Source organism: Apodemus sylvaticus, chromosome 3 (assembly GCF_947179515.1).
Source record: "Apodemus sylvaticus chromosome 3, mApoSyl1.1, whole genome shotgun sequence".
NCBI classification, from domain to species: domain Eukaryota; kingdom Metazoa; phylum Chordata; class Mammalia; order Rodentia; family Muridae; genus Apodemus; species Apodemus sylvaticus.
Window position 1 is genome coordinate 111,122,269 of NC_067474.1, and position 72,089 is coordinate 111,194,357.

The 72,089-nt window shown below is 38.4% G+C and overlaps 1 protein-coding gene across 4 annotated transcripts; it reads right to left on the reverse strand.

Moving 5' to 3' along the window:
• Nucleotides 1–504: 504 nt before the first annotated feature.
• Nucleotides 505–24,612, reverse strand: LOC127680014 (cytochrome P450 2J5). Of its 4 annotated transcripts, XM_052175576.1 has the most exons (10): nt 24,403–24,612; nt 23,720–23,882; nt 21,652–21,801; nt 20,964–21,124; nt 12,449–12,625; nt 11,119–11,141; nt 8,935–9,053; nt 7,372–7,559; nt 5,044–5,182; nt 505–683 (listed from the first exon to the last, which is right to left on the reverse strand). In XM_052175576.1, the coding sequence occupies exons 1-10, from the start codon at nt 24,610–24,612 to the stop codon at nt 505–507; spliced, it is 1,509 nt and encodes a 502-aa protein (XP_052031536.1). The 4 variants fall into 4 exon arrangements, with proteins under 4 accessions (XP_052031536.1, XP_052031537.1, XP_052031538.1 ...); XM_052175577.1 differs by lacking the exon at nt 11,119–11,141 and having other exon boundaries at nt 8,935–9,073; XM_052175578.1 differs by lacking the exons at nt 5,044–5,182; nt 11,119–11,141 and adding an exon at nt 15,611–15,628 and having other exon boundaries at nt 576–683; nt 8,935–9,073; nt 20,976–21,124.
• Nucleotides 24,613–72,089: the final 47,477 nt, after the last annotated feature.

Consider the following 72,089-nt stretch of genomic DNA (forward strand, 5'->3'; position numbering starts at 1 on the left):
CTAGTCTTCAATAATGACAAAAGCAAAAGAAAACCCACATACTCATGGTAGACATTCTTTGTAAATACTCTTTTGCCTTCTATGTTCTAAAAACTATAAACTCCTTCCTGAGTTTATATTTAATAGGCCAGAAGCAAGTACACACCTATGACAAATTAAGAGAAACAAAGGCAATAAAGATATAATTTCTATGTTGTTATTTATGATTGATACAGTTTTAGTTCACCATTTCCTCTGATTGTGACTCATATAAGTACTTTGTTTATGCAAAGAATCATTTTCTCTACTCTTCAGATGATAAGGTATGTCATTGGTCATATAGATGATTTTCCCAGATAGTACCTAGATAATAGTTGTCTTGGAAATGGATCCAATTTTTCAGTCGCGGTCCTCTCATATTTCCACAGTCACTTTCATCCTGTCCCTTCCCATGTGAGAAGGCCTCAGTCGCTCAATAGCACATATCAGCTCTTGCAGTTCTTCATTCTCTTTTTTTCTTGGACATCACAGTCTAGGGACAGCACAGATTCGGTGCTTGACTGGGGAAAGGGTGAGGCCCATTCTGAATTTCAGGCTCAACTTCTCATTGATTGGGGGCTTGAAGGTAAATCTTTGCATAAGGGCAGAGAAGAAAATGAACAGCTCAGATCTAGCCAATTGTTCTCCAAGACAAGCTCTCTTTCCTGTGGGATGAAACAGAAAGTGAATCACTTTCTCTGCTGGTATTAGACTTGCAACATTGGTCTTTTTTATTGATATATTTTTTATTTACATTTCAAAATATTTCCCCTTTTCTGGGTCCCCACTCCCCGCAAGTCCCATAAGCCCTCTTCTGTCCCCCTGTTCTTCCATCCACCCCTTCCCACTTCCCTGTTCTGGAATTCCCCTATACTCTTGCAATGAGTCTTTCAAGAACCAGGGGCCACTCCTCCATTCTTTTTGGACAACATTTAATTTGTGGATTATGTCCTGGGTATTCAAAGTTTCTAGGCTAATATCCACTTATCATTGAGTGCATACCATGATTGATCTTTTGAGACTGGGTTACCTCACTTAGTATGATGTTCTCCAGCTCCATCCATTTGCCTAAGAATTTCATGAATTCATTGTTTCTAATGGCTGACTAGTACTCCATTGTGTAAATATACCACAGTTTTTGTATCCATTCCTCCATTTAAGGACACCTAGGTTCTTTCCAGCTTCTGGCTACTACAAATAGGGCTGCAATGAACATAGTGGAGCAGGTGTCCTTATTGCATGCTGACGAATCCTTGGATATATGCCCAGGAGTGGTATAACAGGGTCCTCAGGAAGTGTCATGCCCAGTTTTCTGAGGAACCACCAGACTGATTTCCAAAGTGGTTGCACCATCTTGCAATCCCACCAGCAGTAGAGGAGTGTTCCTCTTTATCCACATCCTCGCCAACACCTGCTGTCTCCTGAGTTTTTGACCTTAGCCATTCTGACTGGTGTGAGGTGAAATCTCAGGGTTGTTTTGATTTGCATTTCCCTAATGATTAATGATGTTGAACATTTCTTAAGGTGTTTCTCAGCTCTCCGAAGTTCTTCATGTGAAAATTCTTTGTTTAGCTCCGTACCCCAATTTTAATGGGGTTATTTGGTTCTCTGGGTTCTACTTTCTTGAGTTCTTTGTATATATTATATATTAGCCCTCTGTCAGATTTAGGGTTGGTGAAGATCCTTTCCCAGTCTGTTGGTTGACGTTTTGTCCTTTTGACAGTGTCCTTTGCATTACAGAAACTTTGTAGTTTTATGAGGTCCCATTTGTCAATTCTTGATCTTAGAGCATAAGCTATTGGTGTTCTATTCACGAACTTTTCCCCTGTGCTCATGTCCTCCAGGGTCTTCCCCAGTTTCTTTTCTATTAGTTTAAGTGTGTCAGGTTTTGTGGAGTTGAGCTTGGTACAAGGAGATAAGAATGGATCGATGCGGGCCGGGCGGTGGTGGCGCACACCTGTAATCCCAGCACTCTGGGAGGCAGAGGCAGGCGGATTTCTGAGTTCGAGGCCAGCCTGGTCTACAGAGTGAGTTCCAGGACAGCCACGGCTATACAGAGAAACCCTGTCTCAGGAAAAAAAAAAAAAAAGAATGGATCAATGCGCATTCTTCTGCATGCTGACCTCCAATTGAACCAACACCATTTGTTGAAAAGACTATCTTTTTTCCACTGGATGCTTTCAGCTCCTTTGTCGAAGACCAAGTGACCATAGGTGTGTTGGTTCATTTCTTAGTCTTCAATCCTATTCCATTGATCTGCTTGCCTGATATTGTACCAATACCATGCAGTTTTTATCACTATTGCTCTGTAGTAGAGTTTAAAGTCTGGGATACTGAATCCCCCTGAAGTTCTTTTACTGTTGAGAATAGTTTTAGCTATCCTGGGTTTTTTGTTATTCCAGATGAATTTGTTAATTGCTCTTTCTAGCTCTATGAAGAACTGGGTTGGTATTTTTATGGGATTAGCATTGAATCTGTAGATTACCGTTGGCAAGATGGCCATTTTAACTATATTAATCCTGCCAATCCATGAGCATGGAAGATTTTTCCATTTTCTGAGATCTTCTTCGATTTCCTTCTTCAGAGATCTGAAGTTCTTGTCATATAGGTCTTTCACTTGTTTGGTTAGAGTCACCCCAAGATACTTTATGCTGTTTGTAGCTATTGTGAAGGGGGTCATTTCCCTAATTTCTTTCTCAGTCTCCTTATCCTTTGACTATATAAAGTCTACTGATTTGCTTGGGTTGATTTTGTAGCCAGCCACAGATCTATGGGACACAATGAAAGCAGTGCTAAGAGGAAAACTCATAGCTTTGAGTGCCTCCAAAAAGAAATTCAAGAGAGCATACATTAGAAGATTAATGGAACAACTGAAAGCCCTGGAACAAGAAGAAGCTAATTCACCCAGGAGGAAAAGAAGACAGGAAATCATCAAACTCAGGGCTGAAATCAATCAAGTAGAAACCAAGAGAACCATACAAAGAATCAACAAGACCAAAAGATGGTTCTTTGAAAAAAATCAACAAGATAGATAAACCCTTAGCCAGACTAACCAAACGGCACAGAGAAAATATCCAAATCAACAAAATTAGAAATGAAAAAGGAGATATTACAACGGAAACCGAGGAAATTCAAAAAATCATCAGATCCTACTACAAAAACCTGTACTCAACACAACTGGAGAATCTGGAGGAAATGGACATTTTCTTAGACAGATACCAATTACCAAAATTAAACCAGGATCAAATAGATCATCTAAACAGTCCCATAACCCCTAAAGAAATAGAAGGGGTCATAGATAGGCTTCTGACCAAAAAAAAAGCACAGGACCAGATAGTTTCAGTGCAGAATTCTATCAGACCTTCAAAGAAGACTTAACACCAATACTCTTCAAACTTTTCCACCAAATAGAAACAGAAGGAACACTACCCAACTCTTTCTACGAAGCCACTATTACACTGATACCAAAACCACACAAAGATCCAACTAAGAAAGAGAATTTCAGGCTAATTTTCCTTATGAATATCGATGCAAAAATACTAAATAAAATTCTTGCCCACCAAATCCAAGAACACATCAAAACAATCATCCACCATGATCAAGTAGACTTCATCCCAGGGATGCAGGGATGGTTCAATATAAGGAAATCCATAAATGCTATCCACTACATAAACAAACTCAAAGAAAAAAACCACATGATCATTTCATTAGATGCTGAAAAAACATTTGACAAAATTCAGCATCCTTTCATGCTAAAAGTCTTGGTAAGGACAGGAATTCAAGGCCCATATCTAAACATAGTAAAAGCAATATACAGCAAACCGGTAGCCAACATAAAACTAAATGGAGATAAACTTGAAGCAATCCCACTAAAATCAGTGACTAGACAAGGCTGCCCCCTCTCTCCATATCTTTTCAATATAGTTCTTGAAGTCCTAGCTAGAGCAATTAGACAACAGAAGGAAGTCAAAGGGATACAAATTGGAAAGGAAGAAGTCAAACTATCACTATTTGCAGATGATATGATCGTATACTTAAGTGACCCTAAAAACTCTACTAGAGAACTCCTACAGCTGATAAACAACTTCTGCAACATTGTTACGAATGTTATATACTATGGGGACTTTGAAGTTGGACGTAATGTATTTGGCATTATGCTATGGCTATGCAAGAGCTCCATAGACTCACATATTTGAACAAGTATATGAGGCCAGGGAGGTGAATGTGGTGGCTTCCATAAAATTGGCTCATAGGATGTGGAACTATTAGGAGGTGTGATATAGTTGGAATAAGTGTGACCTTGTTGGCATAAGTGTGTTGCTGTGTTGGTGAGCTTTGAGACTTCCTAGTGCTCAATTTCTGCCCAGTGCAGAAGAATGTCTCTCCCTGGCTAGCTTTTGATCAAGATGTAAAACTCTCAGATCCTCCATTACTATATCTGCCTTCATTCTACCATCCTTCCCATCATAATGAATTGAACCTCTGAAACTATAAACCATGCTCAATTAAATATTTGACGTCATAAGAGTTGCTTTGTTTATGGTGTCTCTTTACAGCAATGCCACCCTAAGACATATTATGTTTTTAATAGATTTTAAAAGTGTTGTTAAAACCTATAATAAGAGTTAACTTCTAAAGAAATGTGTGTAAATCAAAACATGATCTATTTAAATCACTGTCTTGTGCATTTGTTGTGTTAAGTAGGGAACCCTTTCTTCTAATTTCATCTAATTTCTCTATTAATACTCACTTCTATTTCTGAGTACTAAGTAGAACATACCTTTAAAATAACTTGGTACTTAAAAAAAACCCTTATAAATATGGTAGGTGATCCACCTTGCTTATTGAGAAGAGGGAGAGTTGAGTCTCTATCCCATATTTTAGGAAATAAAGCCAGAGGAAAATAAAGGTGATCTGAAGCAGGGTCACATGGAGAAGACACAGTTGAAGCAGAGGACTTCAAGGATAAGAGGGCAGAATTGCTAAGGAGGAGATTGCAACTCTTTCCTTCTCATCACAACTCACCCATTGAAAATGGCAGAAAGGATTCTCTCTTCTTAAACTGCCCATTCTCTAAAAAATGTTCTGGATTGAAAACTTCTGGAGTGGCCCACTCTTTGGGATCCCTATGTAGGGCAGTCAAATTGGTCATGATGACGGTTCCCTATAGAAAGGAACAAAGGATCAGTGCTTGATATCTGGAACACACTCAAGTGAGACTGGCTCTCAATCTCCCATGCTGGAGACTCTTGATATTCTAAATGTTTTCACTCTGACCAAGCCACTTCTTAACTGTCATTTGCATTATCCACATATTATTTCCTTTTAATACATGACACATTGCAGTACTTAACTGCCATTTCCTCATCAAAAATGTTATCAGCACATTGAACTACTTTTTTACAGAAAACAACTGCTTACTAGGAAGAGGTTAGTATGTGTATGTTGTCTAGGAAATGACCTGGAAGCATCCAAGGAAAGATATTGAGTCTTGTTGCTCATAATGGTCAGGTCCATGGTTCCATAATATCTACTTCTCGGTTCCTTTCCATACAGTATGAAAGAGACAACACACAATCAGACCACAGTTACTGAAAATTTTATTGATATATCAGAAGGCATGCCTGTCTAGACAGGTATATGTATGATTCCTGTTATGAGACTTTCCCTCATGATGTTCTGTCACTGGGAAACTTGAGCCATTCTTTCTCACTTCCTCCTTAGTGTACTTCCATACTATTCTCTTAGACTCCAGCAATCACCTACTAGGTTTGTACTGTACCTTATTCCTCATTTTTATCATACAGAAAGAACTAGAATGTTTTCTCCTAGGAAGCCTTATGACTTATGAGTAGATATTCCATGTTCTATGTCTCCTCCAATCCCAAATCAAGGTTTTAATGAATTTACTTAATACATTTACTTGATGAAATTTGGCTCAAAAAAAAGAGCTGTAATTCTGAGTATTACATTCTGCACACCTAGTCTTATTTTATATTCATTTGAATCCTATGAAATGAGTAAAGAAGCTTAAGCTATGAATGTTTATGTAATATGCTCACTTAGTTGTAGAAGTCACTGGGTAAAAGTCATAGTTTCCAGCCTCTCGTGAATATAGCAATTTTTATTTCTATATACTCAGGATAGATGTTAGCATTGATACTAAAAGTCTGTGGGAGGAGTTTCAGTTGTTACCTAAAGTTAAATAAACGTATAGAAAAAAATGCAAACAGAATTCGGGTAATCCAGAACTCAATTTCCAGCCATGAGCTTTTCAGTCACAAAGGCATGACTAGAAGTAGCTGCTCCTCTGATTCTAAAGAGAAGGTAGCTGTGCAGTGATGGGTGGATAAGCATGTCTGGGTCTGAAGTGGAGAGTATCTCCAAGAAAAACTATATTCCAAGGTCTTAGATATTTAATCTAGATTCTCAGAGACTGATAATAGACAGCAAGGAATAAAGTTTCACTTATATGTCATAGAACGGGAATGGTGGCCAGAAGAAATGAGTAGTAATGTGATCAGCATTTAGTTTGTGAAAACAGAATTGAAAATAGAAATAAGTTCCTTTAACGTTGAATATCGCAAGTACTATGGGATCATGGGAAAGTTTGAATTCTTGGAATAAGCTTGCTTTTGGATTCCATTTCTTATTGTTTTATAGAAGAAAACTCTTATGAAAACTTAAGATTTTTTTAGGATTCAGCATTCCAATCTAGAAAATGGAAATTGATACTTACTCTGAAAAATTAGGAAGATGTTTTGAAAGAGATAAAAGTCTAAAACATGTTATGATTCCTTGATAAATATTATTCCCGTCCTCACTTTCTTATAATTAATATTTCATATCAGATTTTTTTGTGATAATTTGGGTTAAAATAAAAACTTGGAAATGTGCCCATGGGGACAATGTTAGAAACACTAATCTTACTCTGGGGTTGGTCCATGAGCCTCAAATGTGTTTTATGTATTAAATCCTGTCTTATGAGGACTGTGAAGAAATTTCTAAACTCACCATAGCAGGTCACTAGTCCCAAGACCTCCCCAAATAGACAGTGTCTGACATAGAACTTATGCTACCTAGGTGCTCACATTAGTACAGGATAGTGAGGAGATTGTCTGGGGAAAAGATAGCTAGGTTTTGTTTTAATATCTTTGATCAAAGAATCTTCTGTAATAGCTTCCAACAATACATGTGAAAAATATTTAGATACATGAAGAGTTTTATCAGATATCTCTCTTCCCTGTTGAAATTATTTCTTATGACAAAAATATCCATGACCTTTAAACCTTAGGTTCAGAAGTTGATGCCCAACATGGACTGGGCTATTTGAAGCTGGGAAAATGTAGTTACCTTTGGCAGGTGAAACCCATCAAGCTTGGTGTCAACTGTCACTTCCCTTGGAACATTCAAGGGGATGATGTTGCCCATCCTCTGCACCTCATGGATGACAGCATTGGTGTAGGGCATGGAGTCTCGGTCAGACAAGCTCACCTGCCTCTTGTGGCCAACCACTCTGTCAATCTCCGCCTGTACATTTTCTTAGATAAAACAGGGGTGTCTATTAAGTTTTATTTTAATTTCATGTTTCATCAATTTTTTTACTAAATTAGTTGTTATGGTATCTAAATGAATTGTTAGGCATAATTTGGAAAAAGCCAATGTTCTATGAAATGGAAAGTATACCTATCCTTGTCTACTTAAATCTTCTAAAACTATGAGGAAGAAAAAAGATGGAATGGGACACTCTCCCTCAATCAGTGGCAGTACAAAAACAATGTTCAAACCATAGCAATAGGTACATCAGTGGCAGTGGCTAGGTGGGGAGCATCTCTGTAAATACCAGACACAGTAGAGTATACATTTGTGGGATAATTTATAATTGTATATAAATAGTAATTTGTTTCAATATGACTCAATAGATAGTTTTGGTTCAAACTTCCGAAGTGTCTGACCTAGAATAATTTATTTTAAGAATATTTAAACACAGCACAATTTGGAAAATGTGTTCTGGGAATATTTTACTCAGTCTCTCTCTCTCTCTCTCTCTCTCTCTCTCTCTCTCTCTCTCTCTCACACACACACACACACACACACACACACACACACACACGTGCACACACACACACATGGGCACACAGCTCAAAACAGCAAATTTGAAACTGTTTATACAGTAAAAATGACATATTCAATAAAGACGGTTTCTATAGATTAACTAAGAAAACATGCTCTTGATAAGAGTCTGGGGAAGGATCTCATGCAGCTTGGTAACACATAAGGTTAATGGCACTGGGCTATAAACCAACCATGTAAGCTCCTATCGCTCTGGGTGGAAAACAGTTATAAATCTTTCCTTTTGAGAAAAAAATAGAGTGAGATTAACATTCCTGGCACCATCAGTGCTTATTTTAAGGAGATAGTACCTGGGATGATTCTTCTATATGGGGAGAACTTAAGATACTGTATTACTGTTTGAAAGAAGACAAGATGTTTTGAAATCAAAAAAATGAATAAGGACAGTGCCAAAAAAGGACATGTAGCAAAACTACATAATGTGTGGGGTCAGGCTAGAAGTCAGAGAGATGATATAATGTTCAAAGCCAGGGAGTTGGTACACTATTCAGGGGGAAATTTTGCCAATGCATAATGAGGAAGAAGAAGGAGGAGGAAGGAAGGGGGAGGGGAGAGGGAGGGGAAAGGGAGGAGAAGGGAGAGGGAGAAGGGGAGGGGAGGGAGAGGGAGAAGAAGACCTGGGTCAACACTGTCTTAACAAAACATCTAGAGGATATGTCTGCTCATAAGTTCACATTGCATCATAGCTGTTCCAAATTTTCCCATTCCACCATTGCCATCTTCTGGTTTTATCTGAGACACAGTTTCTAGAAGCATCATTTCACTTTGACCACAACAAACCACCTTGTATTTCTGGGTAGACAGTCATGTAGAGCAGAGCCCATCTCAGTGTTGTGGATGTTGTTTCCGTTCCAGCCAAAAAGAGGTCCAGAGTGCTGCAGATGAGATTTTCTTCATTGAAACTTGTAGTTCTATCTGGGTACTAAAAAAGACAATGTGTATTCATTTATCTAGGTTTTTTGTCTCTACATAGAAGGATTCCACCATGTGAGGTAAAATTAAAAGGAAACAACCATAGAAATAAGATATATCCACTATATGACTCTACAAGGAAATGCAGACATCATAATAGAGCTCCTTTTCCAAGTGCTAATAAAGCTTCCAGTACTCAAGAAAATATAACCAATAACACCACATTATAATTTCTGAGAAGACAGAATATATAGAGAATGTGCCTTTGCTAGACTTTGCTTTTGATATCAACACGATCATATGTTAGCTGCACGACTCAGGGAAAATCACTTTACATTTCCCTTCTGCAAATGCATGTTTTATAAAATGGTAATAAGATACATTCATTGAGAGGACATTTTAAATTTTATGAAGTTTGAAAAACACATAGAAAATAATCAACAATCCAGTTATTTTTGTAAATACCTGAAATAACAAAGTAAATTACAAACAAACCCATCATTATACAAACTTTTATAATTAACACATCTGTTTTCATCTATTATTTCTTGTCAAACCCCATTATTTTTACCATCCTAGAAACTTTAGTTTGTTACCATAGTTTCTCACATTACAAGCCTATGTCTAAACATTATATAACCAGCATTGTCTCCTATAAGAAGACAATGTATTTGCGAATTACTGTGCAAGTAAGATGAAGTAAGAAACAAAAGATGAAATTCACTCTCTGTACACTGCAAGAAGAGGTGTTTAAATTCCTTGAGACATAGATGACAATGTTGATTCAATGCTCTACTTTAGCCAGCAGTTTACTTAACTCAAAACAATATCCAGTTTGACTATATTGCTGGTTTCTGTATAGAAGAATGGATGGTGGTAATAAGAGAAAAGGAAGAAAGCAAAAATCTCATCTAAACCTTAAAGGGTAAGTCCTAGCATACAGCTCAATATTTCATTTGTTACACAGTAGAGACTGAGGTATTCAAGATAACTAGTTTTGAGTATGACTTAAAATAAAATAGAATGCTCAAATTTAATTGCTACTTTTTTGTACAGTTTTTCAGATGTGGACAAGACATAGGAAATACAGAATATAAAGGTAACATTTTGGCATTTTTCAAGGCTGTAAGTCAAATATTATACAACCCTTACCTTTCTTTTTTGAGTTGATGGCACGCCATGTGTATAAAATATTGACCTTATATTTTTTTTATCTCATATAGATGAAACAAGACTAAATAAACAGAATTAAGTCACCTACATCCTAATCTATAGAACATGCCCAAATTAGCTAATTCATGAAAAGAGATATTTGTATATGATGAGTCTAAGCATGGAGGTTGAAGAAACATCTGCAAGTTTAGGTTTAGTTGACAAGAGGTTTTGTATACAGAAATGTATAGGAAATAAGTTTCTATGCTTTGTGAAATGTTTGCTCTTGTGTTATTCAAATGCAGATTTCTCTGCCCTCATATCTTGTTTCAAAATGACACTGTAATGATTATCTAAGAATCTTCGGTGCCAAGTTTGTGTAAACAGTTCTGACCATTTATGCCCTCTGCCTTTCCAGTAAGTGTTGATTACCTAATGGCTGGGTGGAATAGAGAATAGGTTGGGATGTCTGCCAACCAGAAAAAGGAGAAAGGGGAGAGAAGGAGATTCAGATCAGTGAGGCGGATAGAAGATTTGGAGTCATAAGGAAGAAGTCCAGAGACAGATCCTAGAAATACACTTGAAACACAAAGAGCCAGATTAATAATAATAATAATAATAATAACAATAATAATAATCAAATATTATAAGATTGGATTGGGAGGTAGTCAGATTAGCATAGAAAGTAAAGATAGATCATTTAATTTCTCAGGTATTTAGGTGCAGTGTTAAATCTTGGGTTCTTATACAGTTAATGGGGAAACAGCATAAAGTAAAGAAATATAGCTGCCAGATTAATTTATTGTTATATTTATATTGAAGAAAACTCATTTATGTAGATGAGGATTGGAAATGCTAGGAATGCTAAACATGCATACTTGGTGCTTCAAAGGTTGGGGGTGCCTACTTGTCTTCCTCCCAGAATGCTATGAGTGCATGAAGTTTACAGCCTGGTGATCCTTTGCTATCTGTAAGGCTAGATATGCCAAGAATCCCCCAGAATTTATTATTTTCAGTAATACCCTTTCACCCTAAATCCCGAGCATTGCTTTTCAGTCCATTAAGCCCATCCCAATGCGGGCTGTCATTTGTAATTTGGAACAGCCTAAATGACTTCTAAATATAGACCAGGCCAATCCCTTTTCCAGCAGCCAATGTTACCTTAGTCATTCTCTTTAGGGCCTAAATTTTTAAGGCTGTATTTGAGTCAGCAACATCTATCTTCATGAGAGAAAGAAGCCAGATATACTACTTCTATGCACTATAGACTATTATACAGAGGTACTATAGATTATTATACAGATATACTATGGACTATTATAAATGTAAACATGTCTTAAGCTTGGTTATACTCACTGGAGGTTCTGAAAAAAATTCCACAAACTGTGCTGTCCTAAAATATGGCTAAAACAAATGATCTGGCATCATTTTCTAGAAGTTTGAATCAGTCATGGATATCTAAGTTAACCTGAACCAACATTTATTCTTACCTTACTTAGATTGTTTTCCTGCAGGTTATAAAGTATGTATGAAACCAAATAGCTGTTGTATAACATGGGGTACATGAACTATCAGTGAACCATTATATTATTGAACTATTTCTTAAGATCTAAAGGCACCAAATATTCAGAACAACAATCCTATAAGTTTGTGCAAGCCACTATAACATTTAATCCCTGGCTTCCTAAACATGGAAGATACTGATACTTGGAAACATATGGAAGGCAATGTAAAAATAACCCCCAAAAGATAAAATTCCTGTCCATTATTTGTAATCTGAATTGTAGTACTGCACAAGTTAGATACACTCAGGATGATCCCAAAAAGGAAGATCTTCCAAACATATCTCAGCAGAGGGCTATTGCTCCCATATTCAAGGAGACTGATTTAGATATTCTACTCTCCCTTTCAAACACTACAACATATATTGTATCTCATCATTCCAATTCATAAATTGAGTCTATGTTACCCCACTTCAAGAGACTACTTATGGAAGATGAAGAAAATAATGAACAGAACAATGACTGTACTAAATCCTATGACCGTATATATTTAGATGTTTTCTAGAAGCTGGAGGAGCCCTCAAAATCGACTTCCCAGAGCATCTCCTAAAGAGGATAATATATACACACAGTGTTAATGCACTGTAAATACAGGGAATGTTATTGAGTACTTTTGTTATTAAATGGCCAGTTCTTCTGTAAGAAGATGATACAGGCAGCATCTTCCTTACCTTTTGCATTTCCATTAGGAAAGCATCAATGAAGTCTCTTGGCTCATCTGGGTTCCAATCTTTCTGGTGTTTCTTGATTATATGAGAAATAAACAATTTCAGTTCCTCCCAATTTCTGAAAATTTTCTGATGTGGTCCAGGAAGATACTTCATTATACGTGGAAAGGCATTGTAGAGCTGGTTAAAGAAATAAGAAAACCATAGAGATACCTTGGCATCAATTTCCATGATTTAAGTCAGTCTTGTCTTTCCCTCTTTTTTTAATCTCGTTGTAAGACAGTATTTCTATTGAAATAATGTGGTTATTGAATGGACTTTTATTACTATCAGGTGGAAAATGAATAGTATGATATAACATGGTATGGATGTTAATTCTAATGCTTTATGGCTATAACAGCATAATAATTCTCTGATGGTAGTGGTAGTGGTAGTGGTAGTAGTAGTATTAGTACAAGTACTAGTAATTCTTTAATTTTACCTTATTAACCTAATCTCCAGTGAGAGTCCTGGAGGATAATGGAGACTGAGAATCTCCAGTTATACAATGATAGTTGATGATGTTTTGTTTCATTTTTCTAATGTTCAGGTTTCCATAACATGACTGCTGCTCTTGAGTATTCCAAGAAAGAAAAAGGAAAATGTTTACTATTCTCACCTTCTAGCCTCTGTTCCTTTCCTAGAATTTCTTTCTTTAAGCCACACACACACAAAGTCAGCTGAGTCATACACTAAACTCTCTTAAGTTCGCAGACTCTGAATAAATGGGATGAAAGCAAATGGAATTACTGCATTAGGAGCTACTGTGAGTAAGAGGGAAAATATCAGATAACATTGACAACAACAAGAACAATAATAATGTTTTCTTTTCTGGGAATAATATATAGCAATTGGTCACTTTTGTGTAGTGAATGGAATAAAGCTATAAGAATAAATTTTTGAAGACTTAATGTGATAGCAAATGATATTTCCGTGCATTATAAAAATGTCTACTCCTGGGTGAATTAGCTTCTTTTTGTTCCAGGGCTTTCAGTTGTTCTGTTAAGCTCCTAGTGTGTGCTCTCTCCAATTGCCTTTTGGAGGCACTCAAAGCTATGAGTTTTCCTCCACTGCTTTCATTGTGTCCCATAAATTTGGGTATGTTGTGCCTTCAGTTTCGTTAAATTCTAAAAAGTCTTTGATTTCTTTCTTTATTTCTTCCTTGACCAAGGTATCATTGAGTAGAGTATTGTTCAATTTCCATGTGTATTTGGACCTTCTGTTGTTTTTGCTGCTATTAAAGACCACATTTACTCCATAATTATCTTATAGGAGGCATGGAATTATTTCGGATCTTCTTAGATTTGTTGAGGTCTGTCTTTGACCAACTATGTGATTGATTTTGGAGAAGGTACCATGAGGTGCTGAGAAAAAGGTATATTCTTTTGCTTTGGGATGAAAAGTTCTCTCTCTCTCTCTCTCTCTCTCTCTCTCTCTCTCTCTCTCTCTCTCCATATATATATATATATATATATATATATATATATATATATATATATATGTATATATACATATATAATCCAATTGGTCCAAAGCTTCAATTAGTTTCACTGTCTCCTTATTTAGTTTCTGTTTTCCTGATTGGTCCATTGAGGAGAGTGGGGTGTTGAAGTCACCCACAATTATTGTGTTAGGTACAATGTGTGGTTTAGGCTTTAGTAAAGTTTCTTTTATGAATGAGGGTGGATGCTGAAAAAGCATTTGACAAAATTCAGCATCCTTTCATGCTAAAAGTCTTGGAAAGGACAGGAATTCAAGGCCCATATCTAAACGTAGTAAAAGCAATATACAGCAAACCGGCAGCCAACATCAAACTAAATGGAGAGAAACTTGAAGCAATCCCACTAAAATCAGGGACTAGACAAGGCTGCTGCCTCTCTCTATATCTTTTCAATATAGTTCTTGAAGTCCTAGCTAGAGCAATTAGACAACATAAGGAAGTCAGAGGGATACAAATTGGAAAGGAAGAATTAAAACTATCACTATTTGTAGATGATATGATAGTATACTTAGGTGACCTAAAAAACTCTACTAGGAAACTCCTACAGCTGATAAACAACCTCAGCAAAGTGGCTGGTTACAACATCAACTCAAGCAAATCAGTAGCCTTTCTATACTCAAAGGATAAGCAGACTGAGAAAGAAATTAGGGAAATGACACCCTTCACAATAGCCATAAACAGCATAAAGTATATTGGGGTGACTCTAACCAAACAAGTGAAAGACCTATATGACAAGAACTTCAGATCTCTGAAGAAGGAAATCGAAGAAGATCTCAGAAAATGGAAAAATCTTCCATGCTCGTGGATAGGCAGGATTAATATAGTTAAAATGGCCATCTTGCCAAAAGCAATCTACAGATTCAACGCAATCCCCATCAATATCCCAACTCAGTTCTTCATAGAGTTAGAAAGAGCAATTAACAAATTCATCTGGAATAACGAAAAAACCAGGATAGCTAAAACTATTCTCAAGAGTAAAAGAACTGTGAGGGAATAAGTATCCCAGACCTCAAATATTACTACAGAGCAATAGTGATAAAAACTGCATGGTATTAGTACAATGTCAGGCAAGTGGATCAATGAAATAGGATTGAAGACCCAGAAATGAACCACGCACTTATGGTTACTTGATCTTCAACAAAGGAGCTGAAAACATCCAGTGGAAAAAAAGATAGACTTTTCAACAAATGGTGCAGGTTCAAATGGAGGTCAGCATGCAGAAGAATGCGAATTGACCCATTCTTATCTCTTGTACTAAGCTCAACTCCAAGTGGATCAAGGACCTCCATCCACATATAACCTGACACACTGAAACTAAGAGAAAAGAAACTGGGGAAGACCCTTGTGGACATGGACACAGGGGAAAAGTTCCTGAACAGAATACCAATAGCTTATGCTCTAAGAGCAAGAATTGACAAATGGGACCTCATAACATTACAAAGTTTCTGTAAGGCAAAGGACACTGTCAAAAGGAGAAAACGGCAACCAACAGATTGGGAAAAGATCTTCACTAAATTTGACAGAGGGCTAATATCTAATATATACAAAGAACTCAAGAAAGTAGACCCTGAAGAACCAAATAACCCTATTAAAAAGTGAGGTACAGAGCTACAAAGAATTTTCACATGAAGAACTTCAGATGACTGAGAAGCACCTTAAGAAATGTTCAACATCATTAATCATTAGGGAAATGAACATCAAAACAACCCTGAGATTTCACCTCACACCAATCAGAATGGCTAAGGTTAAAAACTCAGGAGACAGCAGGTATTGGCGAGGTTGTGGAGAAAGAGGAACACTTGTCCACTGCTGGTGGGATTGCAAGATAGTACTACCACTTTGGAAATCAGTCTGGGGGTTCCTCAGAAATCTGGGCTTGACACTTCCGGAGGACCCTGCTATAACACTCCTGGGCATATACCCAGAGGATTCCCCAGCATGCAATAAGGACACATGCTCCACTATGTTCATAGCAACACTATTTGTAATAGCCAGAAGCTGGAAAGTACACAGGTGTCCCTCAATGGAGGAATGGATACAAAAAATGTTGTATATTTACACAATGAAGTACTATTCAGCCATTAGAAACAACGAATTCATAAAATTCTTAGACAAATGTATGGAGCTGGAGAACATCATACTAAGTGAGGCAACCCATTCTCAAAAGATCAATCATGGTATACACTCATTGATAATTGGATATTAGCCTAGAAACTTGGAATACCCAAGACATAATCCATATATTAAATGATGTCCAAGAGGAACAGAGGAGTGGCCCCTGGTTCTGGAAGGACTCAGTGCAGCAGTATAGAGGAATACCAGAACAGGGAAGTGGGAAGGGGTGGATGAGGATTAGGGGGAGGGAAGGGAGCTTATGGATTTTTTGGGGAGTGGGGAGCCAGAAAAGGGGAAAGCATTTGAAATGTAAATAAAAATATATCGAATACATCAAAAAATAAATAAAAAATAAAAATGTCTAAAATTAGAGAAAATGACATGACATGAAATGTAACCAATAAAGGCAAAAAAAAATCCTGTGAGAAATCAATATTACTATTTTAGCAGATTTTCATAAAAGCAAAATAAATAGTTATGTGAATAAAATACAGTGAAGATCAGACTGAATAAAAAGCTGATATGGAAATTTTAGTGTTTTAAACAGATGCATTTCAAATATAAATTTGCTGCCCACGTAGCACAGTAAAAATAAAAAAATCAATGCATATGTCAACTCTAGTCAGAGAAAAAGATGTCTTCTGTTTGCAGTAGATAGTGATTAACACAAACACCAACTGGCCAAGATGTAAAGAATAATGAGATAATAAGAATGCTCAGGCCTAAAAAAAGATAGCCATATCACAACTTCTCCTCTGTAGGCTCAGGATTCATTGAAGCAGAGGAAGAAGAAAATATGCAAGAGGCAGAGAAAGCAGGTGATTTCAAGGAAGTACTGTTCCTCAGACTCAAGAAGACAACTGCATGTAGGAACTCACATGCAGGTTAGGCTGGTGGTTAGGATAGCATGCCTAAGTGCTGTGTAGATACAAGCTAGACCAAATGCAATCATGAAGAATGGAGATATGCAGCAAAAACTACTATCACCATATCAGAAGACCTGCTAGCAATTGATAAACAAAGAAGCAATAACAACAAAAGAATGCCCAAATGGGTCAATGTAGAAAAGTAGTATGGGAAGGAGCTGGGAAAAGGGGTGGATATGATGAAAGTACATTGTAAGGAAGATTCAGAGAACTAATAATAAATGTAAACAGAAACAAAAAGACACAGAATTCAAATTCAAAAGACTAGAAAGCTCAGCAGAAATCCAAGGAAGAGAATTATTTATATCCACATGAAATAAATTGCTCCTTAGGAAAGAAACTATTACTAGAAATTAGGACCACTAAGAAGAAATACATTTATATTTGTCTGGTATTTTTGTTGTAAGTAATATAGAGTAAATTCACAGAGATAAAAATGGCAGTAATTAAACCTCACTATTTGTAAGAAATTTGAGAACACAGTATACTCTGGCCAGAACCATAAAGCAAGAGAAAAAAATCTAATGGAATTAGAATTAGAAATAAGGGGCTGGTAGATTTGTTGATAAAGTACTTGTTGCATAGTCATAAGAACCTGAGTTCAGATTCCTGACACTCTCAAAAACTGACAAGTGTGGCAGTGTGTGCCCCCATGCTGGGTATGCTGGAAAGGCAAATGAGTGGACCCCTGAATTCTGCTGACTAGCTATACTAGTGGACTTGATAAGCTGCAGATTCACTACTAAACCCTGCATAAAAAGTACTATGGGGAGTGTCTAAGGAATAAATTGCAAATAGTTCTCCACACTCTGTCCTTAGATGAATCTATGTGTAACTTCACACACACAAACACACACACACACACACATACACACATACACACACACACACACACACACAAGGATATGTACGCACAAACACAGACAGGCCTACACATATGCAAAAACAAATTGAATGTGATGAAAGTTAAAATTATTTACATACATTATGTTTAGCTATGAAATCACTCATATAGTACATACAACATGTAATTTCCAAAGTAGATCACAACAACATCATTAAGCAAAAGTCAATTTCAAAGAAATAATAAGAGCTGGAACATCATAAATTTAAATCTTCCAAAGGATTTTTTGCAGGTTTGTGTGATAAATTCTTTTCTTTGTCGGTTTAAATCAAGAGAAAAATTATATGTGCATTCCTGTATGAGTTATGTGCATTTCTAAATGTGCATGTGTGTGCTTTGCAATTTTATACATGTACATGCACATATTTGTGTGTATGTGTTTGTAAACATAAATACATGTGTATGTGTGTCTTTAGGTACACTCATGGGTTTAGAAGGTTGTTTGTGTGTGTGTGTGTGTGTGTGTGTGTGTGTGTGTGTGTGTGTGACAGCATCTGTGTTAGTTCATGGTCTTTTCAGGGTGTCAAATTTTACTTGGCTTTTAAAATGCTAACACACACACACACACACACACACACATCCATGCATGACACCTTTCAAAGCTCAAGTTTCTTCTTTCCTTTGTGCCTTTTATGAAATATATTTTTCTAGCTAATTCATTTTCTGATCTTGATAGTTTTCTTGGTCTGCATTTATGAACTTCAAAGTTTCTGCTTTTACAAATCATTAGAGCTGGAAGGTGTTTAGATAATATGTACTCCTACTTCCTACACTAACATGAGAAAAAGACAGACCGAAAGGTGACCCACAAGATTATGTTCTAGAAACACTTTAACATAGACACTTTTTCTACATCAAGCATCATGGGATGAAAGTGTAATGCAGTCATGTATTTATGAACGTTTATGCTTGGGCTTCAACTCTTGGGATTCTAAGCCTCTCTGGATCACCTCTGGACACTATGATTTAAAGTCCTGCAGTTCTGGAGTGGAGATTTCTGTGGGATAAAGCTTGAGGAACACTGGGAAAGAAGCCTGGGGACTCTTCCTTTCTAAAATCAAAGTGTGGATGTTTATTCTCTTGATTCACGCAAGCAAAATAATTTCTCTCCTGATTGCTTTGTGCTTTGTATGCCAAGCAGTAATATTTGCATCTTTATACAGCATTCCAGGTTAATTTTCACAACAGTCACGTTTACTAAGTAAAAATTTCTTATTTTAATAAAACTAAGACATACAACTGAAGTCCTCTTTATCAATTAGAAGCAGACGAATATAAACCTGATTATAACAAGTAGTGGATCAAAAGGAATCAACTTATGTTAAATAATGTCAGCTATAATAGTTTTAAATATAAAAGGCACACCATTTGTATTTGTTTTGTTTTTCATTTAAATATTAATATAAATAAAATGAGTTCTTCCTTGGATATATATATATATATTTCAATTAATAAATATCTTTTTAAAAGGTAACTGATTTTAGTATATACATATTAACCTTTGAGTGTTTCTTAGCAGGTAGAGGGTGGGGTGCACTCTGAACAAAGTATCAATGATGCTTTGTAGGCATAAAGGTGATGGGAAGGAAAGCCAATTTAAAATAAACATTTTACAAAGTAGAAAAAAGAGAAACATTTGATATATTATTCCCTATTATTGAGAATCCTAAAGTCAATTGAATATTTTCAAGAATTTGTATTGAATTTACATTTAAAAAATATATCTGATAGGAAACAGGGCCCTGGGGTCATGAGAGTAGGAGAGCACTTGAGAGAGAGGGCCCTCCATCTTGACTGAGCAGCACAGTTAAGCTGACCTTGGTGGCAGGGGGCAGATGAGCTGGACCGAAGCATGTGATCATGGGAGAGGTGGCCTCACAATTTGTTTACTACAAGGGCAGCTTGGACAAGGGAGAGATGCCTTCCACCATCCTTGCCCCTTGTCATCTACTGCAGGCAAAAAAAGCTGGCCCTGTCTCGTTTCTGCTGTGTGGTGATACAGATGAAAAAGATATGCTTTCTTCCTCTTTTTTCTCCCTTATCACCTATGATAGGTAAGAGGTCATAGGTGAGAGAATTGGCCATGTTCCTCACTGACAGCAACATTTAGGAAAGAAGGCTCTACACCTTGCCTCTGCAGCACAGTAGAGCTGGCTCTGGATATAGGGTTGGCTAGTGAGCCGGCCTTGAGATCATGAGCATGGGAGAGCTTACCCTGACTCTTGTCTGCTGTGTGGTTGTGCCCAAAACTTGAGATATCTTCCTCCCTTCTCTCAATCCTCATCACTTATGGCAAGCAGGAGAGTTGGCCCAAGGGTCATGATTTTAGTAGGAGCCTGGCCATGACCCTTATCAGCTGTAGGACTCAGGAAAACAGGCACTGAGCCTCTACTGAGCGTGAGGGTAGAGCTTGCCCTGGTTGGGGCAGGGGTACATCAGTCCTGAGGGCATGAAAACAGAGGAGCTGGTGAGATGACCACCTCAGATATCTCTCAGGCCCAGATCAAGAGATTTGAATTAGCTCTTCCCAACTTCTACCCCACAGATAAACTATTGAAGTGCATGAAGGGGTCAGTCCTACAGATACAGACCTACAGATTCCCCATGACACGGGGCAACAACAAGGTATTCAACAGGAGTTGAAATGATGTTTCAGTATTGACAGAGTAGCAATAGCCAGAGGCTTTGTACCAGAACAAAAAAAAAATCATTGCAACTAACATTTGCAAGTAAAGATGTATGGACAAAAGGGTATACCATGGGACACACTGTGATTCAACTATTGCCGCTACAACAAGACTTTTTTTCCTCCATTGTGGAGGAGGTTATGGAGTGGAAGGCAGTCACAAGGGGGAGATAAGTGAGATTGAAGTGTATGATGTGAAATTAACAACAACAACAAAAAAAATAAAACTTTAAAGTTAAAATTATATCTTATGTTTTTAAAAAGCAAACATAAATGAAGACACTATGATCAGTAGTAACACACTCCAGATCCTCAACCAAGTTAGGAGAAGTGGTAATTGTACTTACCTGGCCTGCTACTGAACCCTGCAAATGCATAGCCTCATCCAGCAACTTCAGCAGTTCCTGAAACTGGCAGTCCTCATACTCAAAGCGCTCCCCAAAGGTAACAGAGCAAATGATATTGGAAACAGCATTGTTGATCTTCAAGTGAGGATCCAAAGGTTGTCCTGGAGGTGAGGAAAGGGGAAAAAGTGTCTTTCAAAATTACGTGTTTCTATTTTCTATAAATTTGACTCTATGTGATATATAGCATAATGGAGTACAAAGCCTCAAGCAAATACCATAATGATTCACTTCATTGTCAACTGGTCTGGACTTAGAATCACTATAGAAACAAACCTACATATCTGTGAGGACTATTCCATAAAAGTTTATCTGAAGCATGGGAAAGTCACCCAAATGTGGACTGTGGCATCTCATAGGGTCCCAGATTAAATCAAAATGAGAAAGAGAGCTAACATCAGTACCTCTATGAGCACTGACTGTATGTTTAGTGTGATCCACGATGTTTTACTCCTACCTCCAGAACTTCCCTGCCAAAATGGACTGTAAGGGTACTTAAAGTTTGTTCAACATAAAGTTTTCACTTATTAATTTGCTTTTGTAAAGTGTTTTGTCAGAACAACAGAAAAGGAGTTAAGAACAAATAAATATCTCTTTGTGGCATCCAAGACACGCCCTGTGAAATGCTTACCTCCCTCCTCTCCTATGGCTTCCACAAGGTGATAGGCCTCCTCTTGCATGCGCTGCTCTAAGCTCTTCTTTCCTAACCCAAAGTTCCTCAGTGTCATCAGGGCAAATCTCCTTTGTTCCTTCCATGTCTGCCCATTAGATCCAATCAATCCTACAAAATGGAAATTCAATGTAACAATAGTGTAATTCTATTGTATAAATATGCAGCAAATACTAGAGACATGAGAATTTAGGTATGCAAAAAATCCCCAACAAAGGACATAATTGTCAATATTACTGACATCTTAGAGTGTCAAGAACTTCAATAAAGGTTCTCTATGTAATTTAAAACAGAAACTCCATGAGGTTGTGAGCACCAGCATGGTCGATTTTTTAATGGATGTTCTGGTTAGATTTTATTGTTACTCACAAGAAAGGAGCTACAATTGGAGAATTTTCTAAAGCAGATTGGCCTTTAGTCATGTCTATAAAAAAACTTTACTGAGTGGTGAAAATGTGTGAGGGCCCTGCCTCCAGGCCAACATGGGTGGTACCATTTCTGGGTACCATGGGCCTGTGGTATATAAGAAAGCTATCGGAATAAGAGCCAGTGTGCTAGGTAGTAAGCACTGTTCTTCCATGTTTTCTACTTCAGTATCTGCTTCAGTTCTTGTCCTGACTCATCTCAGTAATAAGCTATAATTCAAAAGCATGTTCTGAAAATTTTCCTTTCTTTTTTCAAATACTTTTGATCATGGTGCTTTTCTAAACAATAGAAAGTAAACTATATCAGCCAGTGGCCAAATAAGTATGCAAATCTCAGGGGGGTCGTGATACTAAAGCCACAGCTTTGTCAAGAGTCTCATAACTCTAAGTAATGATTTGTGGATTTATGTTACACTAGACACCATTAGACACCAGGAATACATTGAAGTATATACTCCTACTTTACAGGAGAAAGTCTATACAAGGACAACTTTAAATTTTATATAAATTATTTTAGAAGGTAAGAAGGATGAATATTTGAAACAAAAGAACAGAGAAAGAGAAGGCAAAAGATGTAGGTATCTCCTCAGACAATCCTTTAAAGGCCAAAGTGATACCTGTATCTCTTACCCTCTCCCTCTCCCCTCCCACTATCCCTCCCCCTCCCTCTCTACCTCTTTCTCTCTCTATCCCTTCCTTCCTTCCTTCCTCACTCCCTACTTTTCTCCTTCCCTCTCTGTGTTTGTTTACTTCTAGAATGCTTTTCAATATTCTTCAATGTCAGTGTGACCTCTGCTATCAAAGTAAAAGACCATTCCTATCATCAGATTCAGAAAGACCATTCAACCTTATCCTACCTGACCCTTCAGTAACTTAGACTTCTCTTATGGACCAATATTTATATATATTCTTCCTTTTTTCTTTATAGCAAATAGTAATAAATTTAAACATTATATTCTAACTTTTTTTCTAATGAACTCAGCTATATTAAGAAGCTATTTAAACACTTTCCCTGTGCCAATTCTACATATTGCAGTGCACTTCTTACAGTTAGACTGGCCAGTCTAAAACAATTGACCGTCTTGTACAGTTTCCACTTTTTCTATCAAGTACCTTTTATGCATGTATTCCCCCTTCCCTGTCTCCCCTCCATGAACTCCCTACACAATTTCTTTTCCTTTTTCCTCTAAGAAGGTGCTCCCCCACCCACTCCCTACCATATCTTGAAATACTGGAAATCTTCAACATGAGGTTGAAAACCTCTACTTTCATCCATCTTCATTTTTGAGCATGGTAAACTCTTACAATCTTCAAAAGTATCTGTTGATACTCTCTAGATCTACCTTAAACTAAAACAACTGCCTTCTGTGCAAATTGAAGTCATTTCAGGCTGCACTCCATGCTCTTGTTTATTACCTTTCCACTCACAATTCCACATAGAAGCCAACAACACCTGGCTCTCCACCAGGAAATGCAGGCAGCCTCCATTAAAATCACAGTGTTTCACAATGGAGTTTCTTACCAATCCTCATACACCTGTGGCAAGGCCAGTGTAACATGCCATGAAAATATAAAGTACACGTCACTGGGGTCAAGAAACTTACCATTATTACCGGTGATTCGTTCTCTCACAGGACTCAGAAAGCGATTCACAAAATTTTGATCGAGGTGGGTAAACATTTTTTTGATTAATGGCAGTCCTGATACAACCACCACTGATGATCTGCCCAGCTCCAGACTAAATACATTACCATATTTCTTCACAAACTGAAAAATATTTCAATAGTCAATTGTGAGTGCCCATGTCTGAGGATCCAGGGATGTCAGACATATGCACCGTTAGTGGACTTATTTGAAGTTCTATAAGTTTTTGTGAGGAGAGATAAAAATTATCTGTAGAAAGCATACCTCCACCATACAAATAAAGTAATTAAACATAAAAAAGATGTAAACTCAAAGTGATTTCTTTTGACCTAAGTTCTTTAAGAAACAGTAGACCAAATAAAATACAAAAGATTAAAAGAACAAGCAAAAACTCTACCATTCCAGAGCAGTATGTCAGGTTTACAAAACAGGTACTATTTTCAGGGTGCCAACATTGGAAAGAAATAATAATTGAGTCTATTGAGTGGAAGAAACAGAAGCTAAAGTGAGTTTAGCAGGTTCATTGAACAAGTTTTAGAGTCCTGTACTCCTGTCCTCCTTTCTGAGACCTTGGAGTATCCGTAACCCTGAAATTTTAGATTAGTGTCGGAATATATACAATACACCCTCAGCCCTGTCTTACCTGCTGAAGCACTAAGTGTCTTTGCTCAAAGTCTATTTGAAAGAAGTTGCCCATGAAGGGCAGACGCCATGGCCCTGGTGGGTAGTTTTTGGGGTGCCGACTTCTGAGCATGTTAACCAGGAACAGGAAAGTGACAGCAGCCAGTAGCAAAGTCCTGAGATGGAGGGCTGCCCAGAAAGAAGTCACCAGGGAGCTCAAAGAGGCAATCATATTTGGTATCCTAGCACCTTCCTCTGTAGAAAAGAAAATAAGGAACAGTAGGACTTCTGTGATGGGGTTACAGTGGGTATCCTCTCCCCTTCCTGCTCCTTGATGCTCCTCCCACTACAAGCCCTGCTGTGGCTTGGTATACTCACTGTTGGGTGAAGCAGCCTGATATTTATTTCTAGAAATGATCCATAGTTGAAAGAGTTGAAATAGACCAAGCTGAGGGAAATTGCTTACATCCTTATAAAGAACTGTTTTGGATGGCAGGGAGACTCCTAGGTTTATGATCTTCAGAGTCAGACCTGAGTCAAACTATTTTCACAGTCTTTGATCTGCTGTTTTCCAGTCAGCCTTTCACCCAGTGACCATAACCTATCTGGTAAACAGTCATTTCTGCTGAGTTTTTCAGGGCATTCATCTCTTTACATAAGCTCTGTAAATTTTAGGAAGATGGAGTTTGTATTAAGTTATGTGGGAGATGGTTTTTTATTGAGTGAATTATTTTTTGACAGTTCTTCATATATAAATTATACATGTATGGCTTACTCTCACACTCTTCTCTTTACCTTTGACCCCCATCAACATTCCCTTTTCTTTTTGTTTTGGGGGTTTTTGTTTTGCTTTGTTTTAGTTTTTGTTTTTCTATGTTCATGGCATACCATTTTGTTTGTTACCCACTGAGTTTAATCAGAGTTGCCTGTGTGAACATGGGTATGTAAATATTCAACAGAACATGAATGGACCACCAATGAGCTCACATCTGAAGTTAATAATGTTTGCATTTCCTAGCATCTATCAGTAGGCAATATTTAAATAGGGAGAGATAAAGCCTCTTCAGCCCTTCTCCTATCCATGATTAGATATTGTTAGATATAGTCCTATGCAAACCCAATAAACCAGGCAAACACAGATACTATGAGTTTATAATCACTATGACCGTGGTATGTACAGAAAATGGCATTTTGCAATTCTCATGCAATCTCCCAACTCTATTATTGATTTTTGTCCATTTAATAATAGTTTCTGAGCCTTACATAGAATAGTATAAACATCCTATTTAGATTTCAGCACTCAAATGATCTTTACTTTCAAGAACTTAAGCAGTTAACAGTGTCTACATCCACTGTTACTCATTATAAATAGAATTTTATCTGAGTAAAACTGAGTTTGTGGATATAATTATCCATTTTTACAAGGCAGTTTGGCGCCATGTCAATAAAGCTAAAGTACAGCACTCAGTTCCGGCCTAGGACCTAGGATCTACACAGCCTTGGGTTTTTGTCAGGTTTATAGTACAAGGTGGCCTGAGCAGTAGATGAACTTGATAGCCTTGCCTTGCGTTGAGGAAACACAGGTTAAATATTATCATTTGCCACCAGGCACTGACACTGACAAATATGGCTGAATATGGAAGTATTTAAAGGATAATCCAGGATCTTAATAAGTTCCTAGCACAGAATATTAATAAGTTCTCAGATGTGTGTGTTTTTAAGGTCCTTGATGACTCTCAATTTGCTATTTTTTTAAGATTTACTTATTATATATAAGTACACTGTAGCTGTCTTCTGACACAACAGAGGAGGGGCATCAGATCTCATTATGGATGATTGTGAGCCACCATGTGGTTGCTGGGATTTGAACTCAGGATCTTTGGAAGAGTAGTCAGTGGTCTTAACCACTGAGCCATCTCTCCAGCCCCCTCTCAGATGTGTTTTAATGGGATGTCTTGTTTCTAATTATTTGCTTTTTTTTCATTCCCTTTCTCCCTTACTATTTTTCCCCTTTCAAACCCAGGGCCTTGTGCATGCTAGACAATCACATTATCACTGAGATACAGTCCCTAGTCAGAGAAATTTCCCTTTGAGATTTTATCTAATCTCACTAAGGTTGGCTAAAAGAAAAAAAGAAAGAATAATTAAAGAAGGAGGAAGAGAAGAAAATGAAGAAATAATCTTTGAACAAATATAGGGTGGGGAACACTTATTTGCTGTTGGCAATAATAAAACTGGTGAAGGCACTATATAATTCAGTGTGGAGGTTCCACAGAAAGCTAGAAATAGGGAATCAGATCACCTGATTTGAGAACATATTCAAATGACTCTAAATCCTACCAGAGAGATACTTATACATCTGTGTTCATTGCTGTCTAAGACATTACAGGCAGGAAATGAAAACAGCACATATGTCCACCAACTGATGAATCAATAATGAAAATGGGTATATTTATATGATAGCATATTATTCAGTTGTACATAAAAACAAAACCATTAAATAGATAAGTGGATAGAACTGTAAAATATCATTCTGAGTGTGGTAACCCAAGCACAGAAAGACAAATGTAACATTTTCTCTCATCTGTTGATGCTACCTTTGAATCTTTGAACATAGCCACAGAGGTGACAAAACTAGCTAGAGTCCATGGCTGCCAGGGACTGGGGTGGTAACGGTGTTATAAAGGGAGGAGACATAAAGAGAGACTACAGAGACTAAGAGACTGAAGAGTCCTCAGTCCTAAGTAAGAGCCCTATTTCATAGCCTTGAAAGGCTCAGGGACCATTATGGAAAAGTATAAGAACCAGATGCAGGGGGTGACTACAAGAGAGCAATGCATTCTGTACTCAGCATGGCAGCTGCACTTACAGGTGTTGCAATAAAGTGTGCTAAACCTGGACAAACCCAAGCCAGCCAAGCGTCCAGCACACAGAAGGAAGGGGGACTTAATATGCCACATGCAACTTATGAGTTATTGGAAACTAATAACTGCTGGAAGAAAGAAAGATATGGTTTTCATCAAGAGTATGATATGTTTTGGCTTAACCATACTGCACCCAGGTTTACATGAATAGTACACATTAGACTTGATATGTTTTTAAAGTAATAAAATATGAGGACAAAAAGGTGAGTACTTATGAAAAGGGAATGTCAATATGAAAGGAAGTTGGAAAGGGGTAAATTTGATGAAAGCACCTTACATGAGATTCTCAAAGACTTTAATAAAATCTTTTAACACAAAATAAAGACATTGGCATGTGATTATAGATGAAAAAAAGCTTAGAGAAATACACAAATATTATTCTATAATATTTTGGGACACTGAAAATATTGATTTTTATACCTTGAACCTTAATCTATTTTTAATGTGATAAAGAACAACAACAAAAAATTATGAAAATATGCTCAAGAAATCCAGTCTATTGTTAAGTACACAGAGTGAATTTAACTTTACCTACTCATTGGTGGAACAAGTCAAGAACTGACAACTAACCATTGGAAAACTTCAAGAAGTATTTGGAAAGTCCATAACTAAACAAACTGTGTGACTTTCAAAAGTCTGGCTTTAGATAGCCAGAGAAATGTTTTTAGTTTTTGTTTTGTTTTGTTTTGTTTCTGTATCTCAAAGAATGTGCAACAAATCAGGAGTTAGGTTAACAAAGGACTGAAAGAACTTTGAAACTTCTGGTATTATTCTGGTATTCTGGAACAAAGTGTTATGAAATCAGGTATTTGTCAGTCCATAGGTCTGACAGGTCATGATGCCAGTGTAGTTGTCTCTTTCAATGTTAAGTTGAAACTAAAATTCGGGCTTTGCACAACTCAGGGAAATAATCCACTGAGTCTGACCCTTCACCTTTGATGTTTTTTAGTAGCACATTCTTGCATAGTATTATAGAATGCCCTCAAACAACTTTTGTAGCCTGTGTAAACCTTGGACTTACTTTTGTCCTGTCACAGACTCCTGAGTAGCTGGGATTACACGTCTTGGTTTCAGGCCCAGGAGCTTCTGCCAATACCTTGGCTATTTATTACTTAGTGCTTTCACTCTTGAAAGGATAGGAAAGATGAGGTAAACTTGAATGATTATTTTTAGAATGCCAGTGTTAGACAATTATTTCTTAAATATTTTGCAACTGAGTAAAATTTTGACCCAAAGCTTAAAGTATAAATATGTCAGCTATGACTTTTAGGTATTTTTATAAGCTAAAACCAAGTCAAGCTTGAGGAGTTACACATGAGATGTTTATCTTTGGTTAGTATTCCTTAATAACATTCCAAATTCCTGAGGGATTTTGGGACTGTAAGCCATGAGAGCTGTTTTCTGTAATTTGTAGAATTTATGAATTAAACTAGTTAGGTCTTATTTTGGGTACATTTTTTGACAAAACATTAAATACTTTTAGATTACCCCTTTTGATTTTATAAGCAGGGTATGAGATGGGCCAATGTTGAAGTTTGGTCTGTTGCTATGTATTATAAATACTAAATTCTACACCTGAAGGTATAGGCCTATGAGTTAATTCTCACATTTACAAGTTTTTGCTGTGTAAACATTGTTCCTTGATTTAAAACTATTGGTTAAATAAAATTGGCTACAGCCAATTATTGGAGAAGTTAGAGGAAGGTGAGTCTTGAGTTACCTGGATTGAGGTAGAGAAGAATAAGAAGTGAAGAGAGAACTGGAAGAGGAGGAGGAGGAAGAGGAGGAGGAGGAGGAGGAGGAGGAGGAGGAGGAGGAGGAGGAGGAGGAGGAGGAGGAGGAGGAGGAGGAAAGGGAGAAGTGAGGGGAAGCCACCCTGGGGAGAGATGGACCCTGAGCACATTGCCAGAAGAAACAGCAAGTATTTGGGGATACACTGCTGGGAAGGTAGCCAGGCCAGAAGTTATAAAAGCAGATTAGGGGTTACCCTCTCCCCAAGTAATTGCCAAAGCCAAATAAAATAACTATAGTCTGAGTGTCATTCATTCATAAACTAGACACTATAAGCTTAAATTGGTTGTACTGTAGACCAAGACTGAGCAAACAATTGCTAATATATTTATAAAGGTCCTGATGCCATCATGCATAAAACCTGAGCTTGGCTTTATAAATCTGCTTTCTTCAGAGATACAGCAATCTGGAAGACCAGAACACATCTGTCTTTGACAATTTTCCTCTAGCATTTCTATTCCCTGTCCCAAGAACAAAGTCAATAAATTAAATTAACCTTCATTATTCTTCTTCTAGTAAGGTGGATCTTGTTTCTGACATTTGCCTTTTGCATCACAATCTTCTTTCATTCTCACCACATTTGCTCTCTGTGTATGTAGGTCTTGTAAGCTCCATGTCTATGGAGTTTCATACCTCTTCTCTTCCAGTTTGGAATCATAGATGCTTAAGATAAACTCACACTGAACATGCCTTTAGTGTGTACATGCTAAAGTCCTCCAAAAGTGGTTGTGCAGCTTTCTTCTTACGAAACAAAGTAAAAGGTGCTAGTAAAATATCAAATATAGGACTGGGAGGTTGGCTAAATGGTTCAAATCAGTGGCTGTTCTTCTCAAAGATTTATGTTTACAATATGTGCTCACAATTACATACCTGCAACTCCAGATATTTCTTTCTTATACAACCTGGGACTACCTTTAATGAAGTAAATGTTACCACACTAAACACTAATCAATAAAATGTCTCATAGATATGCTCATAGGATAATCTGATGCAGGCAATTCCTCAACTTAGATTTCTTTTTCCTAGATATGTACAGCTTTATGACAAGTTTACAGATAACAACTAAATCAGCACACTAGGGCCGGGAGAACATGTTTTTTAAAATAATTGAGGCCATAGTTGATGAATGGGAAATTTTAGCCCATTAGACCCTGTGCTCAGTCCAGTGGTTATCTGTAAGAGTTTACCTCTGTATTTGTCATGCTCTGGCAGAACTTCTCAGGAGACAGATAAATTAGGCTCCTGTCAACATGCTCTTCTTGACATCCACAATAGTGTCTGCATTTGGTAACTGTATATAGGATGGATCCCCAGGTGGGGCAGGGCTAACATCCACTCATAAGTGAGTATATACCATTTGTGTCCTTTTGTGATTGGATTACCTCACTCAGGATATTTTCTAGTTCCATCCATTTGCCTAAAAATTCCATGAAGTCATTGTTTTTAATACCTGAGTAGTATTCCACTGTAAATGTAACATATTTTCTGTATCCTTTCCTCTGTTGAAGGACATTGTGTTCTTTCTAGTTTCTGGCTATTATAGATAAGGCTGCTATGAACATACTGGAGCATGTGTCCTTGTTATATGTTAGAGAATCTTTTGGGTATATGCCTAGGAGTGGTATAGCAGGGTCCTCAAGTAATACTATGTCCAGTTTTCTGAGGAACCACGGGATTAATTTCCCGAGTGGTTATACCAGTTTGCAATCCCACCAACAATGAGGAATGTTCCTCTTTCTCCACATCCTCACCAGCATCTGTTGTCACCAGAGGATTTGATCTTAGCCATTCTGACTGGTGTGACATGGAATCTCAGGGTTGTTTGGATTTGCATTTCCCTAATGACTAAGGATGCTGAACATTTCTTTAGGTGCTTCTCAGCCATTCAGTATTCCTCAGTTGAGAATTCTTTGTTTAGCTCTGCAGTCCATTTGTTAATAGGGTTATTTGGTTCTTTGGCGTCTAACTTATTGAGTTCTTTGTATAGATTGGACATTAGCCCTCTATCAGATGTTGGATTGGTAAAGGTTTTTTCCCCAATCTGTTGGTTGCCATATTGTCCTATTAACACTTTTCTTTTCTTTACAGACACTTTGCAGTTTTATGAGGTCCCATTTCACTGGTGTTGATTTTAGAGCATAAGCCATTTCCATTCAGGAAATTTTTCCCTGTGCCCATGTGTTCGAAGTTCTTCCCCACTTTCTCTTCTTAGTTTCAGTGTATCTGGTTTTATGTGAAGGTCCTTGATCCACTCTTACTTGAGCTTTGTACAAAGAGACATGCATTAATCAATTTGCATTCTTCTACATGCTGACAGCCAGTTGAAACAGCACCATTTGTTGAAAATACTCTCAGCAATTAGAAACAATGAATTCACAAAATTTTTAGGCAAATGGTTTGATCTGGAAAATATCCTAAATGAGGTAACCCAGTCACAAAAGAATACACATGGAATACAATCTCTGATAAGTGGATATTAATTAGCCCAGAAGCCCTGAATACACAAATAGCATAACAAATGACTCCCATGAAGAAGTATGGAGAAGGTCCTGATCCTGGAAAGGATTGATCTAGCATTGGAGGGGAATATAAAGACAGAGAAAAAAAAGGAGGGAGGTCATTGGAGAATGGATGGAGAGAAGAAGGTTTATGGGACATATCGGGAGGGGGTATCCGGGAAAGGGGAAATCATGTGGAATGTAAACAAAGAATATAGAAAATAAAAATATTAAAAAAAAGAAAAGAAAATGCTGTCTTCTTTCCATTGGATAGTTTTAGGTCTTTTTTAAAAGTTCAAGTGATCCTAGGTGTGTGGGTTCATTTCTGGGTCTTCAATTCTATTCTGTTTTTCTACCTGCCTGCCTCTCTACCAATACCATACAGTTTTTTTGTTTTTTTGTTTTTTGTTTTTTATTATTGCTCTGTAATACAGCTTGCGATCGGGCATGATAATTCCCTCCGAAATATTTTTATTGTTGAGAATAGTTTTCACTATTCCGGGAATTTTTTTGGTATTCCAAATAAATTTGCAAATTACTTTTACCTACTCTATGAAGAATTGAGCTGGAAGTTTGCTGAGGATTGAATTGAATCTGTAAATTGCTTTAGGAAAGATGGCCATTTTTTGCTATATTAACCCTGCCAATCCATGAGCATGAGAGATCTTTCCATCTTCTGAGATCTTCTTCGATTTCTTTCTTCAGAGACTTGAAGTTCTTGTCATACAGATCTTTCACTTGTTTGTTTAGAGTCGCACCAAGATATTTTATATTATTTGTGACTATTGTGAACGGTATCATTCTATATTTAAGCATCAAGAGTTAGCGTTCAGGGCATGTGTTTTCTCCCAAGTCTAGTAGAGAGACAATGAAAGTTCTCTGATGGGTGCTTTCATTCAGGAAATTTGGCTTTCTATTTCATTTACAGATGACAGACATTGCATGGCAGATCCTAGATATGGTGGAGAAGAAAGTTAGTGTAGATAAAAAGGAAAACATAGATTCAGAGACATATGGGAGAGTCCAGAGTGGTCATGATCCTGGGCCAGGTAAAGAGAAAGGGGAGGGAAAGTGAAAGACGAATAGAGAGAGGGGAACCAGGTGCAGCAGCCAGGAAGGCAAAGGTACAAAAAGAATGGGTAACCAAAATGGCTAGATTATATAGAGAAGCCCACTGTGCAGGTTAGGGGGCAAGATATGTAAGCCAGGAGGACCATGTAATGGGTTGGAACTGAGGAAAGTTAGGAGAACCCGGTGATCAAGCTGTTTTATTTTAGATAGTGAGACTAAGACAGAGAATATTGTAGCCATAAGGGACAAAGTAGGAACACTACCCTGGGGCAGGTTCCAGTACTGAAGAAGCCAGAGGGCATAGAGAAACTCGGAACATACCAACTCAGGAGGCCAAAAGAAAGATAGTATGCCTGTACTATCTTCTAAGGGGTAAGGGGAAATGAAAGGATCACAAAACAAGAAGCATATATAGAAGCTATGGCATGTAGAAGGCAGTCCTGGAAGGAGGTAAGGAATTCCAGGAAGGTGCAGAAGTGGTAAGTATCATGGTAACAAGATTCCCAATCTGTAGCATCCCCAAGTGGACTGAGAAACTTCTCAGAGAGAAATGTCCCAAATCACAGAGGAAAGGCATCCCTTTCCACCTGACGGGAACCCAGTAGAGTAAGAGGAAACCTCCTGGCACAACAACGTGGCCTTCACGGAAAAATAGAAAAAGCAGCGAGCTCCATAGTGATACATGCCCAGTAGTAGGAGAGCAGCAAATGCTTAGCTCAGGTTAGAGGGAAACAGCTGCACTAGTATTCTGGGAAAGGCTTTGGGAAAGCAGGGATTCTGATAGAGAAAGAGGACCAAGGGTCTTAGAGAGTGGCCCACACAGTGGGGCCCCCAAGGGGGTTAGCAGGGAGATGTGCTCATTGGCTTACTTTTCTCTGAGGACTTTCCACTCATGCCTATCTCATGCCTGCAGTTTTTTGTGCTAATAGGGGCCATAGGTTTTGTACCCAAAGAAAGAATTTCAGATCATCTGGTCCTGAATAGAGCAACACTCCGTGAACTACCTTATCCCTTTCCTGTAAGAAAATCTGTTATAAATGTGCTCAGTTCATTAAGCAATATGTGTTATGTGTTATGTTTCAAACATGGGACAAATGGCTGAGGTGCCTATTAACATATCAAAGCAGACCTGGTGGCCAGGTTCTCCTAACATCCATCAGTCTTGAATTATTATTACATGACCCTGACTTACAGGAACTTCCCCTTACTTTGAATTTTCATACTCAGGGGGTTGGGTTTTTTCTCTTCTCTCTGTAATCCAATCATTTTGGTTACCTATTGTACCTCTGCCCTCCTGGCTTATGCACCTTCTCTCCACTCTCCCTTCTCCTCCCCCATCTCCTCACATGTCTCAGGGGCGTGTCCACTTAGGACTCTCTAGATGTGTCTTGCTCTGGCTATGCTTGCCCTTTTATCAGCAATGAACTTGTTCCTACGCCATGTCTAGAAGCAGTCATGTTACTTTCCTATTCATTTCTTAGCATTTCTTATTTATTTATTTATTTATTTATTTATTTATTTATTTATTTTCATCAGTTGCTGAAATCATGGGAAGTGGTATAAATGAGTCCCCACCTCATGAAACTTGGTTACCAGAGTTAAGTTAGTCAGGGACAAATTTAGTTTAAAGAGACTGATTGTTAAATTCTATTTGCAATGAGATCTATAGTAGCTAACAGAATAAGAAAATAAATAAAAGTCCTTGATCTTGAAACAAACTCAGGGTCTTCTCCCACTAACAGACAAAAAAATAAATAAAAGATTAACTTTGCAAGAGCAACTTGCCAAAACAGTACTTTAATTTTCAAAAATTGCCCCACCATAGGGAGAAGAAACTTCTATAGTCCACCTCCAGTACAAAGACAGGGCATCAAGTAGAGGGATGGGGTTGCTATCCCACAGCCAAAAACTCAGACCCAGAATTGTTACTGTCTGAAAGAACCTCAGGAACAAAAAAGAGAAGAGCCTGAGGAAAAGGAGGTCCAGTGACAGGCCCAAATTGGGATTCAGCTCAGGAGGAGGCCCCAAGCCTGGCACTTTTACTCATGCTGTGTTGTGCATACAAAAAGCCCTATCCTGACTCCCCTCTGGAGGCTCAATAAGCAGCTGATGGAGTCATCAGATTCAGGCATTTATTCCCAACCAGTGGACAGAAGCTGGTGACCCTTGTGGTTGAATTGGGGAAAAACTGGAAGAAACTGAGGAGGAAGGCGACCCTACAGAAAGACCAGCAGTCTCAACTAACCTGGGATCTCTCAGATGCTGAACCACCAACCAGAAAGCATACACCGGATGATATGAGCCAACCCCCCCCCCCAACATATATACAGCAGAGGACTGCCGGGTCTAGGCTCAGTTAGAAAAGAGGCACTTGAGAGACTTAGGGCCCCAGGGAATGGGGAGGTCAAGTGGAGTGGGAGTGAGGACATCCTCTTGCAGAGGGAGTGTGTGGGGGATGAAGTATGGGATGTAGAACAGTAGGAGGGTGGACTGTGAGGGGCATAAAAATCTTGACTAAAACAGGACTGTAAAACAGCTACACTGGTCATGGCCTTGCTCCATTGGAATAAAGACTTTTTTGATTAAGGGCAGGTATCTATGACGTCTAAAAGAATATTTGCAAAATCTAAGCTTAAACGTTTTTCATATTCCTTCACAAACTAAAATGTACTTCATTGGTCACAGTTGAGTGAACACTTGTTTATGTGTTCAGGGATGGCAGGCATGAGCGTACCCACTAGGATGGCATTGGGATGGCTGTGAGGACTGTGTGCACGTGGAGGCAAGTGCTTTACTCCTTATAAGTGTTTTGAAAAGTTTTCTTCTTCTAAGAACTGAGCTCAATTTTAATACACAGCCAAACCAGAAATTTCCCTATAAAAATTGCTAATGAGTTAAGCAGCTATGAATTAGGTGTGCATCTACCCTGTTTCTCTAGAGGAAGGCATAAGCAGTATAGGGCAAAACCAGAACAGGGAAGTGGGAAGGGTTGGGTGGGAAAACAGGGGGAGGGAAGGGGACTGATGGGACTTTCAGGGAGTGGGGGTCTAGAAAAGGGGAAATCATTTGAAATGTAAATAAAAATATATCGAATAAAAAAAAAGAAAAAAGTATCAACAGATAAGCAAATAGCATACATGACATCCAAAGGACTTATAAAGCTATAACTTTAAATATGAATGACCTCTTTTGTGATTGGGTCACCCCACTCATGGTATGCGCTCACTGATAAGCAGATATCAGCCCAGAAGCTCGGACATTCAGGGAGGGGGATCCAGGAAAGTGGAAATCATTTGAATATAGAATAAAGAATACATTGAATAAAAAATAAAATTAAAAAATATGAATGACCTCAATATTCTCATCCAGAGGTATGGAATGAATTAAGAAATGAAATCCAACATTTTGTTGTCTCCAAGAAAATTATACCGCCTTAAATTAAAGGGGTGGAAAAAGTATTCCAAAAGAATGAGACTAGAGAGCAAGCAGTTGTCAACCCAATATCCAACAAAACAGACTGTAAAGCAAAACTAATTAAAAGAGTCAAGGCACATCCTAATCAAGGCAAATTAAAATTAATTTAAAAACCTACCATAATAATAAACATGTATTACTAAATTTGTTGTACCCAATTTTACAAAACGATGTTATTGGAATTAAAGGCAAAGATTGACTGTAACCCATTACTAGCAGATGATTTCAACACCACATGTTTTTGGTTATTGACACCAAAAATAAGTAAAAATACAGTTAAATTAATGACGTCTTTTATCAAATGAACCTAACAGATATCTGCAGAATATCTCGCCTAAGCACCAGGAAATATATATATATTGCTCAATACCCCTTCAAGATTTTCAAAAATAAAAAAGAAACACACCCTGGTGAAATGACATAAGACAGAAGAGAGAAATTATTTTGTACTGACTTTCGGAGTTATTTGATGACTTATTTAAAACATTGCTTAGTGTCAATCATGACTTTACTTGCTATCTAGAATAGAATGACCTGGAGAAATAGTTAAAACAAAAGGTCATTGACCTTAGCAAACTAAGCACAAAGCCTATACATTACAACTGTAACATATACATTTAAAAGCAAAAAGCTGACTGCCACTCATGCTTCTGTAAAATCTCACTTGCTTATATCCTACACCTTGTGAGTATAGAGTATAAAATGTGGATACAAATTGTACTTGATACTTTGGCCTTTCAGGAGCTATACTGGCTTTTGTTCACTTGTGAGTACATCTGTCTTTCCCTCTCACTGACGTCTGAGTGTTTATTCCAGAAAGAATCCTATAACAGTGGGGCACAGCACATCTTAACAAATTCACAAAAGTGAAGTTATTTATATAGTTTAGCATGTTATTGTTTATTAATGATCTACTTATTATAGCAAGGAAGTGAGAACAGCATAGATGCCTACCAACAGATGAATGGAGAACAAAATTTTGGCACTATTTTTGTACATAATATACATGAGTATTATATACAAAATACTATATATTAAATATATAATAGTATAATTATATACAATAAAATCTTTATTTATATTAACTCTAAATTGTTATTAAAAATAAAAATTATATAATAAGCATGCGTATTATCCCACTATATAGAAAAAAAAGTACCACATTTTCTTTATCCATTCTTCCATTTAGGGACATCTACGTTGTTTCCAGTTTATGGCTTTTACAAATAAAGCTGCTATGAACATAATTGAGGAAGTGTCTTTGTGAGATGTTCGAGCTTCTTTTAGGTATATGCCTAGGAGAGATATAGCGATGTCTTGAAGTAGAGCTATTACCAGTTTTCTGAAAACATGCTAAACTGATTTTCAAAGTGGTTGCACAAGTTTGCACTCCCACCAGCAATGGAAGAATGTTCCCCTTTATCCACAACCTCCCCAGCATCTGCTATTGAGTTGTTGATCTTAGCCATTCTGATGGGTGTAAAATGGAACCTCAGTGTTCTTTCGATTTGTATTTCCCCATGACTAAAAATTTTGACCATTTTTTCTTTTTTTTTATTCGATATATTTTTTATTTACATTTCAAATGATTTCCCCTTATCTAGACCCCCACTCCCCGAAAGTTCAATCAGCCTCCTTGCCTCCCTCTGTTTTTCCACCCAATCCTTTCCCACTTCCCTGTTCTGGTTTTGCCCTATACTGCTTCACTGAGTCTTTCCAGAACAAGGGGCCACTCCTCCGTTCTTCTTGTACCTCATTTGATGTGTGGATTATGTTTTGGGTATTCCAGTTTTCTAGATTAACAGCCACTTATTATTGAGTACATACCATGATTCATCTTTTGAGTCTGGGTTACCTCACTTAGTATGATGTTCTCCAGCTCCATCCATTTGCCTAAGAATTTCATGAATTCATTGTTTCTAATGGCTGAATAGTACTCCATTGTGTATATATACCACATTTTTTGCATCCATTCTTCTGTGGAGGGATACCTGGGTACTTTCCTGCTTCTGACAATTATAAATAGGGCTGCTATGAACATAGTGGAACATGTATATTTATTACATGCTGGGGAATCTTCTGGGTATATGCCCAGGAGTGGTATCGCAGGATCTCTGGAAGTGAAGTGCCCAGTTTTCAGAGGAACCACTAGACTGATTTCCAGAGTGGTTGTACCAATTTGCAACCCCACCAGCAGTGGAGGAGTGTTCCTCTTTCTCCACATCCTCGCCAACATCTGCTGTCTCCTGAATTTTTTTATTTTTATTTTTTTTATTCGATATAACCTTTTATTTACATTTCAAATGATTTCCCCTTTTCTAGCCCCCCACTCCCTGAAAGTCCCGTAAGCCCCCTTCTCTCCCCCTGTCCTCCCACCCACTCCTTCCCACTTCCCCGTTCTGGTTTTGCCGAATACTGCTTCACTGAGTCCTTTGGTCAGTCTGGCTAAGGGTTTATCTATCTTGTTGATTTTCTCAAAGAACCAGCTCCTGGTTTTGTTGATTCTTTGTATGGTTCTCTTTGCTTCTACCTGATTGATTTCAGCCCTGAGTTTGATGATTTCCTGCCTTCTACTCCTCTTGGGTGAAATAGCTTCTTTTTGTTCCAGGGCTTTCAGGTGTGTCATTAAGCTGGTAATGTATGCTCTCTCCATTTTCTTTTTGGAGGCACTCAAGGCTATGAGTTTTCCTCTTAGCACTGCTTTCATTGTGTCCCATAGATTTTGGTATGTTGTGTCTTCATTTTCATTGTGTTCTGAAAAGTCTTTAATTTCTTTCTTTATTTCTTCCTTGACCAAGGAATCATTGAGTAGAATATTGTTCAGTTTCCACATGTAGGTGGGTTTTCTGTTGTTTTTGTTGCTATTGAAGACCACTTTTACTCCATAGTGATCAGATAGGAGGCATGGGATTAGTTATATCTTCTTATATTTGTTGAGGTCTGTCTTGTGACCAATTATATGGTCGATTTCGGAGAAGGTACCATGAGGTGCTGAGAAAAAGGTATACATACTCTTTTGCTTTAGGATAGAATGTCCTATATATATATCTGTTAAATCTAATTGGTCCAAAGCTTCAATTATTTTCATTGTGTCCCTGTTTAGTTTCTGTTTTCCTGATCAGTCCATTGATGAAAGTGCAGTGTTGAAGTCACCCACAATTATTGTGTTGGGTACAATGTGTGCTTTGAGCTTTAATAAAGTTTCTTTTACGAAAGAGGGTGCCCTTGCATTTGGAGCATAGATGTTCAGGATTGAGAGTTCTTCTTGTTGTATTTTTCCTTTGACCAGCAAGAAGTGTCCCTCAGAGTCTCTTTTGATGACTTTGGGTTGAAAGTCAATTTTATCTGATATTAAAATGGCTACTCCAGCTTGTTTCCTGAGACCATTTGCTTGTAAAATTGTCTTCCAGCCTTTTACTCTAAGGTAGTGTTTGTCTTTGACCCTTAGGTGTGTTTCCTATAAGCAGCAAAATGTAGGGTCCTGTTTACATATCCAGTCAGTTAGTCTATGTCTTTTTATTGGGGCATTGAGATCAATTCCCATTCTTCTGCATGCTGACCTCCAGTTGAACCAGCACCATTTGTTGAAAAGGCTATGTTTTTTCCATTGGATGTTTTCTGCCCCTTTATCAAGGATCAAGTGGCCATAGTTGCGTGGGTTCATTTCTGGATCTTCAATCCTGTTCCATTGATCTGCCTGCCTGTCACTGTACCAATACCATGCAGTTTTTAACACTATTGCTCTGTAGTATTGCTTGAGGTCAGGGATACTGATACACCCAGAATTTCTTTTATTGTTGAGAATAGTTTTAGCTATCCTGGGATTTTTGTTATTTCAGATGAATTTGAGGATTGCTCTTTCTAACTCTGTGAAGAATTGAGTTGGGATTTTGATGGGTTTTGCATTGAATCTGTATATTGCTTTTGGCAAAATGGCCATTTTAACTATATTAATCCTACCAATCCATGAGCATGGGAGGTTTTTCCATTTTTTGAGGTCTTCTTCCATTTCCTTCTTCGTAGTCTTGAAGTTCTTGTCATACAGATCTTTCATATGTTTGATAAGAGTCACCCCAAGGTACTTTATACTGTTTGTGACTATTGTGAAGGGGGTCATTTCCCTAATTTCTTTCCCAGCCTGCTTATCCTTTGAGTATAGGAAAGCTACTGATTTGCTTGAGTTGATTTTATAACCTGCCATTTTGCTGAAGTTGTTTATCAGCTGTAGGAGTTCTCTAGTGGAGTTTTTTGGGTCACTTAGGTAGACTCTCATATCATCTGCAAATAACGATAGTTTGACTTCTTCCTTTCCAATTTGTATCCCTTTGACCTCCTTATGTTGTCTAATTGCCCGACCTAGTACCTCAAGTACAATAATGAAAAGATAAGGAGAAAGGGGGCAGCCCTGTCTAGTCCCTGATTTTAGTGGGATTGCTTCAAGTTTCTCTCCACTTAGTTTGAGGCTGGCTACCGGTTTGCTGTATATTGCTTTTACCATGTTTAGGTATGGGCCTTGAATTACTGTTCTTTCCAAGACTTTAAGCATGAAAGGATGCTGAATTTTGTCAAATGCTTTTTCAGCATCCAATGAAATGACCATGTGGTTTTTATTCTTTGAGTTTGTTTATGTAGTGGATTGCATTGATGGATTTCTGTATATTGAACCAACCCTGCCTGCATCCCTGGGATAAAGCCTACTTCATCATGGTGGATGATCGTTTTGATGTGTTCTTGGATTCGGTTGGCAAGAATTTTATTGAGTATTTTTTTTTCATCGATGTTCATAAGGGAAATTGGTCTGAAGTTTTCTTTCTTTGTTGGATCTTTGTGTGGTTTTTGTATCAGTGTAATTGTGGCTTCGTAGAAGGAATTGGGTAGTGTTCCTTCTGTTTCTATTTTGTGGAATAGTTTGAAGAGTATTGGTGTTAGCTCTTCTTTGATGGTCTGATAGAATTCTGCACTGAAACCATCTGGTCCTGTGCTTTTTTTGGTTGGAAGACTTTCTATGACCCCTTCTATTTCTTTAGGGGTTATGGGACTGTTTAGACAATCTATTTGGTCCTGATTTAATTTTGGTATTTTGTATCTGTCAAGGAAATTGTCCATTTCCTCCAGATTCTCCAGTTGTGTTGAGTATAGGCTTTTGTAGTAGGATCTGATGACTTTTTGGATTTCCTCAGTTTCTGTTGTTATATCCCCGTTTTTCATTTCTTATTTTGTTAATTTGGATACTTTCTCTGTGCCCTTTGGTCAGTCTGGCTAGGGGTTTATCTATCTTGTTGATTTTCTCAAAGAACCAGCTCCTGGATTCGTTGATTTTTTGTATTGTTCTCTTTGTTTTCACTTGATTGATTTCAGCCCTGAGTTTGATGATTTCCTGTCTTCTACTCCTCCTGGGTGAATTGGCTTCTTTTTGTTCCAGGGCTTTCAGGTGTGTCATTAAGCTGCTAGCGTATGCTCTCTCCTTTTTCTTTTTGGAGGCACTCAGGGCTATGAGTTTTCCTCTTAGCACTGCTTTCATTGTATCCCAAAGATTTGGGTATGTTGTGCCTTCATTTTCGTTAAATTCTAAAAAGTCTCTGACTTCTTTCTTTATTTCTTCTTTGGCCAAGGTGTCATTGAGTAGAGTATTATTCAGCCTCCATGTGTATGTGGGCTTTCTGTTGTTTTTGTTGCTATTGAAAACCACTCTTACTCCATAGTGATCTTATAGGAGGCATGGGATTAGTTCGATCTTCTTGTATTTGTTGAGGTCTGTCTTGTGACCAATTATATGGTCAATTTTGGAGAAGGTACCATGAGGTGCTGAGAAAAAGGTATATTCTTTTGCTTTAGGGTGAAATGTTCTATAAATATCAGTCAAATCGAATTGGTCCAAAGCTTCAATTAGTTTTACTGTGTCCCTGTTTAGTTTCTGTTTTCCTGATCGGTGCATTGAGGAGAGTGGAGTGTTGAAGTCCCCCACAATTATTGTGTTAGGTGAAATGTGTGCTTTGAGCTTTAGTAGAATTTCTTTTACGAATGAGGGTGCCCTTGCATTTGGCACATAGATGTTCAGAATTGAAAGTTCTTCTTGGTGTTTTTTTCCTTTGACCAGCAAGAAGTGTCCCTCAGTGTCTCTTTTGATAACTTTAGGTTGAAAGTCAATTTTATCTGATATTAGAATGGCTACTCCAGCTCGTTTCCTAAGACCACTGGCTTGTAAAATTGTCTTCCAGCCTTTGACTCTAAGGTAGTTTTTTTCTTTGACATTTAGGTGTGTTTCCTGTATGCAGCAAAATGTAGGGTCCTGTTTCCTTATCCAGTCTGTTAGTCTATGTCTTTTTATTGGGGAATTGAGTCCATTGATGTTAAGAGATATTAAGGAATAGTCATTATTACTTCCTGTCATTTTTGATGTTATTTTTATATTTGAGTGGTTATCTTCTTTTGGGTTTGATGAAGGAAGGTTACTATGTTGCTTTTTCCTGGGTGTAATTTCCCTCCTTGTATTAGAGTTTTCTTCCTATTATTCTTTGCAGTGCTGGGTTTGTGGAAAGATATTGTGTAAATTTGGTTTTGTCATGGAATGTCTTGGTTTCTCCATCTATTGTGATTGAGAGTTTTGCTGGGTATAGTAGCCTTGGCTGACTTTGTGTTCTCTTAGAGTCTGCATGAGATCTGCCCAGGATCTTCTAGCTTTCATGGTCTCTGGTGAGAAGTCTCGTATGATTCTGATAGGTCTTCCTTTATATGTTACTTGCCCTTTTTCTCTTACTGCCTTTAATATTCTTTCTTTGTTTAGTGCATTTGGGGTTTTAATTATTATGTGGTGAGAGGTATTTCTGCTCAGGTCCAGTCTGTTTGGAGTTCTGTAGGCTTCTTGTATATTCATGGGCATCTCTCTCTTTAGGTTGGGAAAGTTTCCTTCCATAATTTTGTTGAAGATATTTGCTGGCCCTTTCAGTTGTAAATCTTCACTCTCATCTATACCTATAATCCTTAGATTTGGTCTTCTCATTGTATCCTGGATTTCCTGGATGTTCTGGGATACAAGCTTTTGGCATTTTGCATTTTCTTTGACTGTCGAGTCAATGGTTTCTATTGTATCTTCGGCATCTGAGATTCTTCCATCTCTTGTATCCTGTTGTTTATATTTGCATCTATGGCCCCTGATTTCTGTTCAAGGCTTTCTATCTCCAAAGTTGTCTCCCTTTGTGATTTCTTAGTTGTTTCTACTTCTGTTTTTAGATCCAGGATGGTTTTGCTCAGTTCCATCATTTGTTTGTTTGTGTTTTCCTGTAATTCTTTAAGAGATTTTTGTGTTTCCTCTTTCATGACTTCTGCCTCTTGACTCAAGTTCTCCTGCATTTCTTTAAGTTTTTTTTGCCTTTCTTCTTTATTGGCTTCTATCTCTTGAGCCTTATTCTCCTGCATTTCTTTAAGTGATTTTTGTGTTTCCATTATATGGGTTTCTAGCTTATTCATGTTCCCCTGTATTTCTTTAACAGATTCATTTATGTCCTTTATGTGTTCTTCTAGCAGCATCATGACCAGTGATTTTAAATCCAAATCTTGTTTCTCTGGTGTGTTGGCATAACTAGGACTTGCTGATGTTGGACAGTTTGGTTCAGATGCTGCCATATTGCCTAGATTTCTGTTAGTATCATTCCTGCATTTGCCCTTTGCCATCTTGTTCCCTGGAGTTAGTTGGTCTTGTCTCTGGCTGGTGTTTGAGCCTCCTGAGGAGCTCTGGGGCTATTTCTGCAACACGGGATGGCCTGTTTTCCCCTGTAGCAGATTTGTGATGTGCTGTCCTCCTCTTGGGTGCCCTTGCAGCCCTAGTGTGCTTTGCCCCAGATTGTGTCTGTGAACCAGATGGTGCCCATTTGCTCCTTCAGGGAGTGCTGAAGGGTGTATGCTGCGGGGACCTTTTCCGCGTGCTGATAACTCTGCTGGGCAGCCTATCTCCCAACTGCGTTGGTGCACACAAAGCTAGCCTAACTGCTCAGGCCCTGAGTCTAGGCAAAAGACTGGGATGCCAAGGTCAGAGCAATGTTCCCCTCGGGCTATGACTGTTAATTCTGTTTGTCAGGTGGCCAGGATGATGGGCTTGTGGGCATGCTCCCTAAAAGTGCTGGGAGAGTCTGCTGGACTAACAACCTCCTGGCTGGTTGACACACAGATGACCCACCGAGCAGCCCACTTCTTGGGGTCAGTCCAGGGCCTGTTGGGGCCTAGACTCTCTCTATGTTAGCCTAGAGCTATGCCTGTTAGCCAACTATGCCTGTTAGAGCTCTCTGGCGTCCTGTAAGCAAAATGGTGGCATGGTTGTCACCCCAATGCCCCCCCCAACAGCCCAGGGCCTTGGTGCAGGCCAGCATCCATCAGACTTAGACCCCCGGGATGTTGGCTTCGGGTTATGTTTGTGTACCTCAGTCTGTCTGATCTCTCTGGAGTCCGAGAACCAAGATCTGACCATTTCTTTAAGTGCTTCTTGACTATTTGAGATTCCTCTGTTGAGAATTCTGTTTAGTTTTGTACCCCACTTTGCAATTGGGTTATTTAGATTGTTAGCATCTAACTTTTTTCTTATTCACTTTACATCCAGCTTACTGTTCCACTCCTCATCACACCTCCCACAGTTCTTCCCCCATCCCACTTCCCCCTCTCCTCTGAGTAGGTGAGGACTCCCTGATTGTGCCCTGCCACCAACATGGCACATCAAATCTCTATGAGGCTAGGTGCATCCTCTCCCACTGACGTCAGACAAGTCATCCCAGCTAGAGAACATATTCCACATACAGGTAACACCTTCTAGGATAGGCCCCTCGTTGTTTGGGACTCACATGAAGACCAAATTGTGCATCTGCTATGCATGTGCAGGAAGGTCTCTGTCTAGCCCATGTATGTTCTTTGGTTGGTGGTTCAGTCTTTCAGAGCCCTAAGGGTAGAGGTTAGTTGATTCTGATGGTCTTCCTGTAGAGTTCCTATTCCTTAGGGGCTGCAATCCTTCCTCCTATTCTTCTAAAAGAGTCCCCAAGCTCCATCCACTGTTTGGCTTTGGGTATCTGCATGTGTCTGAGTCAGTTGCTGTATGGAGCATCTCAGAGGACAACCATGTTAGACTCCTGTCAGCAAGCATAACAGAGTATCATTAATATATCAGGAGTTAGTGCCTACTTGCCCATGGGATGTCTCGCAAATTGGGCCAGTTATTGGTTAGCCATTCCCTCAATCTCTGTTCCATCTCCTGTCCCTGTATTTCTTATAGAAAGGATAAAGTTTGCATTGAAAGTTTTATGGGTAGATTGGTGTCCCTATCGCTCCATTGGGGTTCTCTCTGGCTATAAATGGTAGCCTTTTCAGGTTCCAAATCCCAATGCTATGACAGCTAAAGATAAAGCCATTGATTCTTGGACACCTCCCTCATCCCAGGTCTCTGTTTCTTCCTGGAGATAATAATCCTTACTTCCCCAGTTGCAGATTTCCATTCATTCTAATGGTCATCTTGCCATGCCTCCTGTCCCTTCCCACATGTGATCCTGAACTCCCCCCCCAACTCCTCTCCACATCTGCTCTCTCACCCAGTTCCCTCCCTCCATCTGCTTTTTATGACTATTTTATTCCCCCTTCTAAATGAGATTCAAGCACCAGTGCTTGCGCCTTCTTTCTTGTTTAGCTTCATTTGGTCTGTGGAGTGTAGACTGAGTATCTTGTTTTGGTTTTGGTTTTGGTTTTGGTTTTGATTTCTGAGGCAATTTTATAAGATATTGTCTTTTTGCTTTTTTTTTTCTTAGTTTACCATTTGCATACAGGAAGGTTACTGATTCTAGCTTGTTAAATTTGTATCCTTCTGCTTTGATGAAAGTGTTTATCATTATATAATTCTCTGTATGGATACTTTTACGGTTTTATGTATAACATCATATCATATACAAGAAAAGATACTTTGACTCTTTCCTTTCTTTTTTATATCCCACTGATATCATTTAGTTGTTTTATTATACTAGACAAATACTATATTGTATATGTATGAAAAAAGTGGAAAACCTTGTCATGTTACAAATTTTAGTGAAAATGCTTTGAGTTTCTCTCTATTTCCATTGATATTGAATGTTGGCATTGGGTGAATTGGCTTTATTATGTTGAGACTTTTCTTTTATATTCTGAGTATCTCTAGGACTTATATCATGAAGTGTTTTATAAGTCCCCAAAGGCCTTTTCTGCAAATGATGAAAGAATCATGTATTTTTTTTGTCTATCAGTCTGTTTTAATTTTTTTGGCAAATTATCTTTGTCAATTTATTTATGTGGAACCATCCCTGCATCTCTAGAATGAAGTCTACTTGTTTATAGTGGGATTTTTTTTATGTGTTCTGAGATTCACATCCCGAGTATCTTCTTACTGAGAATGTTTATAGCTATGTTCATAGGGGTATTGGTTTGTAATATTCTTCTTTGTTGGGTTTTGTATGGTTCAGGCATAGGGTAATTGTGGTCTCATCAAAAGAACTAAGAAATATTCTGCTTCATTTTGTGAAGTAATTTGAAGAGTATTGCTGAGAATTTGTCTTTGAAGTTCTGGAAGCATTTTGTGTTGAATCCATCTGCCTCTGGTTTTTCTTTGGTTGGTTTAGCTTGGTTTGCTTGCTTTCCTTGTTATTATTGTCATTTGTTTGTTTGTTTTCTTTTGGTTTTGTTGAGAAACTTTTTCAACAAAAAAGTTTTGCTAGTAAATTTTTTTTTGTTTTACTATAGGTTTTGGACTGGTTTAATTTGTTTACATAATCTTCAATTATCTTTCATATATCATAAAATGTATCCATTTCTTTTATGCTTTCCAGTTTGGTAGAATACAAACTTTTAAAATATGTCCTGCTTCCAGTCTGGTCTGGCTTACCTTGGGAGTGAACTCCCCAGCCACACCAGCAACACCCAGAGGAACCTCCACTCCCAGGCTCTCTAACATTTCAAGGGTCATGATAGGAACAGAGGTGAGTAGGACTTAACAACTATCCTAACACCACTGGGAGTAAATTGGGACCCAGGATGCAGGAATCCCACCTGACCAGTGGCACAGGTTCCTTTCAGTCTGGGCTGGTTTACTTTGGCCACGAACTCCCCAGCCAGCCCCACAATGCTCAGTGGAACCTCCACTCCTAGGTGCTCTAACATGCCCAGGATCACAGGATCCCTGGATCACAGGATCACAGCATCCTAGGAGCTTGGTGACAAGATACTAGTGCCTCAGAGGCAGCTTGACTCCCCGGAGCTCTGACATCCCAGGATCTCAGGATCACAGGATCCTGGAATCACACGACCACAGAGATATCTGGACTCTGAGGAGTTCTAGTACAATCAGGATCACAGGAAGGACAGGCTACAGCCACATATAGTGAGGGTAGGTAGCATTAGAGATGATCAGATTGTGGGAAGCGAGCAATATAATCCAAGGTAACATGCTATTATCAGAACCCAATTCTCCCACCATAGCAAGTCCTGAATATACCATCACACCAAAAAGCAAGATTCAGATCTAAAATCACTTCTCATGATGATGATGATGATAGATAACATTAAGAAGGACATAAATAACCCCCTTAAAGAAATACATGAAAAAACAGATAAATAGGTAGAACCCCTTAAAGAGAAACACAAAAATCCCTCAAAGAATTATAAGAAAACATAATTCATGAAAATCTTAGGCAAATAGATGGAACTAGAAAGTATCATCCTGAAGTAACCCAATCACAAAAGGACACACATGGTATGCACACACTGATAAGTGGATATTAGCCCAATAGCTCTGAATATCCAAGATACAATTCACAGACCACATGAAGCTCAAGAATAAGGAACACCAAAAAGTATGGGTGCTTCGGTTCTTCTGAGAAGGGGAGCAAAATATGCACAGGAGCAATTATGTAGATAAAGTGTAGAGAAGAGACTTATGGAAGGGGTATCCAGAGACTGTACCATCTGAGGGTTCTTCTCATATACAATCACTGAACCCCAACTTTATCATGGATGCTAAAAAATGCTTACTGAAAGGAACCTGATATGGGTGTCTTTTAAGAAGCTTTTTCAGATGGCTGAGAAGCATCTTAAAAAATGTTCAACATCATTAGTCATTAGGGGAATGCAAATCAAAACAACCCTGAGATTTCACCTAACACCAATCAGAATGGCTAAGATCAAAAACTCAGGAGAAAACAGGTGCTGGCAAGGATGTGGAGAAAGAGGAACACTCCTCCACTGCTGGTCGTGTTGCAAATGGTACAACCACTCTGGAAAGCAGTCTGGCAGTTCCTCAGAAAACTGGGCTTGTCACTTACATACCACTCCTGGGCATATACCCAGAGGATTCTCCAGCATGTAACAAGGATACATGTTTCACTATGTTCATAGCAGCCCTGTTTATAATAGCCCGAAGCTGGAAAGGACCCAGGTGTCCCTCAACAGAGGAAGGGATACAAAAAATGTGGTAAATATACACAATGGAGTACTATTCAGCCATTAGAAACAATGAATTCATGAAATTCTTAGACAAATGGATGGAGCTGGAGAAAATCATACTAAGTGAGGTAACCCAGTCTCAAAAGATTAATCATGGTATGCACTCACTAATAAGCAGATATTAGCCTAGATACTTGGAATACCCAAGTCATAATCCACATATCAAATGATGTGCAAGAAGAACGAAGGAGTGGCCCCTGGTCCTGGAATGGCTCAGTGGAGCAGTATAGGGCAATACCAGAACAGGGAAGTGGGAAGGGGTGGATGGGGGAACAGGGAGTGGGAAGAAGGCTCATGGGACCTTTGGGGAGTGGGGAGCCAGGAAAGGGGAAATCATTTGAAATGTAAATAAAAAATATATCAAATAAAAAAAGTTTTTAAAAAATAAACTGGCAAATACATAGGCAAATGCTGACAGCCAACCACTGGACTGAGCATGGGATCCCCAGTGGAGGAGTTAGAGAAAGGACTGTAGGAGCTGAAGGGGTTTGCAACCTCATAGGAAGAACAACAATATCAACCAACCAGATCCCCCTCCCAGAACGCCCAGGGACTAAGCCATTAACCAAGGGATACAAATGGTTCCAGCTACATATGCAGTAGAGGATTGCCTTATCAGGCACCAATGGGAGTAGAGATCTTTGGTCCTATGAAAGCTTGATAGACTCCAGAGAATAGAGGGCAGGGAGGTGGGAGTGGGGTAGGTGAAAGAACACCTTCATAAAAGTAGGAGGAGGGATGATTGGATAGGATATTTCTTGTCATCAACACCTTGTGATCATTATTTTTTTTCTTTTGTTCTAGAGCTTACACATGAGCTGTTAAGTTACTAATATGAGATCTCTCTGACTTTTTTATGTATATGCTTAGTGCTAAGAACCTGTCTCTTAGCACTGTCTTCACTTTGTGACATAGGTGTGGATATTTTGTGTTTCTATCATCATTCAATTCTAAATAATTTTAATTTCCTTCTTGATTTTTACCTTGAATCATTTTTTCATTTAGTAGTGAGTTGTTTAATTTTCATAAATTTATGCAGTTTTTTCTGTTGTGTCTGTTGTTGATATCCATTGTGTTTTCCTTATGGAATCTATTTTAAATTCTATTTTTGTCTTAAAATTTTCTACTTTTTTCATCCAAATGTTGTATTTTCACAGACTTCCTCAAGCGATTTAATGACATACTTGAACATATTAATAATAACTACTATTATTGTAATTAATAATATTAATTATAATAATTATATTAATATTGATATGTTAATATATTAATTTAATTAATTAAATAGCAATGATAATTAAAATTGATATTAATAATTATGGTAATTTTAATAGTAATGATAATTAATAATATATTATAATTAATAATAACTACTATTATACTACTATCATATTAATAATAACTACTAAGATAAGTCCTTATATGTGCATCAGATAGCTTACATTTCTCAGGTCTAGATATAGTTTTGTAACTGGGATCTGGTGGATGTATATTGATTTGGCTATTGCTGTTTGTTGTTTTGATTTTTGGTTGGCATCTTTAGTTATAATTGTAGTTATGATATGGAGATATAGCTACATATGATTTCTTGTGTTGATGCATGGTCTTCCTTTTGTGGTAGGTGTTCTATTCCTTCATTTTTGTTGTACTCGATCTTAGAAAAGTGTGGTAGCTGATGGTTCCCTGAGAGAGAACTTCTGCAGGTTGTTGGGTAGCAGAGATGAATAGAAATGAAGTAGGATAAAAGACTGAGTGGAGTTTCATAAAAAAGCTAAGGATGTGTCTATAACAAGAAGCTAGGACCCAAGGGATTATAAGATGTGGTAGATGTGGTGGGAAGATGGGTTCCTGAGTCCAGGTTGTGGTGAGACAAACAATATTTCTGGAGAGACAATGATGAAAATTCTATAATAAACCTGGATCTATATCAAGCATTGGAGTCTCTAGTGAATGGAATTGAAGTGGGAGTGGGAGTTCTTTAATCAGGCTGCTACAGGACTCAGAATTAGACAGGGGAGATCATAATGGAGGATAGGAAAGAGCAATAATCACTTTCCCAGTATGGTGTGACCACTGAGAGCATCAGGTAGATAGTATTTTTAGGCATAGGATACTGATAAAAGCAATGGGGATGGGCTAGAAGGAACAAATATAAATTTGAACCGAGCATCAAAGGGATTCCAGAGTTACCAGGGAATGGAGATAGGTTGGGAAGAAGACTGCCAGCAATCAGGTAACTATAGGCTTGGGGGTTTTGGAGTAACACAGGAGAGATCATCTTAGAGGACAGGAAGGATGGAGAAAATTGACTCCCTGGGTCCCAGTCACTGTGGTTACTGGGAATTCAAGATAGAAAATGTTTCTAGACTTCAGAGTCTGACACAAAGTTTAAGAGGGAGTTTGTTGTTGACCAAGATAAGTCACGAATTTGTTCATCTGCTTAAGGGAACTTGTGTCCTATGGTTGTGATAAACTATATGAAAAAAGAAAATTAGGGAAGAAATGGCTTGTTTGGCACACAATTTCAGGGTACGGTCAATCATTTTTGGAAAGTTAAGATAGCAAGAACATGAAACAATGGATTACATTATATCCATAGAGAACAGAGAAGTTGTGCGTGCTAATGCACTACTTGTGTTCTTCACCCTTGTGTGATTCAGTCTCCTTCCTAGGGAATGCTGCCACCTAGAGGACAAGATCTTCCCTATTCAGTTAATCTAATCAAGATCATATCTAAAAGACACCTTTAGGCCAAATTAATAAACATACATGCTATCGCGAAGATTCTCTTCTCAATGATTTCCAGGTCATTTTAAATTGTGTTCACTTGGCAATTAAAATAACTTGTCACAGACAGCTTGATCTATAACCTCATCAAGAAGTTTCACAGTGGAAAATGAGTAACTTCTCAATAAAGTCAGGTATTGTTAATATATGCATGAAGAGACTGAGTCATCAAAAGGAATATCTACATTTACATCCATTTTAACACATACAACATTTTATATACATAGGCTAATATGAGAATAGGTGATAGATAGATGATGTACAAATTTAATATGAACAAACACATATATACTTATATTTAGCTACAAATACTGTTTACACGCATATCCCAGCTTAAGGCTGATAAAGGCTTTGGAATAGGAATGGAGACAATGGGACTCAGGCTACAGGATGAGCATACTGGTTGGATTAAAAGCAGATTTCATGTATTTTACTGCAGTGCTTGTGCAAATAATAGTATAAAGACCATAAAAACTGGCTCGATAAAGGGGTTGTTGCAGCAACTCCTAATGAAACCCATTGGACAGTCCTGTTACCAGGTATGTAGGGTATTTTTAACTTGGGCATAGGTCATTGTAAGTTGCAAGACCACAAATAGGTTTATTGTAGTTGATAAGGATGTTTTCTTCCTCTGTAACAGACATTCATTGAATCTTTATTGAGGGTGAGGCTGTCTTACCATTATTCACTTGGCTGCAGACACAACAGGGAAGAGAACAACATCCTGGCTCTTACTAAACTCATCTTCAGGTTAGAGAAATCTCATAACAAGCTAATTAAGAAGACACTAAAGCTGTGCATTGCCCACCAGGAGAGAGTGATCTCCCAGAAGTGCTTTCACTTATGGAAGCAGAGATGGGAAAACTGAAAAGCACAGTGACTAAATCACCCATCTGAGATCAATCACTCACTAAGCATTCAGAACAAAATTCCAGTTCTCTAATGCTCCAAAAGACTTCTCTCAAGAAACATAGGCTCGGAGGTGAGGAGGAGGCAGTATCTGTCCTAACATTGGGAATTATTGGGACCAGTAGGACCAAAGCACACAGGAACCCTGCCACACCAGTGGCTTGGGTTCTTTCTGGTCTGTCTGGGCTGGTGCCCTGAGCAGATCTTGGGTCCAAATTCTACAGCCAGTCCCACAACACCGTGAGGAAGCTCCACTCCCAGGCACTCTAACATGCCCAGGATCATAGGATCAGAAGTGAAGAGGATATATCATCTGTCCCAACACCAGGAGTTACTGGGACCAGTGGGACCCAGGCACACAGGAACTCCACCACAGTACTGGCATGGGTTCCTTCCTTTCTGTCTGGAGCAGTGCCCTGAATTGGGTGTAAACTCTAAAGCTAGTGTGGGATCTTTACAAGCCCAGGATTCCAGGAGCTTGGTCACACTAGGATCTCAGAGTCCCAGAGGCAGCTTGATTCCCAGGAGCTTGCATATTCCCAGGATCCCAGGATCCCAGGATTCCAGAATCACAGGACTACAGAGAGAGCTTGACTCTGAGGAGTTTGGACACAGCCAGGATAACAGGAAGGGCAGGCTCCAGTCAGATAAGGTGAGGGCAGGTAGCATTAGAGATAACCAGATGGCTTGAGGCAAGTATAAGAACATGAGTAACAGAAACCAAGGTTACTTGGCATCATCAGAACCCAATTCTTCCACCATAACAAGTCTTGGATACACCATCACAGCAAAAGGCAAGATTCAGATCTAAAATCATTTCTTATAATAATGATGGAGGACTTTAAGAAGGACATAAATAACTTCCTTAAACAAATACAGGAGAACACAGGTAAACAACTGTAATCCCATAAAGAGGAAACATAAAAATCCCTTAAAGAATAACAGGAAAACTCAATGAAACTGGTAAAGGAAATGAACAAAATCATCCAGGATCTAAAAATAAAACTAAAAACAATAAAGAAATTACATAGGGAGACAATCCTGGAGCTAGAAATGCTAGAAAAGAGTTCAGGAGTCATAGATGCAAGCATCAGCAATAGAATACTAGAGACAAAAGAGAGAATTTCAGGTACAGAAGATAAAAAACATTGACACAATAGTCAAAGAAAACACAAAAAGCAAAAAGCTCCTAAACTAAAACATCCAGCAAATACAGGACACCATGAGAAGATCAAACCTAAGGATAATAGGCATAGAAGAGAGTGAAGATTCCCAAATTACAGAGCCAGTAAATATCTTCAACAAAATTAGAGAAGAAAAATTCCCTAACCTAAAGAAAGAGATGTCCATGAATATACAAGGAGCCTACAGAAGCTCAAATAAACTGGACCAACAAAGAAATTCCTCCTGTCACATGATAATCAAAACACAAAATTCACTAAACAAAGAAAGAATATTAAAAGCAGTAAAGGAAAAAAATCAAGTAACATAAAAGCAGGCCTGTCAAAATTACACCACACTTCTCATCAGAGACTATGAAAGCAAGAAGCTCCTGGGCAGATATCATACAGACACTAAGACAACACAAATGCCAGCCCAGGCTACTATACCCAACAAAACTCTCAATTACCATAGATGGAGAAAACAAGATATTCCATGACAAAACCAAATTTACACAATATCTTTGCACAAATCCAGTCCTTCAAAGGATAATAGATGGAAAACACCAACACAGGGAGAGAAACTACACCCTAGGAAAAGCAAGAAAGTAATCTCTCAACAAGCCCACATAACCATAATTCGACTTCTAACAACAAAAATTACAGAAAGTAACAATCACTTTTCTTTCATATCTCTTATGAAAATTTATATTACCAACATATCCTAATCAATTGAAATTAAAAATCTGAGGAATGAGAAATTTGTTGGCTGTCACCCAGTGGTCTCTCTAATCTGGTAATCGGAGAGATATGTCCAATATTTTACAATCCATATACACTTTCTGCATGTTTGTATGGGACAGTATCTTGATGTGTACCACATAATGGTCTTGAAACCATGCTTCTCCTATCTCAGACTCTCTATAAGTAGGATCGTTCATTTGGTGTTTTTACACTATACTATGGTTTTAAGAACAGATTTAATATTTCAAAATTACATATACAGCCAAAAGAAATTTAGACAATTCATTTGGGTGGTGGCTTGTAAGAGAACAACAAAGTGAGATTGAATGTTTTTCTTGATATTTATCATTATTGTATCAATTTTGAAGAAGATGAACTTATAAGTTACTCTTTTTCAGAGATGACTGCTTTTCAAAATCATCACAGCCAATGAACCAGAATCTTACCCTCACCTAATGTCTGTGCCACCCTCCAAGCAGAACCATTGTTCATTCAAACAGTTGATGAATGACTTAATGAATAGAACATCTTAATACACACACCATTTCTTATATGAATGTAACCTGTCCCCTGTGGGCTGAGAATGATGACAATCACTCAAGACAAATAGCTTTGATCATAGCAGGAAATCTGTATCCAAATAATTGTTCCTACAATTCATTCCTTGGTGCAGCAGAACTGTCAACTCTTAGCTTAGCTACTATGGAGGTAAAATCTTTGGTGATGTGAAGGACATTGAAGTACAGCCTTATTACAATGAACTCCAATGTCTAAAAATTTTTCTTATTTTGGGTTTGTACCACAGTAAGAGTCAAGATTTTAAGTTCTACTAAAAACAAAATGAACAAACAAAAAGATTATCTTCTTATGTTTGTTTAATAACATGTCCATTATTTTTATGATTGGTATAAGTATATATTGTGTTGAATATAACAAAAAACTAAGATTAAAATTAAAAAAAAAAAACTAAACAAACCAAAAAAGGAAAAAACAAAAAACAAACAAACAAACAAACAAAAAATACTAAAATGAGATAACTAACCCTGAGTATATTGAGAGAAATCTGGCAAGTTTCAACAAACAGGTCCAGCAAGTGCTGCTGGCAACCTCTAGAGGTTTGGTGGCCACACAGGTCCTTCTGACCAGGAAGTGGAATTTATATTTGAATGCTATGGTTCCAGAGGTAGATTTCATAAAAATAAAATTAAAAATATAAAAAATAATAAAAAAAATCCAGAAGAGGATTTCCTCATGAAAGAACTGAGCAGTATAATAATGTGGCATATTCTCACCTAAAATAGGAGTTCTAGACTGTTCTGTCACTGGAATACATCGCAGGAGATGAGCAGTTTCTAAGTAGAAAATACTTATGTCATATGACTGTTTCAGATGAATTGGTTAATTGTTAACCATTCCTTCTCATTCCTAGTTTGGGACTAGGAAGGGATAATATCATAGCGAACTCACATTACATAAGAAGGCAGTTTCTCTTTGGTGGTTTTGAAGTACAACAATAATTCACTTTTTATAACAAAATGCTTTTCCTGATGATCAGAAAATACTACCCCACGATGTATTAGAGAAGAGCTGGGTGTTTCTCTCACCAAAAAAAAAAAAAAAAAAAAAAAAGCAAAAAACAAAACAAAAAAAAAACAAAAAACAACAACAACAACAAAAAAAAAACAACCCAATAAATAAACAACTCCCTATAGTATCTGTGCCTAGGCACTGCTTTGATGAGGTCAAACACTCTACACAAGGAACATTTGAGACCCAAGTGAAGTATTTCTTAAAGGCCCATATCCACATACCAAATTCTCAGTACAAATTGATTTCAGTCTATCTCCAAGGGTTTCCCTAGTTTGAACATTTTCAGATTCACCCAAAAGTTCAGTTCTAGTGTCTTCTCTTACAGGCCAGAAAAATTTAGGTATGAGCTTATACAGTGGAAAAAAGAATTACATCCTTCCAAGACATAATGAGATAATTTAAATATTCTCATTGCAAATGAAAAGAAGAGAAAATAGGCCAAAGCAACACCCAACTCCATCAGGCTAATGAATTAGATCCTAGCTCCATGTTTCACATCTTAGAAACAGAATAATCTTCTACGATATTCAAGGAGTTTGGTTAGCCAATGTCTCTGGCCTAGCCAGCTACAGGTCACCTGGCCACTGTCCTGGCTTGGCTGTTTTTAATGCCTACAAATTTCCTTGGCAGGGCTTCTATGTTCCTGTCATCTCCAAAGTTCTTGAGATTCCTATGCAGCATTGGCTTCAAAAACACCCTTTATCCTGCTTTGAGGGATTCTCATCTTCCATTTAGTCCCCCTGATTGCTAGAGTTTCAGTTTCTTTCTTCAACATCTTAAAGCATTCATTATACACGTCTTACTTGCTTCATTTGAGATACACCAAGATTTTTTTCTTGAGGCAATTGTATAAGTTTCTGTCTTCCTGATTTATTTTTCAGTTTGTCATTTGTATATAGGACATATTATGCATGTTAAATTTCTATCTTGCTATTTTGATAAATGTGTTTATCAGATATAGAAATTTTTTATTGGATATTTTTAAATTGTTCATGTATATAATTATATATAAATGAAGATATTGTGACTCCTTCCTTTTATTTATTTTTTTTTCAGGTGGAAATACATTCAATACTGTCAAGTTGAATACATTATTGTCAAACTGCTACTTTTCAGGGCAGTTACAGTCTTTTTTTTTTTTATTCGATATAATTTATTTACATTTCAAATGACTTCCCCTTTTCTAGCCCCCCCACTCCCCGAAAGTCCCGTAAACCCCCTTCTCTTCCCCTGTCCTCCCACCCACCCCTTCCCACTTCCCCGTTCTGGTTTTGCTGAATACTGTTTCACTGAGTCTTTCCAGAACCAGGGGCCACTCCTCCTTTCTTCTTGTACCTCATTTGATGTGTGGATTATGTTTTGGGTATTCCAGTTTTCTAGGTTAATATCCACTTAATAGTGAGTGCATACCATGATTCACCTTTTGAGTCTGGGTTACCTCACTTAGTATGATATTCTCTAGCTCCATCCATTTGCCTAAGAATTTCATGAATTCATTGTTTCTAATGGCTGAATAGTACTCCATTGTGTGACTCCTTCCTTTTATGCTTATATCCCACCAATATCTTTTAGTTGTCCTATTCTTATAGAAAAGTCTGAGCATTCTAGGCATACCTATATTAAATAGGAAAGAAGAAAGTGATTCCTTGTCTTGCTAGGAATTTTAGTGAAAATTCTTTGAGTATCTCTTCATTTACATTGATGCTGCTTGTGGGCTTGTTGTAAATCACTTTTAGTATGTTGAGGTATTTTTTTATATTCCTATTATCTCTAGAGCTTATATCGTGATGGGGTGTATTATGTTGTCAAAGGCCGTTTCTGTAAATAATGACATGATCGTATGGATTTTGTATTTTGGTTTTTCTTTTTTGGCAATTTATGTTTATCAATTTATACAAGTTGAATTATCCCTGAATCTCTGGAATGAAGCCTATTTCATTATATTGGATTTTTCATTTATTAATTAATTATTTTTTTCATTCCATATTTTATTTCCCACCCCAGCCCCTATCCGCCCTCTGTCTGTTTCACATCTTGTACCTCCTCTCCACCCCACTGTCTCCATGTGGATGTTGCTAACCCCCATCCCAACCCCCTGACTTCTAAAGTTCCTGGGGCATCCAGTCTCTTGAGGGTCAGATGCATCATCTCTGAATAAACAGAGACCCAGCAGTCCTCTTGTGTATGTGTGTTGGGGGCCTCATATCAGCTGGTGTATGCTGCCTGTTTGGTGGTCCAGTGTTTGAGAGATCTCAGGGGACCCAATGAAATGAGACTGCTGGTCTTCTACAGGATTTCCCTTCTCTTTAGCTTCTTTCAGACTTCCCAAATTCAACAGCAGGGGGCAGCTGCTTCTGTCCATTAGTTGGGTGAAAATATCTGCATCTGACTCTTTCAGTTGCTTGTTGGGTATTCTGGAGTATGGTCATGCTAAGTCCCTTTTTGTGAGCACTCCATAGCCTCAGTAATAGTGTCAGGACTTGGGACCTCCTCTTGAGCTAAATCCCACTTTGGGTCTGTCTCTGGACTTTCTTTTCCTCAGGCTTCTCTCCATTTCCATCTCTGTAATTCTTTCAGGGAGGCAGAATTATGGAGCATAGTTGTGACTGTGGGATGCCGCCCTTTTCCCTCACTCGATGGCCTGTCTTCCTGCTCGAGGTGGGCTCTATAAGTTTCCTCTCCCTACTGTCGGTCATTTCATCTAAGATGCCGCCCTTTGAGTCCTGAAAGTCTCTCACCTCCAAGGTCTCTGGTGCATTCTGGAGGTTCCCCTTAACCTCTTATCTCCAGAGGTTGCCTGTTCACACTCTTTCTACTGGCCCTCAGGGCTTCAGTCCTTTTTCCTCACCCAAAACCAGATCATGCTCTGCTCTCTCCCGACTCCATCTCCTCCTTCCACTTTTCCTCTCAGTTCTCTCCTTCTCTCCTCATTTGTGATTGCTTTGTTATCCCTCCCAAGTGGGACTGAGGCATCCTCACTCGGGCACTTCATCTTGTGAATGTTTTTGAGTTTGGTGTACTGTATCTTAGGTATTCTATATTTTTTTAAACATCAACTTATTAGTGAGAACATACCATGCTTGTCCTTTTCGGTCTGAATTACTTCACACAGGATGATAATTTCTAGTTCCATCCATTTCCCTACAAAACTCAGATATTCTCATTCTTAATAGTTGAGTAATATTCCATTATGCAAATGAACCACATTTTCTGTATCCATTCTTCTATCATGGGACATCTGGATTGTTTCTAGCTTCTGGATATCACAAATAAGGTCCATGTTAACATAGTGGAACATGTTGTGCCCCTGTGGGGCAATCTTTTGTGTATAAACCCAAGAGTGGTATATCTGGTGCTTCAGGTAGCTCTATTTCCAATTTTCTGAGGAACCTAAAGAATGATTTCCAGAGTGGTTGTACCAGTTTGCAATCCTGCCAGCAATGGAGGAGTTTTCTTCTTGCTCCACATCCTCTCCAACATGTGTTCTCACCTGTGGTTTTGATCTTAGTCATTCTGATTGGTGTAAGGTGGAATCTCAGAGTTGTTTTGATTTGAATTTCTCTGATCTAAAAAATTGGCAGCAGGCTTTGGTGCATTTTATCTCAGTGTTTTTCCACATCAAGTTAAAGTCCATAACAAGTTAGCTCAATAAAAGGATTCTTTTTTGTTGTTGTTGTTTGTTTTTTTTGTTTGTTTGTTTTGGTTTGGTTTTTTGGGGTTTTTTTGGTTTTTTTTGTTTTTTTTCTTTATTTATTTTTATTTACATTGCAAATGATTTCCCCTTTTCTGGGTCCCCACTCCCCGCAAGTCCCATAAGCCCTCTTCTGTCCCCCTATTCTTCCATCTACCCCTTCCCACTTCCCTGTTCTGCAATTCTCCTATACTCTTGCACTGAGTCTTTCCAGAACCAGGGCCCACTCCTCCATTCTTTTTGGACATCATTTAATTTGTGGATTATGTCCTGGGTATTCAAAGTTTCTAGGCTAATCTTAAAGAAACTATTACTGTACCTTAGTCTCTGTGACAGAGCATATAGGCTATTTTAACTTGGCCATAGTTCAGTGTAAGTGGCAAGACCATAAATAGGTTCATTGTAGCTGATAAGGATGTTTACTTCCTCTCTCACAGACATTTATTCAGCCTTTATTAAGGGTGAGGCTGTCTTACTCTTATTTTCTTGCCTATAGATACAACAGGTAAGAGCACAATGTCCTAGTTCTTATCAAATTTATTTCTACAATGGAGAAATCTCATAATCAACTAATAACCAGACATGGAGATCAGATATTTAAAGGACAGAGATGGATTCCTTGCAAAAAAAAAAAAAAGTAGGTGGTATAAAAACCTGGGCTATTCACCTGGGTAAGAGTAGGTTTGCTAGCCTGTTCTTTGTCACTGAATAAAGTGCAGAATATGAGCAGTTTTGAAGCAGAGAACATGTATTATGGGTCACAGCATCTGAGGATTGGTTTACTGTTAACCATTACTTGTCATTTTTGCTCTGTGACTAAAGAAAGAATAATATCACAGTGGATCCTTTCACAGAGGAAAGCAGTCTGCTTTGCTTGTTGTGAAGCACAGCACAATTTATTTTTATTACAAACCCCTTTTCCTAATAATCAATAAGGTACCAACCCACAGTAGGTTAGAGCAGAGCAGGGCAGATGCCGCACTACAGAATCACTCCCTAGCAGCTCTGTGGTGGAGGAGGTTGGTCTTGTCCTTCTATGTATTCACATTCTAAATACTGGACCCCAAGATCGAGTTGTCCCTGAAGAAGAGAGCCTCAAGTACTCCAAGTGATTGTGCATAAAATCTTCTCCTCAATTTAAAGTTAATTGGTAAATAAAGGCTAGAGCCTGTGATTGGGTGGTAAAGAAAGCTAGGCAGGACTTGAGCATCAAGTGATGGATCTCTGCAAAGACTAAAGAGGAGGAGGCTGTCATGAGGCAAGATGGACCAGAAGCATGTGTCCAAGTAACAGGGGATATATGCCTGGGATGCAAGTTAGAATCACTCACATTGCCAGGCAGTGGTGGTTCACACCTTTAATCCCAGAACTTGGAGGCAGAGGCAGGCAGATTTCTGAGTTCGAGGCCAGTTCCAGGACAGCTAGAGCTACACAGAGAAGCCACTGTCTCAAAAAAAAAAAAAAAAAAAAAAAAAAAAAAAAAAAAAAAAAAAAGAGGAAGAGGAAGAGAAAGAAGGAGGAGGAGGAGGGGGAGGAGAACAACAACAACAACAACAAAACAAGAACAAGAAGAATAGCAAGAATAGCTCACACCCTGCACAATCTAGGCTTATAGCTTGTAAATATAATCACTGTATGTCTTTTATGCAGTCTAGCTAGAATATCTTCTTTTCTTCTTCTAAGCCCTGCTTCATTGGGAACAAAATCAACACAGTGAGCATTTTTTCTTTTTTTCTTTCTCTTCCTTCCTTCCTTCCTTCCTTCCTTCCTTCCTTCCTTCCTTCCTTCCTTCCTTCTTTCCCTCCCTCCCTCCCTCCCTCCCTCCCTCCCTCCCTCCCTCCCTCCCTCCCTCCCTCCCTCCTTTCTTTCTTTCTTTCTTTCTTTCTTTCTTTCTTTCTTTCTTTCTTTCTTTCTTTCTTTCTTTCTTTCTTTCTTTCTTTCTTTCTTTCTTTCTTTTTTTGGTTTTTTGAGACAGGATTTCTCTGTGTAGCCCTGGATGTGCTGGAACTCACTCTATAGACCAGGTTGGCCTAGAACTCAGAAATCCACCTGCCTCTTCCTCCCAAGTTCTAGGATAAAAGGCATGCGCCACCACTGCAGGGCATCACAGTGAACATTTTAAGAACCAACTAAATAAAAATTTTACTTCTAATCCTTAAAATCTAATTATCCACACATTACATTCTGCTGTACAAAGTGGATTCAGTGGGTCTGCAAGATTTTTCATACTTTGAACATTTTCAGCACCACCTACAAGTTCAAATCTAAGGTCTTCTCTCACAGTCAAAGCAAACTTAGTCATGAGTCCTTACAAAATAAAAAAAAATAATTAGGTACTTCAAAGATATATGGGACAAACTAGGGGTTCTCGTTGCAAATGAAGAGAAATAAGGTCAAGGCAACACTCAAATTCAGCAGGACATGAATTAGACCCTATCTCCACGTGTCATATCTTATTCACAGAATATGAAAAGACAATTGTCTTCTATGATATCCAAGGGTTAGGGATGCCCAAAGTCTTTGGCTTTGCCAAGTCACTTGTCCACTGTCTCAGTTAGTCTGTCCTTAGTGCCTACAAATTTCCTTGTCAGTGCTCCCACATTTCTAGCATTTCCAAGGTTTTTGAGTTTCCTGTGTGGCTTTAGCTTCAGAAACACAATTCCCTGTCAGTGACAGATTCCTGACGATGGCACTGCCCCACGCTCAGTGGTCCTCCACTCTTTGAATATTCAGCACAAGCCACCATGGCCTGAAAGCTCTTACATCTGCCTGCTTGCAAGAGCATCATAACATAGAAGACATGGGAAGAGAGTCAGTGTAATGGGAGCAATAGTCAGGCTCACTTGGAGTACTACAACAGCTTGTGAGGGTTTGGACAGATGAACACAAGGAAGTGAATCCCTGAAAGCCAGAGTCCTTGGCACCCACTGTGCAATCAAGGTTACTCAGCTCTGCAGGCTTCCCAATGTCCATTTTCCAAACAAAACTATTTCAAACATCTATCTTTGTACCCCTTATCTTGTGGAGAATAGGTTTGACAAATTTTTGCATGATCTCAAGGTATCTTTCCTATTGTCTCAAGGTAAAAGTGTATAGCTTCTTTTTAATGACACTAATCTCTCTAGCTACCACAGTCTCCCTGTCCCAACATAAGTTTATGTGCATTTTTGATACTTAGTCATCCTGTAGATCTGGCTAAATGTATCTAGAACTCCTCATGGCAAAGTATGCATTATGTGTGGCTTTGACATTCTATTCCATCTGCTATTTTAGTCACCACTTATGAACTCAGCCTCATGTAACTCCCAGAGCACAGGAAACATGAAAACACATTCTCTGCATACTCTGTTGGCCTCTAGTCCAATATCTAGTCTTTTCCTTTCCTACCTGGAATCTCCTGTGCACATCTTCACTATCAAAATTTTCATCAGCATCTGGTTTCCAGAACTTCATAAAGAATCACCCACTAAGCAGCATGAACGTTCTGAGCTTTGAAACTGTTCAGCTCTAAACAATTCAGAATCATATGCTTGTTATAATCACTGCAACAGCCTCATTTCTTGGTACAAATTTTCTGTCCTAATTGTCTTTGTATTGCTGTGATTAAATATCAGTAATAACTTAAAAGGCAGGAGATAAATGCTGGTTTGTGATTTCTGAGGTTTTGGTGTGTATCCATCTGGTTCCATTGCCCAGAAGACTGTGTTGAACATAATGTGGTAACAGAAGTGGGTACTGACTTTATTTTGACCAGAAAACAGAGATAAAGCATACAGGCGAAAATGTAACTTTCAAAGGTTGTATTCCCAGCAGCCTACCTCCTTCAACAAGGCTGCAACTTCCAAATACTTCCAAATAGTGACATCAGTTGGAGAATAAGTCACAATAGTGTTTGTAATTAAAAATCATTTAAAAATTCTTATTTACATCTCTATGAAAAATTCATGAAAGCAGAACAATTTGGTGTGAGAGCATATATACTTATATATTGATACATTTAACCTGATCCCAAGGCTAGAGTCTCTACTACCATATACAAGGATGGCTGTTTTTCTACTGTCAGCTCAGACCTTGAGATTATTTGCCAAGTGAATAAAGAAAAGTGATTGGTTTGACTTTCATTCTTGTTAGCCTTTTAATTTAATTTAATTTAATTTAATTGTTTTTTATAAAAACATAGTATTATACATCCTTTAAAAGCTACTTGCAATTTATTGCTTATTAAACATTATCTCTTCTATCTAGATTTCTCCTTTTGAGTAGCTAATTCTTTTCTCATTGAATAGTACTATATGATGGTTTGAATAAGAATGACCTCCAAAGGCTCATCTAATTGATGCTTGGTGGAACCTTTGAAGAAGAATTAGCAGGTATAGCCTCAGCTGGGCCATGGTGGCACAGCCTTTAATTCTAGCATGTACAAGGTAGAGGCAGGTGCATCTCTATGAGTTCAAGGCCATACTGGTCTATGGAGTCAGTTCCAGGATAGCAAAGGCTATTCAGAAAAAAACTTTGCTTCAAAAAAGAACAAAAACAAATGGTATAGCCTTATTGAAGAATATGTTTCACTGTGGGTGAGCTTGAAGTTTCAAAAGTCCATGCTACCCCCAGTTAGCTCTTTCTCTGTGTCTCCTGTGTCTGTGGATCAGGATATAAGCTCTCAACTACTGTTCTAGTGCCAAGCTTGCCTACCTGCTGCCCTGATGTCCACAGACTTATTCTTTGAACCTCAAGAGAAATAAATGCTTTCTTCTATGAGTTGACTTGATCAAGGTGTGTTAGCCCAACAATTGAAATGTGAATAAGACATACATGCTAGCATATATCAAGGGAGCTAGGTGTTTATCAATTATTTTATATTGTTAATATTTCTTAAACAATTGCTCTGGTCATTTTACATCCAGTACCACTATTTCAAAGGCATGTTTATTTTTTTAAAAAAAATAATGTCAAAATTCTTAATCTTATTTGAGCAGGGCTTTAGAAACTTGGTGATATGCTCAGACATAATATCCCTATTTCAAAAGTACAATGTAATACTTCATATTTAAAATGAATTTCCTGGATTAACTTTTACATTGCTTTTGACCATCTGATACATTTGCTGAAGGAATTAGGTGGAGACATAACTTCACCTATTTCTTTGGAAGACTCAGAGTAGTGAAAAGCAGACACTTGGTTTTATGAATTTGCAAAGTCCAGTGTCAGCCCAAAATAGAGGGAGCAGTGATTGGAGAGAACAGTCTTTATAGCCCTGGACACACAGAGCTTCCTCCACTTCCTTATTGCCTGAGTAATCAGGAAGGTGAAATCTCACATGTCACCTAGTTCTGGCTTCCTCTCTTTCCTTATAAAACCATTGGTGAGCTCACCTCCATGTCTTACATCCTGTTTATTATAAATCTTATCTGACACATGACCTCACTGGTGGACTAGCAGGCACGTGCAGGGCTCTAGTGCTTCCTGTGTCCTTGTATCTGGACTGAAGCCACACCTCTGAAAAAGGACATTAGCTGTTATTTCTCACAGAAGTAAAGTTTCTCTTTCTGTTTTCTATCTATTTATTACACACACACACACACACACACACGCACATGCGCACACACACATACACACACACATACACATACATCTGTCTATCATTAATACCTACATATCATTCTATCAGTCTGCCTATTATCAATCATCTATCTATCTATCATCTATCTATCATCTATCTAGCTATCTGTCTATTGATCACCAACCTATTACTAAGTTATGTGGAATTTCCATTGGTTTTAATATTACTATTAATATTTTTGAAATTACAGAAATGTAGTTATTTGTGTTAATAAATGTTAATGTTAGTTGTCTCACTCCAGTCCTTTGATTTACTTTAGACATTTTCTGTTGATTCTTTTGCTAGATTTTAGGACAGTCTCCCTGTGTAGCACTGATTGGCCTGGAACTTGCTGTATTGACTAGGCTAACTTCAAACTTGTGTTTATTCTCTCATTTTAGCCTCTTAACTATTGGGATTACTGGTGTATGGCACCAGGTTACATTTTCTAAACATGATTTCATTATCATCCTAGGCATCCTATAGCCTAGCCAGCAGGAAGAACTCAGGGTAACTTGGTGAGTTAACTATCTAGTCTGCTCCCCTCTCAGGTTTTCCTTTCAGGAGTGAGAACTCCATTCTTTTGATCCTCAGGCTGAAACTTTTGATGTGTCTTGTTTAGTTTCTAAACTTAAATTCGAATTAGCAAATATGGCTGAATCTACCCTCAAAATAGATCGATCTTCCAGCCCTTTGGCACCACCCCCACGGCTACAGCTCTCAGTTCTTCTGTGTGCTTGTCTTATAGGTATTCACACCCGTTCTTCCTGGAGTACCTCATGATAAGCAAAACCAGATCATATCAGAGATCCATACAGACAGCTGTCTACCAGCTTATCCTAAAGGCTCCACCATGTCCAAAATGGCCCCTATAATTTGGGCGTTGTAATCCTGCAGACAGTCCCCCCTACTTCCTGTTTATTCTCTGGTAGCCACTCTCTCTCGGTGAGGAAGCAGGCATATGTGCATCTCATAATTCCTTCCCCACATGCAGCACCAGGAGCTGTGTGGCTTTGGACACTTGTCCTTAGAGACTTTGCTCAGAAACCATCTCACTACTGTTTCTTTAGTCACCTACACAAACCCCATCACTCCTTTGGGCAGTTTCACTCTGCCTAGAGTACATCTCTACTTCCCATTAGAAACTTAACTCCTCAAGGACAATGTTCAGGCTGCTTGGTTCTTGGTGATATTGCTAGTGATTAGTCGCAGGAAACGCGCAAGAGTCGTTTTTGCTGACCAATAAACCTAAAACAAACAAACAAACAAACAAACAAAATTAGAAGTAAATACACAAAAACTGAAAGAGCAAGTCAAAGATACTAAAAGATTAGACTTCATAAGGTAAAAATAGAATAGTCTATACTAACAGAATTGTTTGTTATGGTCTCAATAACCCCAAAATAATTTCTAACTATGAAAATTTGGTCTTTAAAATTACCTGTGTTTTTATTTACTGCTGGCCATCACTGGAACATTTTAAAAATAAATTTTAGAACCGGATTTTGTATAAAAAAGGTGACACGTGCAAATTGAGGTGGGGGGTGTCAAACATATTTTTCCAAATGATCTAACTAACCATCCAGTAGCGAAGACAGGATTTGGACACAGTGCTATTTTTTTCACAACTGTTTTCCCTCTGGCCACGTTCTCCCTTGGGGATCATTTTTCTTATCTGTAAAGCAGATGACACGGGGTTAGGCTGCATGATGTGATGTATTCTGTAAAACAAATGTCAGTGACTGCTGCCGAGCCTCGGGCAACATCATCTGCTGGAATTATCTGTGTAGTTGCAAAGTAAAAAAAAAAAAAAAAAATTGGAATTCAACCTGGATAATATCAAGTCACAGTGAAACCTCTAAAAGTATTGCTATTGTTGGTAAACGTGCAGTCAGACAACACAGAACAGCACCCAAAGGCATTTGGAAAATTCGGGGGAAATTTGGTTGAAATTTTGAGCTGAGTTAGAGCACATGTAAGATAGGACAGCTTCTCATTGCCCTCTTGTGGTCAGGATGTGAAACTACAAAACAAGCCCTATCCCTTAGATGCTCGAAATGGGCTTTTCCTGTTTTCTTTCAAATGCTACGCTCCAGATCTAAGAGGTTGGTTAAGACTCTGCCCATACCAAAGTATTTACTGTAAAACAAGTGATCTGAAGTGACATCAGGATAAGGCACGGATTCTTCAGCTAACACAGCATTCCCAGTTCTTTGTGATCTGGGACCAACGCTCGCTTCCTGTCCCATGCTCCAAGTAAAGGCGCTTGTTTGCTGCTCCCCGGGGTTCTGATTGCATGGATTGTGGTATCACTGCCTTATGCAATCACATCTATTATAGGGTATCTCTCTCTGGAAATCCCAGCTAAAACATTTGTAGACACTGGCAGTCTACTTTTTGAGAGTCGGACAGTGTTTGGTTTGGCTTTTATATATCCTAGAGCCCAGGACCTCAAAAAAGGGAGAGTATAGTTTGAGATTTAAAATATTCTTTTTGGAGGAGAGTGGTGATGGTGATTGAACCCAAGGCCTTGTGCATTCTAAGCAAGCACTCTGCCATTTCTATCACTGAGGTACATCCCCAGTCTATGCATATACATATACATGAACACATACACATATATTCATAATATGTATACATATCTATACATACATACATATACATGTAAAGAAAGGGTCTCGTGGAAGGTTTCGTCTAGTGTTGAAATTTCTATGTAGCCAAAACTGATAATGAATTTTCAAAACTCGAGTTTTTACCTCCCGAGTGTTGGGATTATCTGCAAGTACCAATACTCATCGCCTAAAATGTTTAGTTCAATTTATCCCAAGAACTTTATGCAACTAAAAGCAACTAGCTCAGGCTTCTGTTTCCAACGTGAGGTACTTTTTTAAATTAATTAATTTATTTATTTTTATTTACATTGCAAATGATTTCCCCTTTTCTGGGTCCCCACTCCCCGCAAGTCCCATAAGCCCTCTTCCGTCCCCCTATTCTTCCATCTACCCCTTCCCACTTCCCTGTTCTGGAATTCCCCTATACTCTTGCACTGAATCTTTCCAGAACCAGGGCCCACTCCTCCATTCTTTTTGGACATCATTTAATTTGTGGATTGTGTCTTGGGTATTCAAAGTTTCTAGGCTAATATCCACTTATCAGTGAGTGCATACCATGATTGATCTTTTGAGACTGGGTTACCTCACTTAGTATGATGTTCTCCAGCCCCATCCATTTGTCTAAGAATTTCATGAATTCATTGTTTCTAATGGCTGAATAGTACTCCATTGTGTAAATATACCACATTTTTTGTATCCATTCCTCCGTTGAAGGACATCTAGGTTCTTTCCAGCTTCTGGCTATTACAAATAGGGCTGCTATGAACATAGTAGAGCATGTGTCCTTATTGCATGCTGAAGAATCCTCTGGATATATGCCCAGTAGTGGTATAACAGGGTCCTCAGGAAGTGACATGCCCAGTTTTCTGAGGAACCGCCAGACTGATTTCCAAAGTGGTTGCACCATCTTGCAATCCCACCAGCAGTGGAGGAGTGTTCCTCTTTCTCCACGTCCTCGCCAACACCTGCTGTCTCCTGAGTTTTTGACCTTAGCCATTCTGACTGGTGTGAGGTGAAATCTCAGGGTTGTTTTGATCTGCATTTCCCTAATGACTAATGAAGATTTTTATTTATTCATTTATTTATTCACTTGACATCCCAATTGCAGCCCCCACTCTCCTCCCAGTCTCCCCTCACACAGCCCCTCCCACATTCTCCCCTCCCCTTGGGTGGTTCTACCCTGGTGTACTATAGTCACTACAGATCTAGGCACATCCACTCCCACTGTGACCAGATAAGGCAGCCCAGTTAGGGAAATAGGATCCACAGGCAGGTAACAGAGTCAGGGACCTACCGTGCTCCAATTGTTGGGGGACCCACATAAAGACCAAGCAGCATGTCTGCTACATATGTGTTGGCATGGCGGTTAGTTCTAGTTCATGTTTGCTCTTTGGTTGGTGATTCAATCTCTGGAAGCCCCCAACAGTCCAGGATAGTTGATTCTGTTGGTCTTCCTTTGTAGTTCCTTTCTTCTTTGGGTCTGTCAATCTTCCAACTCTTCCACAAGACTCCCCAAGGAGCTCCATCTGTTTGGTTGTGGGTCTCTGCATCTGTTTAGGTCAGCTGCTGGATGGGGCCTCTCAAAAGACAGTTATGCTTGGCCTCCTGTCTGCAAGCATAATGGAATATCATTAATAGTGTCAGAGACTGGTTCCTGCCCAAGGGATGGGTCTAAGTTGGGTCAGTCACTGGTTGGCTAGTCCTTCAGTCTCTACTCTTTGTAACTCACATTCAAAGGACTGCATTATATGTACTCACTTATTCGTAGATATTAGTCATAAAGAACAGGATACCCATGCAACATTCCACAGATCCTAAAAGCAAGGAGGGCTCAAGGGAGTATGCTTGAATCTCACTTAGAAGGGTAAGTAACATGGAGGGAAAAATGAGGAGGGCTCAAGTGTAGAGAGAGCTGGGGGGAGAGGGCTGGGGGAATAAACAGAAACTGGCTTTGGGGTTTGGGGAGCACCTTTTGGATGTCCCAGAGACCTGGGGAGGCTCCAAGGAATCTATGACTCTATCTGAGACTCTTAGTAATGGATGATATGGAGCCTAAAGTGGCCACCTTCTGTATCCAGGCAGGATTCCCAGTGAAGGGATAAGGACACCAACCCACCCACAAAGCACTTTCCCCAAACTGTTCTGCCTAAAAGTAGTGTGGACACAAAGACAGAATAAATCCTTAGTGTTGACTCTGTCCATATTTTCTAACTTGCATTTATTAAATTAGTATGGTAGCTTGGCTCTCTGAGAAACAGTTTGGGTTATGTCTCCTCCTATGATTTCCTGGACTGCCATCCAAACTGTGACTCTGACTACCCCATTATTCTCACAGTGGAAAAAGAAGTCAAATCTGTGTTTTCTCACCTCTATGCAAGGCAAGGCCCAGGAATTATTGTGCTGCTTTAACTAACCAATACCACTCTCTAGAATCTCTCTGGGACTCTGACAGATTGACTGACACAGAAATATAATGAACTTCCACAGGGCTGTCTTTGTGCCTGTGAGGATCACAAAGGCAGGTTTTCTCAGTGGGGTTTCCCATGAGCCAATCAACTGAGCAATCCCAAGGGAAGCCTGCTTAACATTGCCATAATGAACCCCGAGTCACAGGGGCCAACTGGTTGCTAATTCTCTATGCATATGGTGCTCTTTCTTGTTAAACTTCCCTAGAGCTCCTCGGCTTATTTAACTTTCTTTAATAACCAGCAGATGGCTTCTGTCTGGGCAGTCATCAAGTGGTGCTTAGCAATGGCAGATTCAAGAGGAGGCATGGGACTTGTTAGGGGTGGGGATCCAGATGCTGACATGCAGAATGCCAGGTGAAGTTATCAGGCATTGTGTAATTGGTGTTGAAGGCAGTGAGGACCACTGAGAGGGGGTGACCCCTGGAAGAGGCAGACTAGTTAGTGCTCAGCAACTTACGCAAACCAGCAAAGGCAAAGGTTGTGGGACTCAGGTACTGCTGTGAAATAGAAACTGGTTATTTTCTGAGCCCTCACATTACATATGATGTTCTAAGGACATAAGGGTTTTGTTAATATAGAACAAATATAAACTGGGAATCGTCATTTATTTATCTATTTAAATACCCCAAAGATTTGGTATGGCCTTGCAGTGCATCAGGTTATGTCCAGGGTATACAGCATTTGGGATCTAACAGTGAAAAATAAGTGGTCTCAGCTTTTTAAAAAGTAATGTTTAATCATAAATTTTTATTCTATTTTAAAATTTGTATTAATATCTTTTATTGACAAATCATAATTGAATAGAGTTATAGAGAATAGGATGATGTTTTGATATATGTAGACAATGTAGCATTACATATATACAAGTTAGTGTATCCATGAAGTATAATCAGCACATAAGTAACTTACTTAGTTTTAGTGGTAAACACTTATAATGATAACCATGAGTAAAGTAGATGTTGAGCACCAGGAAGACAGTAAAACTCCAGTTTATGCAGCTGGCGGATAAAGAGAATAAACATGAGCAGAATCAGGATAAATCTCAATACTATCCTTGGGTCTGCCCACATAACTTTCTTTATAAAGACTGGGAGATATGACAGACAAAAGAGGATCCTGTCAAAGTGTGGGTGAATGCTCACACAAATGTTCAGCAAGCCCTTCTCCAAAGGAGTTTCATTATCTAGTGTTGAGTGTGGGAACACTAAAACATGTGTCCAAGAGATTCAACAGACATTTCTTGACTCCTTTCCTTGTACTCGATGCTGCTCTATAGGCTAGGTCTCAAATTACAGAGAGCGAAAGAACAGGCTGTTCTAGTGCTGGAGGTAAAACAAATGAGAAGAGTGCAAACTGCATACATGAAGCCCTCTCAAGTAGTGATAAGAAAGAAAAGTGTACAGGAAGGGGATAAAGACAGGTGTGTGTGTGTGTGTGTGTGTGTGTGTGTTTGTGTGTGTGTGTGTGTGTGTGTGTGTGTGCGTGTGTGTGTTTATAGGCTTGTGTATGCTGAGGCAGGCAGCAGGTCATGTTAAGATCTTAGAGAAAGCACTGTAAGTGGAAAGATTAAAACTTTGTGTTTGCATATGAAAACACTTTCATAGTGACACATTAAAATTAGAGGTATCAGTTTTATCATATGATTTCTAATAAATATACATATATATTATATTATTCGTATGTATATACTATATTGGGTGTATTGTGTATGTTTAGGGTATACATGTATAGTGTGCTAGTGTATACATGTACAAACATGCTTGCACATGTGTATGCATACATATAGTATATGTGTGTATAAATTTGAACATAGACATAAAGATAACAAAAGGCATAGAATGCAATGCTATATGTCAAATAATAGATTCAAGGGAGCAGCAGCCTGAAAAGTCA

Bases quoted from the DNA above. Each gene is read 5' to 3' on its own strand.
- LOC127680014 (XM_052175576.1), bottom strand. From the start codon at position 24,612: ATGATTGCCTCTTTGAGCTCCCTGGTGACTTCTTTCTGGGCAGCCCTC. The intron at 21,802-23,719 runs GTAAGTTTCTTG...TCCATTTTGTAG, and splicing joins ACGAATCACCGGTAATAATG to GATTGATTGGATCTAATGGG. The intron at 21,125-21,651 runs GTAAGCATTTCA...CCTCACCTCCAG, and splicing joins AGCCATAGGAGAGGAGGGAG to GACAACCTTTGGATCCTCAC.